The sequence below is a fragment of the Lactuca saligna genome, chromosome 2 (assembly GCF_052625555.1).
Source record: "Lactuca saligna cultivar CGN05327 chromosome 2, ASM5262555v1, whole genome shotgun sequence".
NCBI classification, from domain to species: Eukaryota; Viridiplantae; Streptophyta; class Magnoliopsida; order Asterales; family Asteraceae; genus Lactuca; species Lactuca saligna.
In genome coordinates this window covers 168714373-168778004 of record NC_136418.1, presented here as the reverse complement: position 1 = coordinate 168778004, position 63632 = coordinate 168714373, and the positions used below count along the sequence as shown (strand labels likewise).

General features: G+C 34.9%; 5 protein-coding genes across 6 annotated transcripts; 4 read left to right on the top strand and 1 right to left on the bottom strand.

Moving 5' to 3' along the window:
• Nucleotides 1–19926: 19926 nt before the first annotated feature.
• Nucleotides 19927–22141, top strand: CBP20 (CAP-binding protein 20). The gene is made up of 8 exons (XM_078981584.1): nucleotides 19927–20043; nucleotides 20544–20571; nucleotides 20689–20912; nucleotides 20994–21169; nucleotides 21419–21529; nucleotides 21616–21684; nucleotides 21756–21868; nucleotides 21947–22141. The coding sequence occupies exons 2-8, from the start codon at nucleotides 20554–20556 to the stop codon at nucleotides 22016–22018; spliced, it is 783 nt and encodes a 260-aa protein (XP_078837710.1). The 5' UTR covers nucleotides 19927–20043; nucleotides 20544–20553; the 3' UTR covers nucleotides 22019–22141.
• An 8171-nt stretch (nucleotides 22142–30312) lies between these two features.
• On the top strand, nucleotides 30313–33128 carry LOC145032689 (putative serine/threonine-protein kinase). The gene is made up of 5 exons (XM_078981581.1): nucleotides 30313–30554; nucleotides 30783–30898; nucleotides 31790–32006; nucleotides 32102–32339; nucleotides 32426–33128. The coding sequence occupies exons 1-5, from the start codon at nucleotides 30479–30481 to the stop codon at nucleotides 32853–32855; spliced, it is 1077 nt and encodes a 358-aa protein (XP_078837707.1). The 5' UTR covers nucleotides 30313–30478; the 3' UTR covers nucleotides 32856–33128.
• Nucleotides 33107–34346, bottom strand: LOC145032690 (V-type proton ATPase subunit G1-like). 2 transcript variants are annotated; one of them, XM_078981583.1, is made up of 5 exons: nucleotides 34234–34340; nucleotides 34088–34127; nucleotides 33747–33836; nucleotides 33563–33663; nucleotides 33107–33463 (listed from the first exon to the last, which is right to left on the bottom strand). In XM_078981583.1, the coding sequence occupies exons 3-5, from the start codon at nucleotides 33832–33834 to the stop codon at nucleotides 33320–33322; spliced, it is 333 nt and encodes a 110-aa protein (XP_078837709.1). In that variant the 5' UTR covers nucleotides 33835–33836; nucleotides 34088–34127; nucleotides 34234–34340; the 3' UTR covers nucleotides 33107–33319. The 2 variants fall into 2 exon arrangements, with proteins under 2 accessions (XP_078837709.1, XP_078837708.1); XM_078981582.1 differs by lacking the exon at nucleotides 34088–34127 and having other exon boundaries at nucleotides 34234–34346.
• Nucleotides 34347–44828: 10482 nt separating this feature from the next.
• LOC145030359 (uncharacterized) lies at nucleotides 44829–45518 on the top strand. The gene has a single exon (XM_078978736.1). It carries the CDS (start codon nucleotides 44829–44831, stop codon nucleotides 45516–45518), a length of 690 nt encoding a protein of 229 aa, XP_078834862.1.
• A 14067-nt stretch (nucleotides 45519–59585) lies between these two features.
• On the top strand, nucleotides 59586–61045 carry LOC145032688 (aquaporin PIP2-4-like). The gene is made up of 4 exons (XM_078981580.1): nucleotides 59586–59959; nucleotides 60058–60353; nucleotides 60446–60586; nucleotides 60693–61045. The coding sequence occupies exons 1-4, from the start codon at nucleotides 59656–59658 to the stop codon at nucleotides 60804–60806; spliced, it is 855 nt and encodes a 284-aa protein (XP_078837706.1). The 5' UTR covers nucleotides 59586–59655; the 3' UTR covers nucleotides 60807–61045.
• Nucleotides 61046–63632: the final 2587 nt, after the last annotated feature.

Below are 63632 nucleotides of genomic sequence, written 5' to 3'. Positions count from 1 at the left end.
AAAGAGTTGAAATGAAAAAAAATCATACTTTTTTTCATAAATTGTGCCAAATAATGAGAGTTTTCTAAAGATAAATGAGTAAAACATTGTTACCTGTAAAATAGAGATGATTTGAATTTTTTTTATCCGTTAATCGGGTGATTGAATATATAAATGCAACATGATTTTGTTTGGGTGAAAAATAGAGTGAAAATGATATTGGGCATCATTGTGGATTTTTCCTTTTGTTGTTTCTTAAAAGATTAAGAACTCTAAGAACCATTCTTTTATTTTATTATTAAAGACATTTTGGATATATCAAACATTAATTTTATACGAAGAAAAGTCTCATTTTCCCAACTTTACAATCGGCTGCTAACAACTGCCGTCGGGCCACCTCCAGACTATCACCGGAATGTTGTCGGACTAACAATAAATTCAATTATATTTTTTTGTTTGTATTTACAGTTTAACAGAACAAACACTATAACTTCAATTTCTCTAGTAATACTTTGAACACAAAAATTATTTCCTTTTTGCAACCAAATATACAAAAATTTAATAAAATAAAGAGAACTATATCTTGATAAATTCAATTCTTTCTTAAATTTTAGATCTCTTTAAAAGTATTCTTTTATAAAATATATTTATAGTTCAAAATATCATATTCACAATTTAAATAAAAATATTAATTCACTCATTCATATTTCAAAACAGAAATTTATACAAAATTCATAACTTAAGGCAATCTATTCATATTTTAATATACAAAATTCACAAATTACAACATAAATATTCACAGCTTAAAACACAACACTCACAACATAATAAAGAAAAAAACTACATTCACAACTTAATAAAAAAAAAAATACATTCACAGCTTAATAAAGAAAAAAGTTACATTCACTAGTAGCAAAGTCTAAAAGTCAAATTTGGATTTAAAAAAATAGAAATCACAGTTTAATACAATATTTTAGAGTTTAGACACTCATTTACATATTCACAAGTTAATAAGACTACTTCAAACACTCACTAACAGCTTAAAAATAAGTTCAGACATCCATTCACAACTTAATAGACTAGTTTAGACACTTATTCATAGTATTCACAACTAAAAACATACATTCATTTTATTATGACCTTTCATCAAACACCTTCAATGCAACTTGTTTCTAGATCTAAGACTATAACACAAACCATTGGTGCCACTACCGCCAACATCCTTCTCTTAAAAATCAAATATGGATACAAAAAAAATTACAATATAATTCAACATCCAGATACTAATTTGGAGCTTAATACATCAATTCATATACCATTCATTGTTTAATACACCAATTTATATGTCGTTCACAATTTAATACAAAAATTTTGTACACCATTCACTCTAGCAAACGCCAAATACCATATTTGGATTAAAAAAAATCATATTTGGATATTTAATACAAGCATACATACACTAATTTTGTAACAACCCAAATTTTACAAAGAAAATTTTTCGTTTTAATTAATCAAACCGATTACACATTCCATAGGTTTTCAAAACATTTATTTCCAATTCACGTTCATTACATCATTGTTGTCTTTTACTGAAAACATCAGAGAGCCCCAAAACATCAAAAAGAGAGGTAGAGTACACGCCACGTCATCACGCCTTGCCTTTTCCCTTAGGCTCCGAAGTACCTGCAACAATCAACAACCTGTAAGTGAAATGCTTAGTGAGTTCCCCAGAGCATACCACACACGATCCACACAACACATATATCCTGATAGCCATAAAAGCTACACCCATAACACATAAGCCATGCATACATAAAATCTATAATAGTGCCATGGGCTACCCCGCGTGGTCTTTACCTAGGACTGCCATGGGCTCCCCCCGCATGGTCTTACATCCAATGCTATGGGCTACCCCACATGGTCTTCACCTAGGACTACCATAGGCTACCCATCATGGTCTTACATCCAATACCACGGGCTTCCCCCGGGGTCTTCATACAACATACAATCACATATCATAGCAAACACAAAATATCTATCACATATACCGTAATCACATAATGGGTCGGCCTTGGTGCCTTAGACCCATAGGTACGGTGAGAAGACTCACCTGACACGAATGCTGAACTAACACTTTCAACTGAATATACCCCACGAGCTGCTCCAACTTAACTGCCTAAAGAGTGACATATAATAACCAGTCATCACCCTCAAAATCGGCCATGGTCCACTTCAGTTAAGATCGAGTCAACAGTCCATGTTGACCCTAACTCGCCGAGTGCAACTAGTGACTCGCCGAGTTTCAGGGAAAATATTTTACACGTCGGTCATCCAGGTGACTCGTCATGTTCACGAGGTCCGATCGATAATCCAGGGCTACACGTCGAGTTTCCTCGCTAGCAACTCGACACGTCTACGTACATTCCATAGATGAGGTAAGTCTTAATCGACTCGTCGAGTTGCTCCTTCGACTAGTTGAGTCTACGACAATCTTCATCCGAATTGCCGAGTTGTTCATCCAACTCGTCGAGTTTATGGCAGCATTCATCGGGCTCGCCCAGTTGTTCATCCAACTCGTCGAGTCCATGCCTATCTTCATAAGACTCGCCGAGTCACCCTATGCGACTCGCCGAGTTCCTATAGATCTATAGATCTGAGACCATGCAGACCCATTTGAGCCATGCAAAGCCTCTAAATTACAGATCCAATCTTCTAAGGTATGCTTCTCACGTAAAGTTGCAAACTTTACGTGAATGCAAGGCTTTTAAGCTCTCAAATAGCAATCTAAGCTTAGAATGGAGTCATACACTTTAGGGGAAGGCTCATGCTAGGCACAAATGATAACTTTATGCATCTAAAGTCCAAAGGGAGTCTAGATCTGAAGTTACAACTTCATATCTTGGCTTAAACTCAAAAGCCCTTTCTTAGATTTCATGCAAAAGAGGGTTTTAGGTGGAAATAAGCCAAGGAATGGCATAATACCTTCAGGGAGTGCTTCACAAGGGTGGATCTTGAATCCCCACGAGTTCTTTGCTGCCTCTAGCTTGCTTCCTCAAGTGTTCCCTTCACCAAGTCTTTCCTTCAAGCTTAAACCCACTAAAGATCACACACACGAATCAGAGTTTTGGAAGATGAGGAGCTGTAAAGGGAAAGCTGGGGGAGGCTAATGATCCCTTTAAATAGGGCGCATGGCCCCGAACTTAGGGTTTCATCCGCCAGAATCTACTCATCGAGTGCCTTCCTGGACTCAGTGAGTAGGTCATTAAACTTTGCAGACTAACCCGCTACTACTCGACGAGTAGGGAAGCCAACTCGTCGAGTAGGTCCTTCAAAACTTGAACAAAGCAATACTATTATTAGTACCTGAGGATCAAGGTGTTACAAATTTTTAGTTCAATATATCAATTTGCTTTTAATTCACAGTTGAATACATCCGTTCAAACACTAATTCACAGTTTAATTCACCAGTTCTAACATTTATTCACAATTTAATACATCGGTTCTGATACTCACTCATAATATTCACAACTTAACGTCTTAGTTCTTACTTATCTCATTAGGCATTTCAACAAACACATTGTATCTATATGATTTAATAACCTTTTCTACTTCAATAAATTCTCAATAATCCCTCACAAATACTCCAAACTAAATTGACGTAAATGAATAAGTGGCCAACTAATTAATCAAATAACTTCCAAATGAAATATTTTGGAAAATGACTCTTGAGGGTAATTAACTTTTGCGTTTGTACTCATTTGGTCACTTTTTTTGTATTCAATATACCATCGAACTTGTTGTTTGTGTTCACCATAACCCTTTTGACCGGCTTTTTTGACCTGTGATAGCCGGTCAAAGGGTTATGGTGAACACAAACAACAAGTTCGATGGTATATTAAGTACAAAAAAAAAAGGAAAGAGACCAAATGAGAACAAACTCAACAGTTGGTTACCCTTCTGACTCATTTTCCCTTTACTTATTTACCGCAAATCTCACGTCATCTCCTACTGATATTGATGATTTTATGAGATTCATTATTGCTTCTCTTCAAAACATAACCCACGAAAGAACACTATTCATACATGTACAACTTTGTAATGCACATGAATATTTATTAGGGGAATCTTGACTAAGCAGACGCATTTCATAACTACATTTACATTTGCAATCGAATGATTTATCGTATCATGGATTCTAGACAAGTCTACAAACGAGTGGAATCACAAGTGCTGTGATTTTTGAGTTTAATTAGCTTTAAGATCGAATTCATGAGATGAGATACAACATCAATATGTACAATATCATGCTGGTTTTGCAGACACATCACCATAATATACTTTGAGGTAAACGTTTATGCTGATAAATATAGCTCTCATACACAATCATATCCTTTTGAAGAGAGGTGTTGACAGCTAACCACAGTAAGCATAACATAGACCATGTTTTAACGAAGTTACCCATCTGAAATGCTCTTCATATACGTTATAGCCAAAGAAGGTTGCAGCTTTGATAATTTCGCAACTTTAATTTCATTTAACTTTTCGGGAAAAATGACTCAGGAAGGTAACCAACTGTTGAGTTTGTTCTCATTTGGTCCATTTTTTTTTTGTACTCAATATACCATGAACTTGTTGTTTGTGTTCACCATAACCCTTTGACCGGCTATCACAGGTCAAAAGCCGGTCAAAAGGGTTATGGTGAGCACAAACAACAAGTTTGATGGTATATTGAATACAAAAAAAAAAAAAAAAAAGACCAAATGAGTACAAACGCAAAAGTTAATTACCCTTAAGAGTCATTTTCCCTTGTTTTTATGTATTTTCCTTTTTTCCTTCGTTGTAATTATGTTTTCCACTATTAATAAAATTCTAGACATTTTTTTGGTGCATCTTAGGTCCTATTGTGAAGTTCAAGTTCTCAACAAATAATATGTATTTAGTTTTATTTGATGGCAAACCAAAAGAACAGTCAAGCTTCTTGGAATACTTCGTGTGTGCTGGATTAGGTGAAAACAATGGATTGTGGGGCATTCATTTATGATGTTCCTTTAGACTCGAGCTGTTGAAAATATTCTAGTTTCTCATTAATTCTTTAAGAATCTTCGGAAGTTTTTCACCCATTACCCTCCTTTACTTTTTTTTTTTAGTTTAAATGATTTGGTCACTATATTTAGTAATATTGCGGTATCTAGATTTTTAATCGAGCTAATTTGTGGACTATGGGATAAATACAAAGCATGTCATACGTATTGTCAAAGTAAAATTTAAGCTCTTTGATTAGTGGTGTCCTCCAAACCATTTAGTTATCATGCTATATATTAGTAATATATGGTTATTTTTTTGGCAGATTCACACAATTATTGATGAAAATAATCATAGTTATATACATATCTAATATGTTTTTGTTATGGTAAAAATAATTTTTTATAGGATGGTGTTGTAAAGATTATAAAATTTATGTATTTGTTCTATTATGAGACTATTTTTCTCTTTCAATGTCTAATTCATTCTTCCCGTTTCTATCTTTTAAGAGCAACCGAGGATGTTGAAGTTGTTTTAATTGTGACCACATGTTAAACATGTTCGATATTCCAAGTATGTGAAAGAAATAAAAAAGATGAATGTTTTTATCTTCGTTTTTTAAGGGATTTTTTTTTTCTTCTGTTAATAAGATATAACAACAGCTTTTGGTCCATATAAAATTTAAACATGGATGATACTAAAGTACCCAATTGGCCAACTCTTATCAATTGATGCCTTATCTTTACTTAAAATCTAAAGTTTTCATGTTGAAGTTATAAAAGGCAATAGCTTGAGGAAATGTACAAGTGATGAATGTCGATTTAAGACTTTTTATCAACAATAGGATAAGATATCTAAATAATATATAAGCAACTAAAAATCATGAAAAACATGTTTCTCTTAACTAAATAATGTCAATAGCGTGGCTTAACTTTGGAACAATAAACTATTTATATGATATTGATTATTGTGTTTAATGATAATTGGAAGCTGCTATATTTGGTTGGTCAAAGTGGGGATTTGGTAAATTACACCTTTCGTCCCTTGTGCATATGTCCAAACGCATGTTTAATCTTTATTTTTAAAAAGTAATTTGGATCGTTTCCGGATTTGTTTTTTTTTTGCACGTTTAGTCCCTATTGACATGAAATAACCATATTGCTCTCATTAATTACTTTTTATGTTTTTTAATTCATTTACATAATTATTTTAATTATTAAATTAGTAGGTCTCACCCTCTTTTATCACTCCTTCCTCATCTTCCTCTCTCTTTTCAACCAGTCCTTCAATTGCAATTGGAGCTTCAACACCACCTACCATTTGCAGCAATCCAGCAACTATCTCTGGAAATCACCACCACAAGTGAAAAGTACATGATATCAAAGTTAATGTTGAGATCCCAAGTCAAACCGAAAACACGCACACTCGATTGGAAACCGTTTTGACAAATCCCAGAAAAACGTTTGAAGTTCTTGAGTTCCGAATTCAAGAATATTGACACATTGCTCCAAGAAATCCTTGAAAACGTTTGTACAAATCCCATAAATCGTTTATAAAAATTATGGAAAATCAATCCTCAAGATCTATAACTCATTGAGTTTTTTGCAAAAATGGGTTGAAAATAGGAATCCTATGTGTTGATTTTTATTTCATTTTCAAAAATGAGTTTCTTTTTCATGTTCTAAAATCCACCTATTAATATATAATTATATATTTTGGCCCCTTCAACTTTCATAAAAACCCTATAGCTTATATGTTATATTTATTTTACATTTTTTATAAAAAATATATTTTAAAGCTTTTTTACAACAAATGTAAATTTGTATAGATTAAAAACACATAACTGAAATATGTCTATTATGTTATTGCGATTTACACGATTAGAAAGTTTTAATAAACACATTCTAATGACAAAAATGCAAATTTGGTCCTTATGGTTTGCAAAAATCTTTGTATGGGGTCCAAAAAATTTTCAGCTTGCGCAGAATGTCCAAAATCAAGGTTCTTTTGGGGTTTTGGTCCAAAAAAAATTGAAATTACCGATTTACCCTTTTAATTTCAGTTTTGTATTTTCTTTTCTTATTTAATTTAATAATTTATGAAATAAAAAAAAAAAGATAGAGGCCCACTCTACCCCTACCGGTACCCCCCCCCCCCTCTCTCTCTCTCTCTCTCCAAAACCCATCTTCATCATTCTTATTTTTAGAAAAATGGAATATCACCATTACCATCTGAACAATATGAAGATCTAGGAACCAGATAAAGATGAAGATCTTATGTTCACCTCATAGCTAATACACAAATGCCAAAATTCAGGGATAGAAATTGATTTCTTGCCTTCAAACACGAACATGCACGTACACTCCAGAAATTGAGAACCCTCTCAAATTCTCTCAAAATTTCATCTGTTTCTTCGATCTCTCTTCCAATAAATTCAAAAAGATCGTGGTTTTCCTCCAAATTTTGTAGTACGAAAAGAAGCCCAATGTTGAATTTTAGCTCAATGGCCACTCGATCGAAGCAACCAGTTTACGACTTTACTGTTCAGGTTTGATATCTTCAAATTTAGGGGTTTTAAGTGATTTTGATCGACTAAACATTCATTTCTAACTGTGGGTGTGGGTGTGAAAATTTGATTGTGATCTTGTTATCCGTGGTTTGTTTGCTTCGTTTTATCTTGAATTTTAGGGTTTTCAAATGATCTCTATCGATTACGCAAGGGTGAGCACGTTTTGATGTAAAAAAATTGATCTTGATTTTGTTACCTGTGTTCTCTTTTAAGGGTATCTTGAATGATTGTTTCTTGAATCAATTCTTTTAAGAGTATCTTGAATGATTGTTTCTTGAATCAATTATACTGAAAGTATGCATGTTAATTGATGATTATATGAGAACTTCCAGTTGAAGCTAAGATTTTCAATTATGTTCCATCAATTTCAGAAATACTAACAGAGTTATAAACTTTCTTATGAATTTCATCTTTTTTAATCTGTGTTTGACAAATCTTGTTCCTTTTTTTCATGATGAAAACGCAAAGGGACGAGATGTAGATCTTAGCACTTACACCAAAACGTTGATTGTATTCATAAATCAATGGCCCTTTCATTCATATATAAATAATTGGGGGACTATTAAGCAAATCATTGGTAGTTGCATAATTTGGGCTGCTGAACTTTAAAGAGAAGATATGATGAAATTTATGGGGAAGCCCATAATATTTCGTCCATGGGCTCTAAGGAAGGAGTTCATGGGCTGCTTGTTGCCTAAGTAAGGAATTAGGGTTTCCACTTGAAAACCCTAGCGACCCTCAGCTATATAAACCCCTCTAGTCTAAGGAATTCGACCCAATGCTTCTTGGAGTTTCCCTAGCTGAATTCTTCTTCTCTCCTAAGTCATCTCCTTGCATTAGGTGTTTGTGACTCCATTAGAGATGCAATACTTGGGGCACTAGGCTTTCAAAAGTCAAAATCATGAAGGATTAAACTTGTTATTGCTACATAACAAGAGAGGTAAAGATTCTAACCCTAATCATATGTGGTTTTCGATATATGTATGATAGTCATAGGGTTATTGCTTTGGTATTCATAGTTGTATGTTCAAATTAGAAAAACCTAGATCCAAAGCAATTAGGGTTGCACGTACACCATAAGAATGATGTTATGCTCAAAACACAACCATTAACTACTCTTTTCATACACGGTCTACCTCTAACTCACAAACACAACCACAAATTGCCCAACCTCCTCCTGTTTCGTCTGTGCAAACCGCCCATGCCACTACTCGCACCATTCATACTCGAAGTATGTCGTGTATTTCAAAACCAAAACAACATTACAGTCTCCATACTACTAGCCTTATTTCTCCGTTACCGTAAAATCATCTTGATGCTATCAAAAACCTGGACTAGAAACGTGCCATGACCGATGAATTCTGGGCCCTTATTGATAATAACACGTCGGAGTTAGTCCCAAGAACTCATTAAATGAACATAGTGCGCAGTATGTGGATTTTTCGTCATAAAACTAAATATGATGGTTCTATAGAGTGATACAAAGCTCGTTTGGTGTGTGTTGGCAGGTCTCAAAACGAAGGCATTGATTATGGAGAATCTGTCAGCCCCGTGATCGAACCGGCAACAATACGTATGGTCCTATCCATAGCTCTTTCTAATGAGTGGCATATTCACCAACTAGACGTGAATAATGCTTTTCTCCATGAACCACTTCACGAAACGGTCTACATGCATCAACCACCCGGATTTTGAGACCACCTATTCCCGAATCAAGTGTGTTTACTCAAAAAGTCTCTATACGGCCTCAAACAAGCACCACGGGATTGGTATCAACAATTTGCTGATTACGTCTCCAAAATGGGCTTCAAACATAGCAAATTTGAACACTCATTATTTGTCTACAAAAGGGTACCAACACTGTATTCCTACTCCTTTATGTCGACGATATCCTACTTATTACCTTATCACCTCACCTTCGCGATGAGCTTATGGCATTTTTAGCAAAAGAGTTCGCAATAATGGACCTCAGACCCCTCAACTATTTTCTTGGCATATTCGTAACCCGCCGAAAAGACTCTCTTTTATTATCACAACAAAAACATGCCAACGAAATTCTCGAAATGGCGACAATGAGTTCTTGCCACCCTTCCTCCACGTTAGCTGACAACAAGGCAAAATTAAGAAACAAAGATGGTACTCCGCTACCTGACGAGGGTGCACAATATCGTCAACTTGCCAGGGCCCTCCAGTATTTGAGTTTCACCTGACCAAATATCAACTATATCGTTCAACAAATTTGCATGCTCCTCACACATCCCATTTCAATGCTCTAAAACGCATTTTACGGTACATCAAATTAAAGGTGCAGTCACTCATGGGTTACTACTCACAAAATCACCATCCAAGAAACTTCTAGCCTATACAGATGCTGATTGGCCAGGTTGTCCGGACACAAGATGTTCCACATCGGGTTATCATGTCTATCTAGGAGACATCCTCATTTCATGGTCCTCCAAACGATAACCAACACTCTCACGATCAAGCGTATGAGCGAAATAAAAGGGAGTCACAAATGTAGTATCCGAGACATGTTGGATTCGAAACTTAATGATTGAGCTTCATATTTCGCAAACTACAACCACGTTGGTAAATTGCGACAATGTTAGCGTCGTCTACTTATCATGTAACCCAGTTCAACACCAACGTACCTAGCATAAAGAGCTCGATATTCATTTCGTTTGGGAGAAAGTAGCACGCAAATAAGTTCGTATTATTCACACTCCTTCTCACTCTCAAGTTGCAGATATCTTCACTAAGGGTCTACCTCTCGTCCTTTTTGAAGACTTCAAAAGCAGTATAAATGTCCGTCATTCTCCCGATTCGACTGCGGGGTATATTAGCCAATGATTATTCCCTTCCTCAATATGAGGAAGGTTTGTTATAGAAAGTAGATTATTCAGTTTTATTGTTTATATAAATCCCATAAATAGAGATAAACTCTTTGTATATATTGGTATATTATTCACTTTTATTGTTTATATAAATCCCATAAATAGAGATAAGCTCTTTGTATATATTGATACCAATTGTATCATTGTGGATCAGCAAAATACAACATATTTTAGTCCAAATTTGTTTTTACTGCATTCTCATTGATTCGTTCACACAATAGTTGCCTATAATACAATAACCTAACCATATATGAACTATATATATTGTGTGAATATACGGCTAAATGTGGATCAATCATTTTATAACGTAATTATAATAAACATTAAAACTAAGTTTTGATTTTCAATTAAGGAGTTTCTATATAAATTATACCACTTTTATTTTTAAAATTATCAAATTCAATATTTACAAAAATAATGTAATTTATTTAAAAATAAATAATGTAATTTATTTTTAAAATTTATCCTTAAGTTTGGTTTTCTCCTTTTTGCCATCTCCCTGCTTCTTTGCCTTGCTAAGCTTCCTGCCCCCTGCCACCACATTTCTAACTTCATTTTGTCCCCCTTGTCCCTTGCAACTCCTAGAGTTGTGACCATTGTTCTTGCATTTTCTACAAGTAACTGTAAGGAACTTCCTGGTCAAACTTTTACCTTCATTATTTGGTTCTTCAGTTTGAGCTCTCTTTCTCTTCTTTTTTGGTCTCCCCACCTGCATAATTAATAAATTATAAAACAATATAAACATATACTAACTTGTAAACTGAAAATTATTTACCTGTTTAGTATGCTTGGGGGGTGTTAGTGTTGTGGGGCAATCTGACTTTGGCCACATACTTCTTCCATTGATTAGTTGAACTTTGTACTTGTACATTTCATTCCATGTGCTTAACCTATAACATGGATGTACCCACTCCTCAAGAGGTGGGACATTTTTTGCCCCATGCTCAACCTTATCCCAAATGGCACTAACAAGATGAGAGCATGGTATCCTAGTGATTTCCCAATGCCTGCAACTACAGTTCCTGTCCCTCCAATTAACCACAAATTGTTCCCCCATTGTCCCAGTAACTTGAGTCTTCTCAGCACCATTAAATATGCAAGTGTATTGAGAAGCAGCTTTCTTAACTCCATCTAAAAGTTTTGTGGCTGTTGGGGTAAGTGGCCCTTGAGACCTATCTATCACATTTTGCACAATACAAATTCGTTTCATTAAGTATTCCCTAATATATTCTAAACATGTAATTATAGGTTTGTCTCGAGCATCTAACAACTTTGAGTTGAAAACTTCACATAAATTATTCAACAAAATATATGTATGTGCTCTTCCTGTACATTGTAACAAAATATCTTATAAGAATCTGTCAAAGTGTAAATCTTCCTTGAATCTGTCAAAGTGTCTAACTGTTATATAAGGTAAATATACCTGAAATATGTGCTTTGGCCCAATGTTTGGGTGGAATTTTCTTTAACCAACCACATGCCTTTGAATTGAACTTGTTAAAATCTTCCATGAATCTGTCAAAGTGTCTAACTGTTGTTGTTGTTGCACATTCCCATAAATGATCTCGGTGCTCCTTCCCCATCCATTGTAGCTTCATGTTTTCATGAATATGTCTTAAACAGAACCTGTGTTCAGCGCTAGGGAATAGGTTGGCAATGGCAGGTAAAATCCCCTAATTAACAAGTAACAAAAATGTTATTTTCTAAATGTAGCAGACAAAATTACACAGATGTCATGAACAAGTATCATAAGAAGATTAACCTTTTGCCTGTTAGAAATAAATGTGAAGTTTGAATTTGTAGAGAGCTCCAAATCTTCACCTAGACACTCTAGAACCCAACTCCATGAGCTTTTGTTCTCAGCTTCAACTATGGCATATGCTAGTGGGTAGATCCCATTATTGGAATCAAGACCCACAGCAGTGAGAACCTGTCCAAGGTAAGGTCCCTTCATGAAAGCCCCATCGAATCCTAAAAAATCTCTTAAACCTGCCTTAAAACCTAGTTTTAATGCACCTAAATAGACATAAATTATCTTAAACATCCTAGTTTCCAAGTCTGCATTTGGTTCACTGTATACATCAATCTTCACAGTTGTTCCTGGGTTGCATTGTTGTAATTCTAGTACGTAATCCCTGAGAAGGCTGTATTGCTTTTCATAATCTCCATAAACATGTTTTTGTGCAAGTTGTTTAGCCCTAAAGACCTTCATTCTTGACATCCCCACCTCGTATGTCTTTTGTAACTCTACACGCAAAGCTTTGACTGGGATAGTTGGGTTTCCTTCCACTTGTTGAAGAATGGTGGTTGCAAGAAACTTAGAAGTACACGCTTTAATAGATCTTGACTGCACACATCTATGCTCATGAACCAAAGTTTTCACCATCCAATCGCTTTCTTCATCAGATCTAGAAATTAATACCACCCAAGGGCATGTTGCTTTTTGTGAACTGACTGTTTTGTCCTTGCATTTGATTCTACTTTTTATCCATGGCCCACCTATCATTTCCGGGACCACACCCCTACATTTTGCCCTAATTCTTTGTTTATCATTTTTTGCAAAGTAAATGTTTCTCTTAGTCCGAATTGAATGCATTTTAATGTAGTCCTTCGCTTCTGATGAGGACTTAAATATTTGACCCAGATGGAATGCAGTTTCATGTACTACTCCTGATGAACACGTGATTGGTTTGTTTAACCTTCTCATTAACTTCTTCCTCTCATCTTCTTCTACACTAGATGATTCAAACAACTGTGTATCTATCACCTTCAAATCCTCATCAACTGTGACATCAGGTGCATTGAATGATTGGTGGTTATCTAGATTTGGAAAAGAATAAACACCACTGTGGAAGTCTTTCATATTCACTTCGACATCCTCCACCATATTAAGTTCATCCACTAAAAAGTCACTATCGTCGCTTATACTTCCATTGGTACTAGTCTCATCACTAATAGCATCTCCAATTTCTGCATTGTCCCCCATCTGTTGGTAATCATCGTCCCCCATCTGTTGGTAATCATTATGATCCATATAAAAGAAAGGATCAAAGTCTTCTGAAGGGCCAACATCTTGGGCTTTGTTAAGCTCCTCACTTGCAGGCTGAACTCCAACATCTTTCAATATATCTCTATCAAAATGTCCAAAAGGTACAACAGACCTAGAAAAGTCATAGTTCTCATTCAAGTCCAATTTTCTACTACATGATCCTACCTCTGTACTTGTAAACTTTTTTTTGATTGAGTTCCGGAGAAATAAGCTCATTGATTTCTTCCAATACGACCTTATTTGGAGACATAAAGTATGTATGGAGTCTAGTAGTTCCATGTTCAGTATACACCATAATCTCTTTATGATTAGCGACATGCTAACTTAACAAAAGTACGCCTGAGTTGTTACCTAAAGGAAGTAACCCATAATCGATTTCAATCTCTGGAATCAAGAAGTGGTAGTAGATAGGCTCACCGTTGATATAACCTATCTCCTTCATCATATCGTCTAACTCATGTACGGAGAACACGTCCATGTCTACGTAGTCAACATAGTCAATACTCCCACCAACGTAACGTCTTCCTGGGTACTTTGTGAACATACCCCCATGGTGAATCTTGAATGTGCAAAAACTACTTAACTCAACTGAAAAACAAATAAATAATGATGTGAGGAAAGAATGAAGTCTCAAAATTGAATGTGCATAAATTACTTAACAAAATTGGAAGTTGTTAACTGATCACTCACCATAAGCTTTGATCAGGTCAGGATTTTCTGAGAATTTTTAACGGACATTCCACAAAGTTAGAACCATCGCAAAAGATGAAGATGAAAACCCTAGTTTCCGTTTGATGTTTTGAAGTGATGAAGATGATAAACTAGAGGAGAAAAGAAAGGGACGATTTCTTGGGGTAACGTAAATGACAGCTAGATGTAAGGATCATTTATGAATATGATCATTTCGTGTAACAAAGCAAAAGACGAAAATACCCTCGTGTGAGGGTCACGTGATTTAGATAAACGACCACAATTAAACGGAGTATGTCATAAGGACTATTCATGCAACAATTTGGAACCACAGGGACCATACTCGTCCAAAATTCCTCATAAGGACTATCTTTGGTCTCTCGTGCCAACCACAGGAACCAACTGTGTAATTTTATCTTCATTTTTTTTAATCTAATGGCCAGAATTTTATTACACATTCATATAATATTTATGATTCATATATATATATATATATATATATATATATATATATATATATATATATATATATATATATATATATATATATAATCATAACAAGAGTGTTAATAATAGATATAAATGTATCATTTTTCAATTATACTCAATCATGAATTTTACAAAGTTAGGCTAAATTATACTCCAAGCATCAAAAACGAAAAGAAACTTCATGCACAACCCTACAATAAAATAGTTATAATTTTCACAAAAAGAGTATAATTGTTTGGGGGTAATAGCTACCATTGAAGTTGCTAAAAATGCTTTTCAAATCGGCCCCATTGTACTAGTATAAATTATCTTAATTAGTAAAGTAGTTCCCACTACCCACTATCCGCAATCATATTGACATGGTCCATTAGACGAAAACGAAATCTTAGTTTTTGTAAAAGGCTAATCTTAATTCTTAACCAACATTTGAAATATTTATTTTAATTATTTCTAAATAATGTTTATTATTATTATTATTATTATTATTATTATTATTATTATTATTATTATTATTATTATTTCTCTCAAAATACAACACACACAACCCCTGGCCCTGCGCACGCATGGATTTGTTTGGATCTGAGAAAAAACAGAAAACCACATGCCTATCGTTACCATCTCCTTTCGCTATTGACAAGACTTGTGGTGTTAATAGTTAATAAGAAGATAATAATTTATATGTGGTTGACAGCGGTGGTGCACTGGTGCTGGTGGTTTGTCCAATTGTTGGTTGAAAGAAGAGAAGAAGAAGTAGGGTATGAATATGGGTGGGGAAAATTCCAATGAGAAGGAGGGAGTGGGATGTGGGATTCTTTTGTATGGCAATGTGTTTTAGTTATAACAATTAACCCAACAACAAATAATAAAATCAATATTAAAATGTTAAGCTACCAAAAACAATCCTCCTTAATAAATGAAGATTTTTTTTGCTACATGTCCTCTTCTCATTCATTTGGACATATGATATTTTCTAGAATTTTTGAATTTTCTATTTTTCACTTGTTATTTTATTGTAATTTTCATTTTATTAAATTAAAATTTCACATTTAATATATAAGGTAATATATATGTAAGGTATTTATTAGAAATGATTTATGTATGTAATATATTCAATGTATTAAAGTCTAATTAATTTTAATAATTTAAATTTATTCTCATTTTTCTTATAAATTCAAACTTCTCAAATTGTTAAAATTTCATTTTTTTTAAATAAACCCATGTAATACATGGATCTCACACCTAATCACCTATTTAAAGGTGTTTGTGATTGCTTATTTAATTAAAATAATATATGATTTTTTATAATGTTTATTAACGTATAAGGTATAACAGTAACGTTAAAAAAATATTTGAATTATCTTTATTCAATACTAAAATGTAAAAAATATAGTATATATTTTTGAGTGTTTGTCAAAAATTACTAATTGGAAAAAGACATCTTACATATTATTATTATTATTATTATTATTATTATTATTATTTTAAATTAAAAGTAAAATTGTAATTTACTTTCCACCCGTAATAAAGGAGTTTCTAAACTAAAACAAAATAACTATTAAAAAAAAACTTACTACAAATACCAAACTGGAATAAACATTTTTTTTTGCAATGCAAACACTTAAAACTGTTTATAATGAGTGTCAAACTGGTAGGGTCGGTTTATAAACCGGTCCATAGGCTTATCATGTTCTAAACGAAAAGACCAAATAATGAAGCTATTTTGTACCATAAAACATATGAAAAACCATGTACAATATACCGGATGATGCTATGATACATGAATAAATAAATGTTCGTTGTTATTTTTTACATTTAACCATTCTTAATAAAATCAGTGCTCTAAAAGATATATATTTAAATTTTCTTAATGTTAGAGAAACAAAAGACAATCATTACCCTTAGCATACAAGCACCTTTACCCAATCTTAAGCTGGGGGGAGTGGTGCCAGGGTAACCGAGCTCCATCTTAACCATCTCCATTTTCTACCGAAAATGATGCCAAACAGAGGGCATGAAAGAAGAGAAGAAGAGTAGCTCACCAGAAACTCACCAAGTTAAGCCACAGAACTCAAAATGCCGAGTTCGTGGCATAGTGTTTACTAAGTCTAGGTGGGATTCGTTGAGGGTTGCCGACCCCTACTCCGTCAAGCGTTATAATCAAATGATTTCAACACCTAATAAAACAAAAATCCGCCCCATATTTGCAAGACATTTGTGACAACTATTCTACAACTTTCAAGGAAAAAGTTATACACCTCTCCACACATTTGTCATCCAATGTGTAAGTTTTTAAAGAAAACAACCTACATTTGTACTTAAAAATGCAAAAAAATAAACAAATAAATAAAATTAAAAATTGATACTAAAATTGCAAATAAAATGAGGAATGTTGTTTGGAAATCCTATTTGAAATACCTCAATAAATCTAGCCTAGACATCATCCCCGTAAGTAGATCAATCAGTAATATGATATTGGAATCACTGAAAAATCTTATTTATACCCTAATAACAACGACTATGAATTTAAATATGAATTACACTAAAATAAAGCTAGAGTGTAATTCAACTTACAGAGATTTCCCTAGACAAAAGTCTGGAAATTGCACTGACAGAGCTTTTACTTGAAAGCTACTACTTCCCGGGCACTCAGGGGTCGTACGGCTTTTCCGGTATACTAGAATTAAGGGAGAATAGGGCTAAGGCAGAGCAAAAGTCAAGAGAATGACTTGTAGAGGTGTGAGGAATAAATGAGGCTTGGTCTCCTATATATAGCTAATTTTGGGTTGCGCGGCGTACAAAAAGGGTGTAAGTTGTGCATTTTAAGGCTACGTCTCCCTACCCACTGTGTGCCACATATCGGCCTCTCTGTGGTCCACATTTTCACCTTCTAGAAGCGTGTGTCGCACACTCGATGCACACATGGCACGCACTGTGTGGGGCGCAGATTACATATTTTGTAAATTCCATAACTTTTTCATACAGACTCCATTTTTGATGTTTTTTTTTTAATTTTTTATTTATTTATTTATTTTTTTGTAAATTCCACCATTATTTTAATACCTTTTAACATCACACATTCCTTGTGCGCAACTAATTTTTATATCTTTATAAAAATCATATCTAATATATACGGAATCGGATTTCTATAAAAATTATATTTTCAGGATCATGACAACGTGTACTTTATATATATATATATATATATATATATATATATATATATATATATGTGTGTGTGTGTGTGTGTGTGTGTGTGTGTGTTTCGGCACACTTATTGATTTACGGAAGATTTGGCAAAATTTTCCTATTATTAGTTGCCTGAATTTGTAGGTGTTACAATGGATGCCTATTACCTTGATGAAAACTATTGGTGTATTTTCTTCCCAACTACCCTATCGGGAGCAACACGACTATGGTACGAAAGCTTGCCAGTAGAAAGCATACACGATTTTAATCAATTAAGAGAAGAATTCATTGGCCATTTCATACAACAAAGGAGATACACAGCAAACGCACAAGCTATCATGGGATGTAGAAAAAGATAAGATGAATTTATCAGTGTCTTCGTCCAACAATTTAACAAAGCCACACTCAACGCCCTAGATAAAGCAGACAATATGGTAGTTGCGGCTTTTACATACGGTTTGAGACCATGAGCATTGTTCAAACAATTAGTAGGAAAATAACCATCCTCAAGGAAATAGATAATGAAAAGGGTTCACCGGTACATGAAGCAAGAAGACTCAAACATCAGAAAAGGTAAAAACCGATCGCGATCCAGCAGGCATTGCCGATAAGAGTTTGAAGGGATTTTAAACCCTATCGATCGTGGAAGAAGGTAAGGTTGCGTTTAGTTACAGAAAAACAATTTTCATTTTCCGTTTTTTGTTTTCCCTTTTCGATTTTCGTTTTCCGTTTTCATTTTTCATTGAAAAATTTAAAAAACGCGTTTAGTTAAACTTATTCATTTTTTCATTTTCAGTTTTAGAAAATTAGAAAACGTGTTTAGATGTGTATTTTTCTATCGGTTTTCATTTTTAAAAAACGGTGGCGGTGGTAGGGTGTGGGTGGGGGTGGTGACGGTAGCGGGTCGGCGGCGGTGGTGGTGATGACAGGCGATGGTGGTGGCGGTAACAATTGTGTCAGTGGTGGTGATGGTAGCGGCAGCGGTGGTGGTGGTGCTAGTGACGGGTTAGTGGTGGTGGTGGTGGTGATGGTAGGTCGGTGATTGTCATGGTGGTGTTGGGTTGGTGGGGGGTGCGAGTGTGTGTTTGTGGGGGTAGGTGTACGTTTGTGTGTGGGGGTGTATGTGTCTGTGAGGGTGGGGGTGGGGATAGGTGTGGGTTTGTGTGTGTGTGTGTGTGCGCACGGGGGTGTGTGCGGATGTGTGTGTGTGTATGGGTGAGTATATATGTGTGTGTGTGTGTGTTTGTGGGTTGGTGTGTGTGGGTGGGTGGGTATGTGTGTGTGTATGGGTGGGTATATATGTGTGTGTGTGTGTTTGTGGGTTGGTGTGTGTGTGGGGGTGGGTATGTGTGTGTTTGTGTTTGTGGGTGTGTGGGTGTGTGTGTTTGTGTGTGGGTTGGTGTGTGTGTGTGTGTGGATGGGTATGTATGTATGTGTGTGTGGGTTGGTGTGTGTGTGTGGTGGGTGGGTGGGTGTGTGGGGTGGGTATGTATGTGTGTGTGTGTGTTTGCGGGTTGGTGTGTGTGTGTGGGTGGGTATGTATGTTTGTGTGTGTTTGTGGGTGTGTGTGTGTGGGGGTGGGTATGTATGTGTGTGTGTTTGTGGGTGTGTGTATGTGTGTGTTTGTGTGTGGGTTGGTGTGTGTGGATGGGTATGTATGTATGTGTGTGTGGGTGTGTGTGTGTGTGGGGTGGGAATGTATGTGTGTGTGTTTATAAAAAAAATTTTGAATTAGAAAAATGTGGAAAACAATGATTATCAGTTTTCCAAAATTTTCCAACTTCTTTGTAATTTTAGAAAACGAAAATTTTTCATTTTCCGTGAAAATTTTAGAAAAATAGACCAACTAAACGCGTTTTCAAAATTCTCATTTTTCTTGGAAAATTTTTCCGGAAAACGGCTTATTTTTCCGCAACTAAACGCACCCTAAGGTTTTTTTTTTTAGTTTTGATTTTTGAAAAATTTAACTCGAATGGAAATAAGGTTATTTGGGCCGGCCCGTATGTATTTAACTACTTAATGGTTGGATTGGGCTACCCGTAAACAGAAACAAAGGGCAGTATCTAATTATCTATCAAGTATTACACCGTCGGTTCTTTCACGCTCCGATCGCAACAGCCGCACTCCTCCCTTCTTCTCGTCGTCTTCAACATCGAAACAGCAAGGTAACTTTCAAAACCTTCAAAAATTCTATCTATTCTGTGATTAATCGACTTTATGACTTTTTACGCCCAAAAAACTGGTTCCTTTTATCACTTCAAATAAATTAGGTTATCCTCGTTTATGCCATCAAATTGAATTAACTTTTCTGTTTGTAATTCCCATTCTGCAAATAAAGAGACTGTTTAATCAAACCGACTTCTAAATAAGCCTGTGCTAAGTGCAAATGCGTGTGGATTATTGCGTTTGTAAAAAAATTGCGTGTGCGCAAGTGCAATCGCGTATGAATGAATTCATTTTGTTGTAATCACATCTATAATCCTTAAATGCTTGCAGAATCCAAAGAAAAACCACATTTATCAGTTTCTATTACCGATTTCAATATTTTTAGGGCTCAGGCATTGATATAATTTCATGCAACAAATCAGATACTTCTGTAAACATAACAATCTTTTTAGTTAACTCGAGATTAACATCACAATGTCCTAATTGTCTTCATTTTCAGATAAGTTACAATGGCGTTGCTGTTCAAGGTAACATCCAATATTTTATCCAGTTTTTACTATTACTAAATTACCACTATTTGGATGGCTTATGAGTGTGTGTGTGTGTGTGTGTGTATTGTATTCTGTTCATTACCTGTTTTCTAGGATCCAACAAAGATTTCAGCATATCGTGACAGAAGGTTTCCAGGAACCCAAGAAGAATATGAACACGCACTCCAAACCTCAACAACTGTATACATTGGCAACATGTCTTTCTACACCACTGAAGAGCAACTTTATGAGCTCTTCTCTCGTGCAGGAGAAATCAAAAAGATTGTCATGGGTTTAGACAAGAACACAAAAACCCCATGTGGCTTCTGCTTCATCATGTAATATAATCGTTTCACCTTACAAATCATAAATAATTTATTTTACTTAATAAATGTTTATTTTATTTTTATTAAAATCAGGTACTATTCTAGGGAAGACACTGAAGATTCAGTGAAATACATAAGTGGGACAATTCTTGATGATCGGCCTATTCGTGTTGATTTTGATTGGGGGTTTCAAGATGGAAGACAATGGGGGCGTGGGCGTAGTGGTGGACAAGTTAGAGATGAATATCGCACAGATTATGATCCTGATATCCTTTTTTTTTTTTTTAACTTAATGAGTTAAATTTACCTATTTGCCCTTCTCTTGATCTCTTCTCATGTTAAAATTGAATGTAAGGGTAAAACGGTTATTTGGTCTCGTTCAGACGGTTTATTTAGTCTTTAGACTGAATAAGTGTCTGGATTGAGAGACTAAATTACCATATTACCCTTGTGTTATTTTAACCCATTACGTAAGTAGATGGAATTTTGGTTGAGGTGTCCTTGACTGGTCAAACATAGGGGTGGTTATGGAAAATTGGTGCAAAAAGAATTAGAAGAACAAAGGCAGGTTGTTGATTATGGGGTTGGATCATTGGGATCTTTTCAGCCACCTCCCATGGCTGCCAGCTGTAAGTTCACAATTTTATTTATTTTATTTTATTTTTATTTATTATGGAAAATGGAAAATTTATCATTTTGTGTTTTGTGAAATTAGATGGAAGACATGGAGGAGGAGGAGGTGGTCATGGGTATGGGGGAGGTGGACACAGGCATGGCAGAGGAGGTATTTTTAATTAATTTACTTTTTTGTTTATATGTTTTTTGTATTTAATTATTTATTAAAAAAAATATTAGATTATCAAAGGAAGAGATACCGTGATGATGATCGGGATAGACGTGGGCCCGATGTGCCCAAGAGGAATTCCGAAAACGAAACTCGAAGAAACTCTGATTTTGATTCCAAACAGGTAAAATGAATTTTGATTTGTATGATAATTGATTAAAACAATTTTTTTAATTATGATTATTTATGTTTATCAAAACAGGAGAAAAACCCACGTTTTCGTGAGCATGGTGATTCTGATGAAGAGGATGATGACAGGAAAAGACAGAAATAACTGGAATTCGGTTTATCATTATTAATATTATTTCATGGGTAAATTTATCAAAATATTTTCGGTTATGTACAAGTTGTTGTTAAGACCCATATTAATAGTTTGAAATTGCTAGTTTTTATTCAATCTATCATCGCCTCATTGTCTAAAATATTAAAAGAATATAGGAAAAATTGGTTTAAGTTTTCTTGGATAAGGAAAAATTCTAGATTAAATTGATGAATAATTAATTTAGACAATGACGTGTTATCAGCATTATGTTTTGTTGAATGAAAAGTAAAGCCTAAAAGTTAATTATTGTATTGTTTTCTCTAGAATAGAAGTATAACAACGTATCTCCTGCGACATAGATTCAGTAAAGAAGGATTCAAATGTTCTTTTTTCCTTTTTTTTTTTTTTTTTTTTGTCTATAGTTTTGGTCAGCTATTCAAAAAATCAGGAATTTCAAACATCTGTAGTGTGCAAGCGAAAAAAAAAGGAAGTGGTCAAGGTTTGACTCTTTACATAGTTTAGACAACATGAAGAAGAAAGTAAAAGAAGTTGAACTCTTGAGCCTTAAAATCTCCCACATGAGATGAGTTCAATATTAAAAAATAATAATATTGAATTCAATTTTGTAGGTGTTATTTATTTTGTCATTAACCGTTTTAAAAGTATAAAGAGTTTCGTACGGTTTGGGTTCCAATATGTATCAAGTTGTATGAAACTAGGAATAATTATTCCATTTAAGTTTGAATATAATTATTAAAAAAAAAAAAAAGACAAAGTTTCAGTCGTGGTCATGTTCTTTCCTAGGAAGGACCTGTACCAAAATTGGATTGCAATGGTAAAAGTTTAAAGTGAAGTTAAACAAATGTATATAACAAATAGTATTTGCTTTATATGTTCTTTGTTGGAGTGTTAAACTGTTAATTTATTTATTTAATATTTATAGCTCCTCTGTTGGAAATACTCACATGTATTAATAGTTAATATTTTATGTTTTTATATGTAGTTAGGTAATTATGCAAAGCCAACCACCGGAAATCTCACATTGTAACAAGAGAAGTTTTATCACCTACAAATTACACTATTTAAAGGATCCGTTGTAAAAGACAAATGACAAATCTATTGTTTGTTGGTATGTGTTGTGAATAAATCAACATTTAAAAATCAAAATAAAATAACCCCAAATTATTTCTAATTACAAGGATGTGATTTATAAATATTTCTACTTTCGCACTGAAAAGAAAAAACTGAAAATCTTATTAAAACTAGAACAAATTTAGTTCCATTCCACAACAAGATTAATTCATTTCATACTTCCATATATATATATATATTAAATTAAAGTGACGTAAAAGAGATGTTAGCATTACAAGTTTGAGAAAAAAAAAGATATTCGTATTTATATATTAATTATAATTATATTAATTGTATCATATGTTGAAAATTTTATTATAAATATTATTTTTACTAATTTTGTACATATATAAATATATACATATGTTGTATATATAATTAACTCTAAATGTGTTTGTGTTGTATATATAATTAACTCTAAATGTGTTTGTGTTGTCCTCTGTGAAAATTTCGAAATGATATATTATATATCCAAAACGGAGTATATGTGAATGAGATATCGATACTTAAAAATAAATATTTGAGAATAAATTTAGCAAAAGAGATGAATGTGAATGAGTCCAACAATGATAAAAAGATCAAACCCAATTAGGTTTATAAGCTTGAATGCATGAATGACTTACAAATCATGGATCAACATGATGTAATAAATATTATTCTTTTATCAAACAAAAAATAAAATAACTTTGTTTTCGAACATTAAAGATACATGCTTGGTTTAATTATTAAACCCTTGTTATTATTATTTTTGTCCCATGGTAACCATCATTTTATGTCATTAATTTGATTATTGTTCATACTTATCTATCTTATTATCAAGAAACAACTGTATATTTATTCGGCATTATTATACTATTAGACATAAAAATATATGAAATTTAAACGATCAAATCATTGTCAAAACTACAAAATCAACAATATTTGACTTTTTTTTTTTTTTTTTTTTTTTTTTTTTTTTTTTTTTTTTAATTTCAATTTTTTAATAGAAGTAATACTGGCTGCGGCCGCCTATTCCCTCTTGCGTCATTGCTTCTAATATTTACATTAGACCCCTTAGACTTGGCCTATTCTCTTTGATATAAGCACTAAAAATGATAAAGCACAAAAGTAGTCCTTCTTCTATTTGCTTCTCCTAGATTTCACATTTTAATAGATTTGTGCATTCAAATATCAATTTTAAATTGTTAATTACATATAATCTATCACATAGTTTACTACCAACTATCAAATGATAAAAGGAATTTATATATATATATATATATATATATATATATATATATATATATATATATATATATATATAGAGAGAGAGAGAGAGAGAGAGAGAGAGAGAGTTAGGTTCATGTGAGATGATCTAATTTTATGAGACCGTGATATGCAATCTTAGCTATTCATTTCGTAGATAAAAAAACATTTTTAAAATGAAAATAATTGAAATTCTTTGAAATTTTTTTTAAATATTATTTGTCATTTATTTATATATATATATATATATATATATATATATATATATATATATATATATATATATATATATATATATATATATATATATATATATATATATATATATGAGTATTACCTTTTCAAAAACGACAATCACTTATAAATTAATATACTTACATGTCTATTACCCATCTTATAACAACTAATTGTGTTATTCTGGTTATTTTATATATCACATAATATTTTTCAAGATTCACATTTAAATTCGATCAAGAGACAAACTCATGATTTTATTCTAAAGAATATCTTTTGCATGGCACAAGTTGAGTTTAACGACCAATTTCAGACGAGTAGTGGTGGAATGTGGAATTCATACATAACTGTCGTTTGAAAAACAAAACCAATATAAAGGGAAGATATTTACAATTGATTCAATTCAAGGGGCTTTGTTTGACCCTTCATCTCATACGTGTGTGGGGTATTGCTCTTCAAGTATTCATACTTGAAAACTATTTGACTTTGGAGTGAGAGTGACCATACAATTTAACAAAAAACAAAATACATATATGTATATATGTATATTAATAGAGTTGTTCATCATATATGACTCCAATTAATCCTAACATCGATCATAATCAAATCTCTCAAGATTCAAGTTACCTTTTATAAAATAAGAATAAAATGTTTGTGTGAAAGTTAGAGAGTAGAAGCACATATCGTTCATTTTAACCTTTTTTTATCGAAAAAACTTACAAAGTTGATTGATGTAACTTTATAAAACAAATTGTCCAAATACTGTACATAGTTGGACCGAATAAACCAACCAAAAATGAGTTGATTTGAAGGATTTTATTTTTTCTTTACAAATTTCACATGAAAAAGTCATGTTCAAAGAAGAAAATAGTGATGGGCTAAGGGGTCCGAGGCTCTCGACCCCTGTATGTCTAAAACAAACAATTGAATATCACCTATGATAACACACTTTAATTATCATGCTATACTCTTAAGAGTTTTTATTTATTTATTTATTTACTTTTTTTTTTTTTTTTTTTGGAAAGAGTACTCTTAAGAGTTAATGACATCACAATTAGTTATCACGAATTTAAATTTCGATTCATGGAAAGTTCTAATTGTGTCAAATAGGTTATTAAACAAAGTAACAAATCATCACCACGGGGTTTGAAATAAAAGTCATTTTTCATGTAGTGCTTAAATCATATTAATTTTAAACTTTCAAAATATAAATTATTATAATTTTATTGTTAACTCATCAAATTTCAATATAATAAACTTAATAAACGAATTTAAATTAGATGTAAAATATTATTTTTTAATGTAACTGGTTAATAACTATTAATCTAATGAAAATTAACAAAAAAAAAAAAAGATACAAAAAATTCTTTAATTTTCAAGCCTCACAAAATTTGATTAACTTTCGTTGTTCTTCTTGCAGAATAATTCATCGGTCTCTTTGAGAACATCTCGGTGGAGTGGACGAATTCTATTGGGAAACCCATTAGAAATCGTCCAAGGCTTCTAAAGAAGAAGTCCATGGGCTGCTTAGGGCTTAAGTAGTCAAATTAGGGTTTTTTTGTTAGATAACCCTAATTGCCTAGCTATTTAGGAGCCCCTAAGCCCCAAAAACGTGGTGAATGATTCCCTTAGGGTTTCTGGACAATTTTGGGTGCTCCTCTCTCTATTCTCTTCATCCAAGTTGCTTAGTGGTGTTTGTGACCCTATTAGAGGTGCAACACTTGAGGCACTAAGCTTTCTGAAGCCAATGATTGATTGTTATTGCTATATAACAACCAAAGGTAAGATCTAAACCCTAATCTCAGTTATAGTTTATTGGATCTAGGGTTTATGGCTTTGGATTATCAATTGCATGTTCATTAGACAAACTGGATCCAAAGCTATAAGAGTTTGGAAGTACACCATAGGATTGATGTATTGCTTGAAACCCATCGGTAGTATCAGAACCTAGGGCTATTTGTTGATGAATTGATTGGCTGAAATATCGATTTTTGCACCTTCTGCTTGACTGACTCGGCGACTCACTAGACGAACTCGGCGAGTCCAAGGATCTGGCAGCGATTTTTGGCGATTTTCTTGCTGTTTTGGCTTGGGATACTTACCATAAACGTTTTTAATTAATAAAATACGATTTTTATTGATTTTTGGTGAATATCCTTACCAAAATAAAAGATAATTACCAATTAATCAAATATTTATTGCCTTATAAGATAACCTTTAATTATTTGAATTATTTGATGAATTATCTTGTAAGAAATTGAATTAGGTCAAATTTAGATAATTGCCAATTATTTGTAATTTGACCTAGATAGCTTTGCAAAGTTTCAAAACTTGCCCTCAAGTTTTGGAATTTAAAATTTGATTAAAATGTTTAATTTTGAAATATTAAATTCTAAAACCCTAGTAATTTAAAAAGTTCAAATCACACCCTTATGGTTTTATTAACTAATTAAAGTGTATAATTAAAAGAAATTGAATAGACCCATAAAATTTTGGTTTACATTTTATTAAATTAAAAGTATAATTTATTAAATTAGACCACCTAGTATTTTAAAAGTGTAAAATACACCCTATACTATATATAACATTAAAAGTCTAATATTATATATACGTATGAGTAAAAGTCAGTCTTACTGTTAGTAGACCTCATTCACGAAGCTGGTCTATAAAGGGTGTTTAAGGAAATTGCCTATATAATGGCAATTGAATAGGTATCCACTCTTACCCACCGCACTCTTGACTAGTGGAAGGTCGTTAGCCGAACGGGTAGGATATGATGAAACCTTCCATTAAAAGTATAATGAAGTACAAAGTAGCTAAATGCCTTCATAAATTCCCAAATCTTGTTACTTTAGGCAAAATGTAAAATTGTATGCTAATCTATGGAATGACACTTTATACCCTTGCCGAGACGTTAGTGGAGCGTGTATGGTTAACCGACACACTAATTTGGGTTTGGCAATGGTGACGAAGTGTGGCTCGATGTTTGTCATAGATCAATGGAGCGTGTGTGGCTAACCGACACATTGATTAGGTGAGAGTAGCATTGAGTGCACCACGTAGATTCGTATGGTTATTCTCACCTTGTTCGTGATCCTCGGCATTCCAGTCGCAAACTTGAAGGGCATAATCGAGATTAAACATGCCATTGAAAAGTTCAATGAATCTCAAAAGATCTAGGATTTTCAATTCATTTAAAACTTAAAGTTCATTTTCGTTTTTCATGGTGGAAATTGGTAAATCGTCATTTACCTACCTACAAATATTCTGCAACTAGATTACGACATCCTTCTTCTAGGTTATAGAGTATTGTGTTGGATCCTAGCCTTGATGTTTCGTTTTGGGTGTTACATCAAGGATTCTTATCAACTGAATTGAATTTTCTCCTATTTTGTAGATGTTTGAATCTTATAATGGTCTTCCCAAATCCTTTAGAACAAGCTTTCAAAATGAAGATGACGTTCCAAGATACGATCAAGGAAATGAGAGTCATGCTTCACTTCCTCCACCTCCTCCAATTGTTCTCCCTGACCCACAAGTTCAAGCTCACTCAAGCCCTTTTGGAAAGCAAACACGAAGATGGGAAATCGGTGTGTGCACACGTCTTAGAGATGAAGTCACACATTGACAGATTAAGGATGTTGGGTGTTGAGATTTCAGGTGAGTTGGCTCTTGACTAGGTTCTTCAGTCACTTCCTGAATCATATAGTGAGTTCGTAAGAGAGTACTATATGATGGAACACGACGTGACACTAATTGATCTCACTTATTTGCTTATAGCTGCAGAATCAGCAATGATTTGTAACTGAAGTAAACCCGAATTCCCTTGGGGAAATCCTTCACCATGTACCCCTCCTTGCCACACATGTAGAAAATAGTCCTTAACTGACAAAGTCCCTCATGACCCTTGATGTACTTGCTACAAGTGCGGCCCTTCTGGCCTCCAACTCTTGAATCAGTGGGATTAAACCGCTTGGTTGCCGCTACAACTACACTGGCCTCCTATCTCCCCCTAACTTCCGATGTGAGAGAGAGGGTTGGGCTTGCGGCTCGTGAGGGAATTAGGTTTGCTAAACATAATTGGGAAAAATTGAGAAGTTGGTGAACATGTTCAGGGTAATAGTGGGAATAGACATTTGATAGTATGGTTGAACATTTTGAAATTGTGAGGTGGTGTCGGGGTGATATATAGGGGAGTCTAGTCATGGTTGGTAAGCCAGTTTCGATAGGTCTAAAAGAAAAACAAAACACTTCTAATAAACACATGACTTTTTCGATCGGATCTTGGAGTGAGATTGTTAGAATCCATTTTGATAACTCTTGGATTGAATGATAGAAAGGTGATAAAAGGTTATGCGAGATCCGGGGTTGAAGGGGTTAGTATTTATAGAATGGTAAAAAGTTATTTTTGAAGAAATTTTGCATTTTAAAAAAAAATGACTGTCAAAGGAGTATAAACAAACATACATTACCACATGACACTAATCGTAACATGTATTTTATCGAAACCCATATGTCATTTCGTGGTACTGCATATCTTTTAGATATTGATTTCATCAATCTTATAACAAATCAAAATCTACTATTTCTTTGAATGACTCTTAAAGTGTACGACTCTACAATCTACATATCTAAACAACATCTCTCAATAAAATTTTGAATAGGGATGTTAACAAGACCAAACGAGAGCTAAAATGGTTGCCTTGCCCCTTCCCTGAAACCAGTTATTGCCCCTGCCCCCGTTACATATCCCTCGATCCCGCCCTCTTCTCCCATTTTATAGGCTTAAAATTGATTTTTTTTTTGCTAAAAAGTTGTTATATTTTGGGTTAAAAAACTATTTTTCATAACTTTAAAAGTTTAAAATCTAGTTTTTATTTATTTATATTTTACAACTAAACAAATTAAAAATCCAACATTCCAAAACAACAAATCCAATAGACTTACAAATATAAAATACAACATATCAAACATTACAAAAAAATACGACATATCCAAAAATATATGATCAATTCACTATCATATCGTTGTATACTGTGAACTTTTATATATATATATATATATATATATATATATATATATATACACACACACACACACAAACAGGGTCCCTGGGGGAGTACGAGATGAAAATACTCACTCCCATCCCCGGTCCAAAATATAAAACGGTGTTTAATCACACTCCTGTCCCCGCCTCCGAATTTCTTAAAAAATTAATCACGTATGGCCTCAAGATCCCACGAAAGTTTTTTACATCCCTATTTATAAAACAGAACATAAGTACAAGTACTTTAGTTGGCGAGGACAGCTTGCATTTTGTACCCTTCTATGAAATATCTCTCTCTTAATAATGAAATTAGGAAAAAGAGAACAAGGCTTTCAACCCTCGATTTCCAATTATTAAACTAATTATCTGTCTTGAATAAATGAATAACAGTTATTATTATTACTCAAAGGATTGTTTACACTATGTGGATATGAATATCATTTGATCAGATTTCATATTATCTTCTATCTATTAAACAAAGAACTATGTAAATTGCAGGAAATAATAAACAAATTAAAAGGTTAATTCAATTCACAACTAACAAGAAGTAGTCAAAGGATCTTTATTCGTGGTAGTTGCCAATTAAACCAAATTAATTAACCAACTTCTGTTTAATCTTAATCCATTGCTTGGTCGTATGTTCATGCGTAACCAATCTTTCCCACTGTTCCTATTCCAAAAAGTCCTTTCAGGAGGTCAAACATCATTCTTTTTTACTCCTATATATATATCATCATCATCAATCTTCCTCATCTTTCAAAACTCAATCAAGATCCATCCATAATAATCTCTAAATTTCTGGAATTTGTACAAGAATGAAGTTGTCTTTCCCCTGTTCGCAATGTTTCTGCTCCACTTCAGACGATAAGGAGGTCTATAAGAACGAAAAAGGTCAGCATAAGTTTCCCTTTGTATTTCGTGCACAAAAAATTGAAACTTTTCAAGAATTTGATTCGAGTAATGACTGAATCAAGAAACGAAATCTATAAAAAGAATTTCATGGGTTATTGTTTCTTGACTTCTGGGTGTTTTGATATGTAGTTATATGTGATTGTTTCTTGAATTCTGGGTGTTTTTTCGAGAATTTTATAATCAAGAAATGGAAATTGTGAAAAACAGGTGGAGAAAGTCCTTCGAATTTTAGGTTATTTTCTTACCATGACTTGAAAATTGCTAGTGATGGTTTCAGCTCCAAGAATAAAATCGGGGAAGGAGGATTTGGCTCTGTTTACAAGGTGGACTCCTCAACCAATTATATAATTTTTATATTTTTTTCTGGATGATTAAATTTTTTTTTTTTTTTTAAATAAATAACAAGTAATCATCAAAATCTTTTCATTTGATAATGTGGGCTGGTCTAAAACAGCCGGCAACTTTTTTTTTTCTTTTTAAATTAAGTTTGGTAAAGGTAGTCCAATGAATAATCATGTTTGTCTAAGATAAAACATACAACATTGTGCACATATGTCTATTTATTTTCAAGACAAAATAAGCACTTTGAATGAAACTTATTGACAGTTTTTCACATTATGAATCAATTATAACAATATCTATCAATTTTAATGATGGATAACTGGGGTGAAAAAAATATACGTGAAAGGTTGGTGTTCTAATGTACAAACCCAACTTTTTTTTTTGCTAAACCAATTAAATCACGTGTTACCTTGAGTGTGTAAAAAAACAACCATTTAGTAAAGCTCGTTAAGTCAAAATAAAACAGCCTTATTATATTGAATTATCAAACTTGTGCACAAGGAAAGAGACTTGGACCCTTTTGGCAAACCATCTTAAAACTAAGTTTATCACTAAGTTATCTCAAGTTAGTTATCAATAAGTTAGTTTATAAATTACAATAAAATACTTTTATGATTTTATCAAATATTAAATTACAATAAAGTAACTTATTTTTACCAAATAAATCATATGTAATGGAGAGTTGTTAAATACAATATGATGATGCATCAATGTAACCCTTATCTCATGCATACAAAGTCCTACCTAATTTCATGCAGATGTCATTGTATTAAGAGTTTATGACCACACTTGTAATAATTGCCTAATTTTCTTTAGGCATATTATCACACAAGTTGCCTTCTTATAATTTTTAATTTTTTCTAATTTAACAGGGTCGACTTAGAGATGGAAGTATCGTGGCAATAAAAGTACTTTCTGTAGAACTGGAATCAATGAGAGGAGAACGTGAATTCATATCTGAAATTGCCGCATTGTCTGATGTACACCACGAAAATCTTGTAAATCTTCATGGGTGTTGTGTCGAAGGAGCCAAACGTTGTTTGGTATATGATTACATGGAAAACAATAGTCTCTCACATCGATTTCTAGGTAATTCTTTTTTATTTCAATTTTCACCCCAAACCACACATCAAATTAACACAATTTAATGATAAATTAATACTTAGTTTGTTGATTTATTAAAGGTGGGGAGCAAAATAGAAATAGTTTTAGTTGGTCAAAAAGGAAGAATGTTTCATTAGGAGTTGCTAAAGCATTAGCATATCTCCATGAAGAAAAGAACCCTTACATAGTACATAGAGATATCAAAGCAAGTAATGTGCTTCTAGATCACAACTTCAACCCCAAAGTTGCCGATTTCGGCCTTTCAAGATTATTTCAAGACGATGCCACTCACATTAGTACACGTGTTGCTGGGACACTGTAAGTACAGTACTACTCTGTTTTATCTCAAACCCCAAACATGTCATCTCAAAACCAACTAACACTTTCTTCTTTTTTCTTTTTAGAGGGTATCTGTCTCCCGAATACGCTATTAGTGGACGTTTGACACGTAAATCCGATGTTTATAGCTTTGGTGTACTGCTTCTTGAAATTATTACCGGGCGTCCGGTTGTTGACTTTGATATGGAACATGGTGAACAATTTTTGGTGGATAAGGTATGGGGTATGTATAATGGTGAGCGATTGGTGGATGTAGTGGATAATGTGTTGTTGAAAGAGGATGATGAGGGGTTGATAGTGGAAGCAGTGAGGTTTTTGAAAGTTGGGTTGTTATGTGTTCAAGAGACCACGAAACTTAGGCCACGAATGTCTGGAGTGATTAAGATGTTGAGTGAAGAGAATAGTGTGGATGGGGTTAAGATTTTTCAGCCGGGGTTTGTGGCTGATCTTATGGATGTTAAGATTAATAAGAGAAAGTCTACTACGAGTTTTTGATGCATAGTTTGTTTATGTTTAGATTTTTTGAGACTAACATATGTAAAAAGTAATGTAGATTTGTGTAAGTTTGTGGATTGGAATCTGACAAATTGTAGTTAAACTTTTTTTTTTTTTTTTTTCCTCATCACACAACCTATTCGTGTGAGAGATGAAGAATTCTTTTTATGTGAGATTACAAATATCTCCTTTTTTTTTTTATTCTGCCTTTTGTAATTTGTAAAAAGGGGAAATGAATTCAAGATGCGATCCCTAAGTATTAGTTACCATTTATTTATGATCTAAAGTCTAAACATACATACACAGTTTTTTGAGATTGTGTAATCCATCAGAATAATGTTCATGTAGAAAAAAGATGACATCAGCACAGAAAATGCTGCATTAATTTATTTATCCCAAAAGAGAGATTTAAAATCACTAATCAAGAAGGATAACAATCCTTTTCAAGCATAGTCCAAAATGATTCAAATCTTGACACCTGTGACATGGGTCATGAGCATCTTGACAATTTCTGGTGAAACTTTTGCAGCTTGTTTTTTCAACTGATCGATCTTTGTAACTGTCTCTTCATCCAGCCTCTTTACATTCACTCCAGAAAAACCAGTCGACTGCAATCTCATCAATTCATGTAACAAAACAAATGTTAATCATCTCATCATTCATGGATCATCGATCAAAGTTTATAAAAGTTATATATGAGTTTTTACATCTGAGATTATTTTCTGGAATTCTTTCTCCATATTCGCGCGATATTTAGCTACTTCTTCTCCAGCTTCATCTTTTGCTTGCTTAAGTCTATTAAGTTTTGCTGAATACAGAAAACCAAAACCCCATGATTCAGTGACACACAAAAAAAAAAAAAAAAAGATCTTGAAGATATAAAAACTTTACCAGTTCTTGCTGTGTTGACTATTTGTCGAGCTTCTTGTTCAGCAACTAGCAATTGCTGGATTCCACCTTGTCGTCTATAATCTTCCATACCTACATTGTAGATTCTATAGATTCAATACTGTAATAGTTTTTAACTGGTATGGAATGTGGTTTGGATGTGATTTACGAAACTGGAAATAGAAATATTGATTAATAAGCGATAGCTCCCATTTTTCATGTTTAGGAAAAACATATGAATCCATATCAAATTCTGAATCTTAGGATTAGAAAATTAAGAAATCAGTGTGTATCTCTAATCGTAGGTAAAATTATGCACGTTAATTCCCTAAATCAAAACGAACTTCATCGTGATCGAGATTCAAATGCAGCGGATCGAATAACCTGGCGTCAATTGATAGCCATTGTTATTCTTTGACATTCACACATCAAAATGACAGAAACGAATTATTGATAAGAATAGTTTAGCATATGAAAAATGAAAACGTACCTTAATGTTTAGAACAGAGAGTTGCAATCTGGTGGAGAAGATGATGAAATGTCTCCGGGAGAGAGAGAGAGAAGGGGGTGTTAGGAAGTTGAGGTTACAGAGACGATGCCGTTAATATTGGGAGCCGGATGACTCTTTCTCATATTTACATTAGAGTAAATTACAGCTTTGGTCCCTGTAGTTTTGTTTGGTGCTCAATTTTTGCCATTAAAACTCAACTACAGAAAAGCAGGTTCGATGTGATAATTTTAAAATTTCTAATATTTACCATGCTTGTCAAGTGAAAAAACTTGTTACACTGATTTACTTTTTTTAGTTTTAATTCTAATGTTAATCATCCTTTTGATATTATTCCATTATGTTTTATTGATATTTCACTTTCCGTATTGGTCGCATAGTATATTATATGTTTTTTCTTGATTTTTTTTTTAGGTTTATCTATTATTTCTTATAATTGACATTTTTCTTAAAATTCAATATTTTTTATCCTATGTCCAAAAGCAGTTTAATCAGGATTTGAAAACCTTTCAATGCAACATATAGGAATCCAACACTTTTTTAATTTTATAGTTAAAGAATCTAATTTTGTTTTTTATCCTCATACATCCCGACAATATGGAAAACTCGAGCACATGATTTGGCCCATCAACATGTTTGGATTTTATTTAAAAAAATAGTCCAATTATAGAATCAATGTTACATGATTAGCAACAGAAGCAGGGCTGGACTATTGGTATTTAATGTCCGGGACAATATAAGAGTTTTATACCCTTATATGTACCTTAACATAGACAAAATGTTATACAAAATTGTAAAATCAAAAATGCAAAAATATTATAGTCATACAAAAAATACATACAAAACGTACAAAAATCACCTAAAACACTATCTTCATGTATTTTTTAAAGCAAAAACATATTTTATTATCAATAAAGAAATATAATTCCATTGCTATTATAAGTGTGTTGCTATAATGGATAAAAAGTAATGTGCGTTGCTCTAGAGAAATTAAATGTGACAATGGAAGAAAATACGTCAGCGTCGTCGATATGAATAATGACATACATAATTGTACTAAGATAACGTTGTAACATTTATGTTGTATTAATAAAGACAAAATAATTTTATAACTACATACTTGTAAATACTCTACCGATTAAAAAGTAAAGCCAAGAATTAGAAGCATGAAAAGTTGTAACACCCTACGAATTGGATAGGATATTTGGAAAGTATGTATCGATGAGATTTTGAAAATATAAAATTTGTAAAAATCAGACTTTATATGGAGGAAATATGATTTTTATAGAATATAAAAATCAATAGTGCATAAAAAGTTACAAAAAGAACGGTTGACTTTAACTAAAGTCACCAAACGAAGAATTTTAATACTCCTTCAGATAAGAATTTTGAGGCAACAAATGTCGAAAACGGAACTCGTATGAGAGATTTATGATTTTTGTAAAATCATCGCGGGTATAAAATATAGGCTAAAATGTAACATTCATTTCAGGTGAGGAAATTGATAGGTTTTAAAAATTCAAGATTTATCCATTTTCACGATGTGAGTCCTTGGATGTCACGTCGTAAGGAGGCTGGTGCGGCCACGTTTCATTTTGGGCCTCACGATGTGAGAATGTTTGGCTCAAGACGTGAGGTTAGTCCGGGATGAAAGCCTAATTTTGGGGTTTTTCCCTGAATTAAAAGGAAGTGAGGGTTAGGGTTAGCCCACACTCAGTCTCCATTGCCTCTTTGCACCTCTTGTTGGAACCATAACACTCATATTTGATCTTGAGCTAATTTTTTGGTGATTTTAGCCAAGAAGAAGAAGAATAAGAGCATCTAGCCCATCATATATGCATTTAAGTCTTCCCATCAAGTACCTTTCCACTTTTTGGGGCCTTTGTGAGTTTCAACTTCCTTGCTTTATGAGTTTATAACCTTAGATCTAGGTTTTTATGCTTAAATTCTTCTTTCCGATGATGAAATAGTGGTTGGAATCCATAAAGTTAGCAACTTTATGGATCTCCAGTGTCTTTTGAGCATTATAGGTTCTAGATTTAGATTTTGGTGGAGTTTTATGACTCTTGCATGAAGATTTTGTATTATTTTTCCATTTTACACTTTTGTAGTGTTTGGGACATGCGTTGTACATGCATGTCCAAAAAGTCACGATTTTTATGATGCTCTAGAGTGGTTAATGTAACGTTCGCAAATTCGGACTAGTCAATTTAGAGACAATAAGCATTAAAAATGACTTTTTAATAGAAGATTATTTAGAATGAATAATCTTAACCAAGTTATAGTATATGTCACAATGATTCCGTACATATAAAGAACGCTAAAATCCGACTTATAACGAATAAGTTATGACCCGTCGAAGTTTTATGGCTAAATCGACACGACACTACGTAACGTAAAAAATTAATTTTTGATAAATTAATTTTTAGCCTTAGCGGTATAAACGAAACTCATAGTACACGTTAAACCGAAATCGTGCATATAGAGAACGTCCAAATCTGACTTCGTATAAGGAAGTTACGATTTTTCTAATATTAAACATAGCAGTGCACACCTCGGAAATCGAATTTTAGATCGATTGATTTTTAGCTGACACGATATAAACGAGAATCGGAGATCTCGTTAATAGAAGCTCAACGATATAAAAACAAACGAAAACAGACGTCAGATGACAAAATTTTGAAATTTTAACGGACTAGATATGTCTAAGCCTGTTAAAATATAACTTTAAAAATAAATTTAAAATTAGCCGATGAAGTCTAAATGAAAGTTGTATATCATCTCTCTACCTATGTGTGGATATAAAGAACGTTGAAAACGGAGCTCATATGCAAAAGTTACGAAATTTAGAAGTTAATCAAATTATGAGAGGATGCGAGGCTGACACATGGCACAATCCTGGCCCTTCCTTTCTCTCCACAGCTTTGCTTCAGATGATGAAACCTGCCCCTCGTACACGAAAGGGCCTCGTATGCCCAATATACAAAGTATGCGCAACGTACTCCGAAGTTATGCCCAGCGTATCCGAAGCCCTCAGCCTATAAATAGGTGTGATGATCACCTCATTTCTTCACACATTTCCCATTCTTTCTCTCTCAATTACCTCTCTTAGTCCCTCCCATTCCCTAGTACTTCCAAGTGCTGGAGGCGAGTCCCAGAGTGCCAGAAGGCTCCGAGAAGAAGAGCTTTCGGCTCAGAAGTTCTGCCCCCGCAGAGCCCGACTCTTAGCTAAACTCCATTGTAAGTGAGTTATGTTTACACTACTTTAAGTATAACTTATGTTTAAGTTCATTATCGTTATTATAAACCTATAAAAAATATATGTTCTAAGCTTTATAAAATATACAAAGTGTTTAATAATACCTTGTAATTGCTTGCGTTACGGGGAGTCTGGTTTGAAGGGTCGCATATGGTTGTTGGATTTCAGAACAACTTAAATGCCAAAACGGTCCCGCCCTCCGGTGTTTCATGTCTGACCCCTGTCTGTACATAGTAGTTGAAAAGTATTGTTTAACACTTATAAAATAATATAGCCTATAGACCTTGAGTTAATAATTACTCACAATCAATATTAGACTAAAATCTAGTGATAACGATACTAGGTTTTGTCGAAGGATTTAAAATTATTAGAAGCGAAGCGCTGCCCGAGTATAGAGTATCACTTTAACAAGTGAGTTCATAGTCCCTTTCATGAACATAATTTTAATACAAGTATTAATTAAAGTATTACATATATGTTTATGTGTGAAATATTTGATATTGCCTAAAATACGTGTTAAAAGCATATATGACAATATATGATGATTTAGGATATAGAATAAACCTAAATTAATTAAGAAATATAGGGTAGTATCTTCTTATGATTACGAGTGAGATATACACTGAAGGTAGAACTTTAAAATTTGTCATTAATCTAAGATCATGTATAAGACATACCTGATCCGAGAGTATGGATTAGGTAAAGCTGTTAATTTTAGATCCGAGAGTATGGATCGTGTCGTTATGAGGATTGACCGGGTGGGATAAAATTGCTTATATAAGGTGAAATTGTATATATTATGAGTTCGAAAATATATATATTATATAACATTGTGGGATTGAAATCCTTATGTACTCGCCATGTTTCCCAACCTGACCCACTCAATTTATTTGTATCATAGGTGTCAATACAAAGATACATTACACTGAGAGATTAAAGAAGATGTAAATCATTAATTTAAATGAATGTAAGGTCTGATTATGTTTATGTTTTTGTATTGTCGATGACATTGCAATGTTATAATATAAACGAAATACATTTCTTCCGAAATTCTTTGATAATATCTTTATCATGTTTTCTGGAATCAAATTCTGCAAAACTATTCTTTAAAATGGATACTCTGATTTTTAAATAAGCATAAATAAAATTTTAAAAATGACCGTGAATTTGGGGATGTCACGATTAAGACCATATGAAGGATTTGGTTACCTGGCAAAAAGGATTAAGAACTTCATTAAGAAATTTTGTTCTGGGATGTCCTCACGATGTGAGTTCTTGGAAGTCACAACGTGAGAATGGCAATCCTCGTCTGTATAGGACCTATTGGGTCACAACATGACCATTAGAGATCACGACATGACCAACGAATCATGGACTTTACCAAGTTTAATCTTAAGGGTATTTTGGGTTTTCAACTGAGATTGGTCACTTGGTTAGGATAGGTGTTGATTAGCTATCTGAGATTCGAAGCCGAGACCTCATCAACTTTTGTCCAGTTCGAGATGAGTTTTCCTCACTGTACCTATGGTTCGAAGGCACCAAGGCCGACCCATTGGATTGATATCTTGTTACACATGTTATTGTATTGTAGTGATCTGTTAAATCAGTATCTTGTTATATAGGATGATGATATGCTTAGTGATATGTAGCTCTGTATGACTGGTTATAGACTGTTATATGATTATCTATTATATGTGCACATTTTTGGTGGGTGCTTGAGGCTTCACTGCTTTATGCGTAAGCCAATAGGATGGGGCATACCAACCTGATGGTTGAATGGGCCCGAGGGTATTCCATCCGAGGATGATTGGACTCATAGTGTATTGGCATTCCAACCCAATGGTTGAGGGGCCTGGGGCATTCCAACCCGATGGTTGATTGGATCGATAGTATGTTTGAATTCCAACCCGATGGTTGAGGGCCTAGGGTATTCCAACCCGATGGCTGATTGGACCCATAGTATGCTGTTAATTGTATTTGTTATATGTTTATGTGTTGGTACTATGGGGGATCTCACTAAGCTTTGGGCTTGTAGTTTTGGGTTATATTTCAGGTACTTTAGGTGATCGTGGGAAGGCGAAGGCGTGACCGTGCATATCCTCATGTTTGAATTATGATTTTGGGAAATTCTGATATTGAACATGTTTTGAAATCTATGTGTAAACAATTTATGATTTTGGGTTAGTTTTATAAGTTTAAATTTTTCATGATTTTTATAGATGTTACAAGTTGGTATTAGAGCCTTGGTTTGAGTGAGTTGGAGGAACATTCGTGTGAATCCAGTCTCAAACTAGGGAAAAAGGTTTTAAAATGACTTTCAAAGTATTTTCAAATAATCAAAGAGGATGCAATGTGTACGATCAGCCGGAGCCAGTAAGTAGACCCCGAATTACCACACTGTTATTTGATATTGTGATATGTTAGAACAACATGCTAGTGATAGTCTAGGGATCTTCAGGAATTTGCATGATAAAATTTCTTGATTATATGATGCATGATAGCCTGGGGTTCTTTATATGAAATTGACATCATTATTGTAGTTGCTTAGTATATGCATCATGGTTATACATAACTAAGATCCTACAACCTGAGAATGTTTGGTTTAGCCTTATTTCCTATTCTTGTTTGATGAAGAGCTTAGGGTAGGATCAGGTATTTAACTATCTATAGGGTCCAGGGTTATGTATGATTAGCATACACGAGTGTTGTTGGGTTGGTGGAAGTTTCATGGATGATTTGTGTTGGTCAGGCGGCCAGTTTCGTGATGCTTATTTTTCCTCTAGGGAGTGAGGATATAGTGTATGTGCATGCTAGTATGTATTGTTAAGGTTGTTGTGATGATCATCTGAGACAAATACGGGTAGGTGTGGAAGGTAGTATGGGCCCGTACTACTGAAAGCACATAACCCGTACGCGTAACCGGGAAGTCACAAACCCTGGGGCTTTGTTGGGAGTTGGTTCCCCTGGTATGATATGCTTGTTATCTTATATCTCCCCAGTTTATTTTTTGTATGGTGATGACGAGACAATTTGAGGCTGGATCCAGATCGGGATCGAGAGCTAGCAGTCAGGGTGGGCCAGCTGTGTTCGAGGACAAGATTAGGGAGATCCTTCAGGAGGAGGTTGTTGCTCACTTCTGAGCTTAGTTTCCAGAGATGTTTAGGTCTATTAAGACCGCCATGGCGGGGTACTTTGATGAGTGTTATGCTGCTTTGACTGAGGTTGTTGCTGATACAGCCACCACAGTCGTTGTCGCTATTGGGGTTGGTGTTGCGAGAGTTTTCTAGTATCGGGACTTCGATAATATAAAGCCCTCGGCATTTGATGGAGTTCGGGACATGATCATAGCCATGAGGTGGCTGTCTGACATTGAGGGGTGTTTCCTTACTTGCTCTTGCCCAGCTAACCAGAAGGTCAGGTACGCTCTGAACCTTCTGAGGTCCGGAGCGAAGGATTGGTGGAGACTTGTTACGGGATCATATTCAATTGAGCAGAGAGTTACTGTGTCTTGGGAGCAGTTTGAGGAGATTTTCCGTTCTAGATATGTGTCACTGGTGGAGCGTGAGAGGTTGGCCCAGGAGTATTTGGACCTAAGGAAGGGGACTGAGTCGGTAATGGAGATCACCAAGATTTTCACTGAGAGGGCCATGTTCTGTCATAAGTTTGCTTCTTCTTAGCAGGCTAAGATGACTCGTTACTTGAGCATGCTCGAGAGGGATATCAGGCAGTTTGTATCCACTAAGCGTTATGGTTTATTGATGGAGTTGCAAGAGGCCACCAGGCGGTGTTAGATTGAGATAGAGCTTCAGACGAGAGAGTAGAGACTGGCCCCGGTGCAGTCGCAGCCTACGCCGAATTAAGTCCCAGTGTCCCTTGCTTGCTGCCAAGCCGGCGTAGGCTGCGTCGCCAGCTACTTTGAGTATAACATATGGGAGTCAGGGCAAGGTGGATCCCCCGAGGGCTCGAGGTCGCGCTTTTCAGCTCACTACCGAGGAGGCCATGTCAACTCTAGATGTTATGACCGGTATGTATCTATTCATTATTATGTTAGTTATGTTTGTGTTATGCTTATATATATATATATATATATATATATATATATATATGCCTCTGGTAGGTACGTTCCTAGTGAACTCTTTGCCTGCTCTTGTGTTGTTTGACTTGAGTGCGAGTCGGTCTTTTGTATCTTGATCTTTTAATAGGGAGTTTGATATGCCTATTGGGAAGTTAGAGTGTCAATTGCGGGTTTCTATCGCCAACGAACACGGGTTTTTGCATCTGCGCAATATCAGGGTTGTGTATGCTTTTAAATTATATACAGTTAGGAGCTTATAGTCTTAGAATGATTGATTTGGCCTTATTTCCTGTTCCTTGTATGGTTGTGGTCCTAGGGTAGAATCTATTATTCAAAAATCTATTTGATCCTTTTCTGTGTATAATTTGCATGCATAAAGGCAACCTGTTGTGATTGGTTTGTTTTCTGGTTTGATATGGGTAGAGAAAATCCTAGGATAACCTAGGATTTGAATTATGTTATAACTTGTGGGATATGTTTTGTTCTGGGACGAATTAGACTATCAGGTAGAACCTTGGGAAAGGTACAGGTATATGTGAAAGGTAGTATTGGGCCCATACTACTGAAAGCACATGAGCATGGATTGCCCCAAGAAGGTAGTAAACCACACAGTGGGTCTTGTCGGATAGCGGGTTTAGGATGTTATGCATGTGGCCATCCGGGTCACTTGAGCATGGATTGCCCCAAGAAGGGCTTGATTTGTTGTCACTGAAACCAGACCTTCCATAAGCAGGACAATTATCCGAGGTTGCAAGGAAGGGGAGGATCAGTGGTGGTGCCTTCGCTCGCCACACTGAGGGTCATAGATGGCCTCCTTGCTAAGGCGGATGCTCCTGTGGTGAGGAGTCACGCATTTCAGTTGACCATCGAGGAGGCTCGGGCATTGCCAGACATTGTGGCTGGTACGTAAGCTATCTTCCTGCTCTATATTTATTTGCATTGCTTATGTATATATTATGCTTATGTATAAGGACCTTTTTGGTCAATGGTATGTCGGCTCACGTTCTATTCGATTTGGGTGCTACACGATCATTTGTATCTCTTGAGCTTAGCAAGAAGTTTCGGGATGCACCAGGGAATTTGGATTCCACGCGTGAGGTTGAGATTGCAAACAACCATACTGATGCGAGGGTGTTTCGGGACCGTGTCCTGAATGTGGTTGGGGAGAGGTTTCGTGTTGTTGATCTAGTCCCGATACCTTTATGAGGGCTGAAGATGATTGTCGGGATGAACTGGTTGGGGGCCAATAGGGCCATGATAGATTGTGAGCGCCAGTTAGTGATGGTTCGAACCCCAACTGGGGGAGAACTGGTTATTCATGGAGAGCAGGCCTCGCAGGGCCCACCCATTTGTTCATCTACGAGGGCTTGGAGACTCCTACATCAGGGTTGTTTGGGATTTCTGGCATATATCTCAGATACGAGGATTGCGACCCCGATGGATTTAGGCAGTGTACCAATTGTACAGGAGTTCCGGGATGTCTTTCCCGAGGAGTTACCTCGAGTGCCTCCAGAGAGGCAGGCGGAGTTTCGCATTGATTTGGTCCCCGGTGCCGTTCCGATAGCCAAGACACCATACCGGTTAGCTCCGCCTAACATTCAGGTGCTATCTACGCAGCTTCAGGAACTGCTAGACCGAGGGTTTATTCGTCCGAGCAGTTCCCCGTGGGGAGCTTCAATCCTGTTTGTGAAAAAGAAGGACGGGTCACACAGGATGTGTATTGATTATTGAGAGCTGGACAAACTAATGGTGAATAACCATTATCCGCTACCGAGGATCGATGATTTGTTCGATCAGTTGCAGGGTGCATCTTGGTTTTCCAAGATTTATATATGGTCGGGGTACCATCAGATGAGGATTCGAGATGAGGATATACCGAAAACAGCTTTCAGGACTCGGTACGACATTATGGGTTTGTGGTGATGCCATTCAAGCTCACCAATTCCCCAACAACGTTTATGGATCTCGTGAATAGAGTGTGTAGACCGATACTAGACCGGTTGGTGATCATTTTTTTTGATGATATCCTGGTCTACTCTAAGACCAAGGAGCAGCATGAGCAGCATCTGAGGGAGGTATTGGAGACATTGAGAATGGAAAGGATGTATGCAAAGCTCTCAAAGTGTGATTTCTGATTGCGGAAGGTGCAGTTCTTGGGCCACATCATCAACCAGGTGGGTATTTCGGTTGATGCGGCCAAGGTTGAGGCAGTGATGCGGTGGAAAGTAGCGAGGAACACATCCGAGATTTGTAGCTTATTGGATCTTGTTTTGGACCTACTTATGGTCATTTAGTCTCTTTTGGTTGGTCTTGATGATTTAAGACCGTTTTAGATGGTAAATCTTGTAGATCTAGATGTTTGGAGGGTTGCTTAAGCTTAAAGGTGCAAACTTTATGGTGTTTATGGTGTCATGCATGCATTAAGTGATTTATTAAGCTCTTTTGATCTCTAAGAGCCTCATTAAGCCATGCATATGTTGGAACTTTTCTCTACAAAATTACAATGTGGGACTTATCCTACATTGGTGGAAGAGAAAACTTTATCCCACTTTATAAGGCTTGTCCCACTCATTTATTCAAATGGATCAAGTAATGGGTTGAGGAAATTGGGTTTGGGTTGTGGTGTTGGACTAGTCAAATTGGGCTAGTAGTAGGCTTGCATTATTAAATATTAATGGTCAAAGATAGGGCCTTGGGCCTTGGGGCTCTTCTTGACTAAATAACATTTATATATATAATCTGAATTTAGTTACTCATTAATTAATTTTTATTTATTAATTATAAAACAAATTTTGTTAGATAAAAGATTAACTGCAGTTAGTTTTTTAGCAGTTAATTCCGGTTGGTGGTTTATAATCACCATTGCAAGCCTATAAATGGAGGATTTCTGATAGAATTTAAGAGGCTAATGAACCACAAACTCTTTCTCGGAAAAATCGTTCTTGATGTCAAAAGGGATCATGGTGAATTTTGACAGATTCAAGATCTGTTCTTGAATTGGTTGTTGTATCCTCAAGACATACCAATTCTAGGGAAATGTTTGTCTTAGGACACTACAAAAGCAGGCCTCAGTGTATACATATTCGTGATATATTTTCTGTGTAGTCAACATTCAAGTATGTTTTCTGTAATCTAATTCTTGTATATTACATATATTTGAATTTCGTTTGTGTTATTTCTATTGGTTTTGTTGATTGTATACTTCTGTCCTAACAATCTAAGACAGAAATCAAAGAGTGAAGAATGGATCAAAATTCCATCATCAAAATACATGTGGAAAATCCCGAGAAATTCAAAGAATCAGATTTTCGGAGATGGCAACAGAAGATGTTGTTCTATCTAACAACTCTTCATGTTTCGAATGTTCTCACTGATGATTCTCCCTCTCCTCCTACTGGTGTAAGCACTGTAGAAGGAACAACACCAGCCACTTCAGCCCAATTGGTAGAACATCAAAGGGCTGTGGAAACTTGGAACACAAATGAATATAATTGCAGAAATTATATTCTAAATGCTCTGGATGATTCCCTCTATGATATCTACTCTACCATCACTATTGCAAGAGAGATATGGGAATCACTGGAAAAGAAATATAAAACAGAAGTGACATGTTCCAAGAAATTCGTGATTGGAAAGTTCATGGATTTCAAGATGGTGTATACCAACTCAGTCCTTAAACAAGTGGAGGAAATTCAAGTCATTGCACATGATCTTGAAGTTGAAGGTATATGTATAAACTCTAACTTTCTTGTTGGTTCAATCATTGAAAAACTTCCTCCTTCTTGGAAGAATTTCAAACTATATCTTAAACACTTAACTGATGACATGAGTTTTGAGCAACTTGTGTTGAGAATTCGTGTGGAAGAAGATAACAGATTGAATGAGAAGGCAGATGCAAATTCCTTGGAACCCAGTGCAAACTTTGTAAGATAAGCAAGTTCTTCAAGGACAAAGAATAACAACAAGAAAGGAAAACAAGGCTCCAAAAACTCTTCTAAAGATGGCAAAAATCATGGCCCTAATAAGAAGAATTTCAAAAAGAATTCTGGTCCATGCTATGTTTGTGGCAAAACTGGACACAAGGCCAAATAATGCAGATTCTAGAGGGGTCAAGGAGGAAACAATGGAGGGAATCATGGAAACAATGGTGGCAATTCTGGTGGAGGAATTTATGATCAAGCCAACATGGTTGAATCACCAAATCAGTTTGTTGTTATGATTCAAACCAACATGGTTAGCAATTGTCTGGATTGGTGGATTGATACTGGAGCCACAATGCACTTTTGCAACTCCCGAACCATGTTTTCCACATACCATAAATTCTCGGATTCTGAACCAATGTTTATGGGGAATGGCTCTACTACAAAAGTTGAAGGAAACAGAAAAGTGAAGCTACAACTGACTTCTGAAAAAGAACTTGTTTTAAGTGATTTCTTGTATGTTCCTGAAATTACTAAGAATTTGATTTCTTGTCCTATTCTTAGTAACAAGGGATTCAAACTTGTATTTGAGTCTGATAAGTTTGTTCTCACCAAAGGTGGGATGTATGTTGGAAAGGGATACCTTAGTGAGGGTCTCTTCAAAGTCAGTGTCTTACCTTTATACTATGGTGTTGAAACACCAAACAATGAGTAACCAATGTTAATGCTAATGCAATAATGGGCACTACTAGCCCCTCTTCTATGTATATGCCCTTCAATTTTGTGGCATTCTCGATTGGGACATGTCAATTTTCGCTCTATTCGAAAAACTTGGCATGTTACCAAAATGTTCATTAGACAAAAACCTAAAATGTGAGGTTTGTGTAGAATCTAAATTTTCACAACATCCTCATAAATCAGTTGAAAAAACTAATGAAATACTTGGCTTAATCCACTCTGATTTATGTGACTTTAGAGCAACACCTACAAGAGGAGGAAAAAATTATTATATTTCTTTTATTGATGATTGCAGCAAGTATTGTTATATTTATTTGTTAAATACCAAGGATGATGCCTTGAATTGTTTTAAGAACTACAAGGCTGAAGTTGAAAATCAACTTGATAAAAAGATCAAAATTATGAGGTTTGATCGAGGAGGAGAATATGAATCCAAAGACTTTTCTGAATTTTGTTCTTTAAATGGTATTATACATCAAACAACTGCTCCATATACTCCACAACAAAATGGAGTTGCTGAAAGAAAGAATAGAACATTGAAAAACATGATAAACTCAATGTTAATAACTTCTGGAGCACCCCCATAATTTGTAGGGAGAAGCATGTATTGCAGCAAATTAAACTCAATACTTAATAGAATTCCTCATAAAAAGAGTGACAAATCACACTATCATATGTGGAAAGGGAGATTACCCTCTTACAAAATGATGAAAGTGTGGGGTTGCCTGACTAAGGTACAAGTACCTCTTCCAAAGAGGACCAAACTTGGACTAAAAACCATAGATTACATCTATCTTGTCCCTGCCATGAATAGTGTAGCCTATAGGTTTCTTGTGTATAAATCACATGTTGATCAGATCCATAACCAAACCATCATGGAATCAGTAGAGGTTGAATTATTTGAAAATATTTTTCCTTTTAAGGATAAAGGGAAAGAGGTTACCTGCTCTAGGAAAACACCTCTAGACGATGGATTGAATGATACCATTCCAGACAAAAGTTTACAATCAAATGAAGAGAATTCTTCAAAGGTTCAAGAAGAGAACTTAGAACCTAGAAGAAGCAAACGGGGCAAAATAGCCAAAGATTTTGGACCTGATTACATGACCTATGTAGTGAATAAAGAACCATAAACTTATAAGGATTCTATGGATTCTTCTGAAGCTCCCTTTTGGAAAGAATCATTCAAAAGTGAGATTGGCTCCATTATGTAGAATAACACTTGGAAATTGGTAGATTTGCCACCTGGGAAAAAACCAGTTGGGTACAAATGGATATTCAAGAAGAAGTTTAGACCTGATGGTACCATTGAGAAGTGCAAAGCTTGTTTAGTAGCGAAAGGGTATCTTTAAAAGGAGGTTCAAGACTTCTTTGACACATATTCACCCGTTACAAGAATTACATCAATTCGCACATTAGTAGCAATTTCAGTCGTTCACAATTTGGAAATACACCAAATGGATGTGAAAATTGCCTTATTGTATGGTGAACTAGATGAAGAGATATATATGAATCAACCTGAAGGGTTTGTGGTTAAAGGTCAAGAAAACAAAGTTTGTAAGTTAGTTAGATCACTTGATGGAATAAAACAGGCTCCAAAGCAATGGCATGAAAAGTTTGACAACACATTACTTTCTAATGGATTTAGAATTAAGGAATGTGATAAATGTGTTTATGTCAAACAATACAAGAATGCTTGTGTCATCATATGCTTGTATGTGGATGATATGCTGATAATAGTTACTAATTTGGATGTGATCAACCAAACCAAAAAATGCTACACTCCTCCTTTTCCATGCAGGACTTGGGAGTAGTAGATGTGATCCTTGGTGTAAGAGTTCAAAGAAGACCAGATGGTTATACTCTTACTCAGTCTCATTATATTGAGAGTGCACTCAAGAAATTTGGACACTATGATGACAAGCCGGTAGTCACCCCCTTTGATCCTTCAAGTCATCTTAAGAAGAATAAAGGTGATATTGTAGCTCAGTTAGCATATACTCAAGTTCTTGGTAGCTTAATGTATATTATGAATTGTACTAGATCAGACTTGGCTTATAGTGTAAGTAGATTGAGCTGCTATTCCCACAATCCTGGGAAAGATCATTGGTATGCATTAGTGAGAGTGCTTAGATATTTATAGCATACAATGAATTATGGGTTGCATTACACGAGATATCCTCCTGTTCTTGAAGAGTATTGTGATGCAAATTGGATTTCTGATACTTCTGAGGCAAAATCCACAAGTGGATATGTGTTAACTCTTGGTGGAGCTGCTATCTCTTGGAAATCATCTAAGCAAACTGTGAATACTCGTTCTACAATGGAAGCAGAGTTTGTCGCCTTAGATAAAGCTACTGAAGAAGCAGAATGGCTTAAAAGCTTCCTAGAAGGTATTCCTTTGTGGCCTCAACCTGTTACTACCATTAACATACATTGTGATAATATGGTTGCTCTTACTAGAGCACAAAGTCAGATACACAATGGCAAGTCGAGACACATTAGGCACATACATATTACAATAAGAGACTTGTTAAAGAATGGAATCATTTCCATTAGCTACATAAAGTCAAAGGAAAATATAGTTGATCCCTTGACAAACGGCCTTAGTAGAGAGCAAGTTCTCTTCACATCGAGGGGAATGGACTTAAAGCCAACACAATGAGTCACCACCTGGCGGAAACCTAACCTAGCAACATTGGAGATCCCATGGTCTAGGTTCAATAGGAAAACTAGTTAGGGAAGACTCAAGGAATCACCAACACAAAGGTATGCTCACTCCTATGATATTTATTTGTGTTTTTTCATTGATGATATAGGGAAGAATTCTTTATTCTTTATAATTCTAATAACTTTTATAGTGGAATATTACGGATTGTTCCAGATTAGAATTACCTATGTGAGATGGATGTGAGGTCGCATATTTGAGAGCTGATATGGCTAAGCTCTCTAAAAGTCTCATGAAGAAAGGATTGTTCACGATCGAAATGAACACAACGGTAATAAATGATCTATGCTTTGATATGATATGTGTGATACTTCTTGTTTTTTATTCTACTATAAAAAGTGGTTAGCTCAAGACTCTAGTTCACTACCCACAAAGTAGATCCAAGTAGTACTCACTATGAAAGGTTCAAGTTTTACAACACCTATTCAGATGCATGTCATATCTTACTTCCCTTATTTGAATATCAAAGTTCATTTATTTTCTATTCAAATGTAGGGTATTCTTGGAGTTTGAATAGAAAATGTGGGGTATTGTTGGAACTTTGTTCTACAAAATTACAATATGGGACTTATCCCACATTGGTGGAAGAGAAAACTTTATAAGGCATGTCCCACTCATTTATTCAAATGGATCAATTAATGGGTTAAGTAAATTGGGTTTGGGTTGTGGTGTTGGACTAGTCTAATTAGGCTAGTAGTAGGCTTGGATTATTAAATATTAATGGTCAAAGATATGGCCTTGGGCCTTGGGGCTCTTCTTGACTAAATAATATTTATATATATAATCTGAATTTAGTTACTCATTAATTAATTTTTATTTATTAATTATAAAACAAATTTTGTTAGATATAAGATTAATTGCAGTTAGTTTTTTAGCAGTTAATTTCGGTTGGTGGTTTATAATCACCATTGCAAGCCTATAAATGGAGGATTTCTAACAGAATTTAAGAGGCTAATGAACCACAAACTCTTTCTCTGAAAAATCGTTCTTGATGTCAAAAGGGATCATGGTGAATTTCGATAGATTCAAGATCTTTTATTGAATTGGTTGTTGTATCCTCAAGACAGGCCCATTCCAGGGAAAATTCTATCTTAGGACACTACAAAAGCAGACCTCAATCTATACATATTCGTGATATATTTTCTATGTAGTCAACATTCAAGTATGTTTTATGTAATCTAATTCTTGTATATTACATATATTTGAATTTTGTTTGTGTTATTTCTATTGATTTTGTTGATTGTATACTTATGTCCTAACAACATACACGTAAAGTTCGCAACTTTACGTGATAAAACATCTTAAGGAAGTCAGATCTCAGTTTGGATTGAGGTCTTAATCAATTAAGAGCTGAAAAATGGAAGTTGGACAAATGGGGGAGTACGTTTGGCGTACAAGTAGTTACACTTAGTGTATAAGCCCTAAAGCGAGTATGATGCACATACGTGCTGAGTACACCCCGCGTACTCAGCAAAATGGGCTTCGGACGTTTGGGGCTTTCGGTTTGGGTCATGTTTGGACTTAGATGTAAGGGCCTTGTTGAGTCATCAGGTTTTTGGGTTGATGCTTGTATTGGGTTTGCTTTGAAAAGTCCCGTGAATGTGATTTGGGCCCAATTTGGAAAATTGGGCCATAATTGGGCTTGAGGTGATTATTTTTGAATTTGGGCTTTTGGACAATTGGATTGGTCCAAGTTAGGTAAATGGTAAAAAAAAAATCTCTTTTAACATGTTTAGACTCTTTGTGTGAGTTGGGATCCAATTATTGATTGGATTGTTATTTTATGATTGATAGCGCGTGGATTTTAGCAGGCCAGCAGCCAGAGATTCTTTTTGTGAGATTCGGAAATACGATGTGATTTCCTCATTGTGTTTCGCGGGTTGAAGGCACTAATGCTGGCCCATGGTTTTTTATGTTAGGATGTTGGATGTCTTCCTGACACTTGCATGTATTATGTGCTCATTTGCTTACCGAGCGGCGCCCGATGTCGTGTGTTGCCCGATGACCATTCGATATGTTATGCATCTTTGTGATTATTTATTGTGTTATGTGTTTTTATGTTTATATGTTTTATATGTATACCAGGTGGGGCCTGATGACTAACATATATGTATATCAAGCGGGGCTTGAGGTCGGGCGGGGCCCGCGGACGAGCGGGGCCTATTATGTGTTTATTATGTATGGTATGTGGTATCTTAGGGAACTCACTAAGCTTTATGCTTACGGTTTTTAGTTTATGTTATATGTACTTCCAGTTCCAATGGAAAGAGTTCGGGATGATTGCAGAGCACACTCCACTCGTTTCTACATCTTTGTGAGTTACTCTGATATTGATGATGTATCGATACATTTGATAATCTTGGTTTTATAACAATGTTTTGGGTTGTTGTTTTTATTAATCTAAAAATGAAAATTTTTTGGATCTTATTTTTGGGATGTTACAAGTATACATTTGAATTGTTGAGAAATCTAGACTATTAATTACTCATAAGAGATAATAAACTAAGACTTAGAGATAATTAAACCAATGTCATATCAAAGGAAAAGGCAAGTGCTGAAGCGAAGCGTTGTCCAACTTTCTAGTCATCCACTTTAAGAAGTTAGTGTATAGTACTTTCATCTTATATATATATATATATATATATATATATATATATATATATATATATATATATATATATATATATATATATATATATATGAAGTATTTAAGATAATTACATGTTATATGTGCCTATTATCTATGTTCCTAATATCCATGTTAGATGAACGATTTATATATGTTTTATTTGATTTAAACTGTATATGTATTTTTTTTATACCTATAATTATATATTGGGTAAAAGATGGGTAGATAAAAGATGATATAGATGATAAGAGATAAAAGATGAATAGATGATGAAAGGCCTTGACTTAAATATGATATAGTCATATAGCGGAGTATAGATGACAATTATAATGGACTATTCTAGACAGTACAGTGGAACGTTGTGACATCCCCAATTTCACGGCCAGAAAAATCTGATTTGTTTATGCTTTGTTTTTAAAACCAGAGTAATCTTTTACTAGAAAACAGTTGCAGAATTTTTTCCCAAAACAAAATATGATAAGAATTTATCAAAGCATTTCTTTAAAGAAATGTATTTTCATTATATAACAAAATCTCGGGATGTCATGTTCAATACAAACCAAAAGCATAAACATAACAAAATAGACCTTACAACAGTTATTCATAACTACTGGCCTATAATCCAAAATCTCCCGTTATATCAGCCAACTTATGCTCTCGTGCCATAACATGTAATACAAAGAAAACTGAGTGGGTCAGGCTTGGGAGCCTAGTGAGCATATAGGGTTTTCATACCACAATGTTATATCATATATATATATATATATATATATATATATATATATATATATTAGAACTCACAAACTTATATAATTTCACCATATAAAAGCAACTCTTATCCCACCCCATGGATCCTCACAACGACACGATCTAAACTCTCGTATCTAAAACCTCCCTCTTTACCCTATCCCTACTCACGGATCTACTCTCTTCACCTAATCCATACTCTCAGAATCTAAAACTAATCTCCTCACTTGATCCATACTCCCGGATCTAAAACTAATCTATTCACCTGATCCATACTCCCGGAATCTAAAACTAATCTCTTCACCTGATCCATACTCCCAGATCTAAACCTAATCTCTTCACCTGATCCATACTCCCAGAATCTAAAACTAATCTCTTCACCTGATCCATACTCTCGGAAACTAAAACTAATCTCTTCACCTGATCCATACTCCCGGATCTAAAACTAATCTCTTCATCTGATCCATACTCCCGGAATCTAAAACTACTCTCTTCACCTGATCCATACTCCCTGATCTAAAACTAATCTCTTCACTTAATCAATACTCCCAGATCTAAAACTAATCTCCTGATCTGATCCACACTCCCGGATCAATAACTGTGCCTAATCCATACTCCCAGACTAGGGGTAATTAACTTAGTCTTAATCCATACTCCCGGACCAATAACAAGATTATCAATTTACCTGATCCATACTCACGGATCTAAAACTAACCTCCTGATCTCATTGTCCAAATCATCTTTTATCACACACCAGCTATCTCATCTACCCACGTTCTACCTAACATATTTGTTTATATAGAATACATATTCAATTTAACTCATTTAAAAACTATATAAAACATCCATTCCACACTCATCTCAACTAAACAACAATATACAAACACATAGCACGTATTTCTTAGCAAATACTTCATTTTATGTGTTAAAAGAAAGTAACTACACACTCACCCAAAACATGTACTTAATACATTCAGACAATACTTGTATTAAAATCGTGTTAATGAAAGGGACTATACAATCACTTGATAAGACGATTATCGGACAACACTACGGCTCTTCAAGTAGAAATTCTTCGGTGAAACCGAGATATCTTCACACACCGGACTTCTCGCGGGTAGAGCTTCGGCTCGAAATATCTTTTCTTCTCTGGATCTTCTGAGCATCAGGACTCACTTCGGGTCTCGGGGACGATATTGGGGCTTCGGGGGTACTTCAAGAGGGCTAGAGAGGGTATCAGGAGTGAGAGAGTAAGGGAAATAGCAACCATGGCCGGCTGCCCTTCGCTTTCTATTTATAGGGCCATTTTTCTGGATTCGCATCGTAAATCTCAAATGTTCACATCGTGAGTTCAGTAGTCATCAGGTGCGTCATCGCAAATTGCGTCTGTTGGGCTCCAGAAGTAATCAATATTGAGTTCACGTCGTGAACTCTGACATAGCTTTGGGGTTCGCGTCCTGAACTTTAGAAATTCATAACTTTTGCATACGAGCTCCGTATTCGACGTTCTTTATATACACGCGTAGGTGAGATTATGCTCTACAACTCTCATTTAGACTCTGTTGGTTAATTTTGACTTTATTTTTAATATATTAATAATATATTATTGTTAGTAGGCCGCGACAGGAAAACTCTGTTAGAAATTCATACATCCTTCATCTGACGTCCGTTTTCGACTGTCTTTAACCATTGCACTACTATCAACGAGATCTTTGATGCTTGTTTAGATTGTTTCGGCTAGAACTCACTCGATCTCAAAGTCAAACTTCGGGTTGCATAATACTAAGCTGAAACTTAGAAAAATCATAACTTCCTCATACGAAGTCAGATTTGGATGTTCTTTTAATGCACGCTCCCGGTTTAACGTATTCTACGACTTTCGTTTAGATCGCTAAGGCTAAATATCGCTCTATCGTAAATTCACTATTTATGTCGTGATGTATCGTGTCGGTTCTATCGCCAAACTTCGACATGTCATAACTTCTTCGTTATAATTCGGATTTCAACATTTTTTATATGTACGAAATCATTGTAACATATACTACAACTTAGTTAAGACTAATCCTCCTAAATAATCTTATATCAAAAAGCCATTTTTGATGTTCCTTGTCTCTAAATTAACTAGCCCTGATCTACGGGCGTTACAAACGCTAGCAGGCTCGCAACCTATAAGTGTTTTTGAACTAAGTGTTCACCAAGTGTACTCCATCCCCCCACGGTTGCCTTATTGAAATATAGTGTTAAGGTATCCCCTAAGCAATAATGTATATCCCAAAGATGATTCCTTAGGATAGGCCCCCCAAATTAGATGCTTTGGGGACAGAAAGTAAGGATAACGGGAATGGGTAATCGAGTTGAAATTTTTGATGAAAAGAATATAATTATTGTGGGTTAAAAACTCTATGTGATCAGCAGGCTCCCAGGACTAACCCACTCTGTTTCTTGCAGTATAGGTAGTGGTACGAGAGCAAAGGTTGATGATTGATGAGAGATTTATGGATTATAAGCCAGTAGAATAACATATGTTTGTAAGGATTGTATTATATCTGTTAATGCTTATGTAATGTATTTACGATGACATCCTAATGTTTTTAATATAATAAAATACATTTATTCGGAAATGTTTTGATAATATCACTATCCTGTTTTTTGGAACAAATTCCGAAATATTATTCTTTAAAAATGATACTCTGATTTTAATTAATCATAAATAAATCGGTCTTTTCTGGCCGTGAAATTGGGGATGTCACCAATTTTATGCAGTAATAAATTTGTTGCCCTAGGCCTAAGCATAAATAAATCTATCTTTTCTGGCTGTGAGATTCGGGATGTTACTTATGACATCTATCATCTAGGAGGTTGACATACAACCATGTTACAACAACTGACTGAATTGTCACATTTAATGACCTTTAATTACATTACGCAAATGATTTATAATAAACTAGACTCTTGTCACTCCGAGTTAAACACTAAACATAGAAGGCACATTCCTTCATGTTCTAATGTAACGACCAAAAATTTCAACAAAATTTAAACTTTTCAAAAACAACCCATTTTAATAATATTATTACAAAAAGGTTTTCAATACATTTATTATCAGAGTATTCCCAGAACCATGTCATAAAACCTAAACACGAGGAGCGGTACGATCACGCCTTCGCCTTGCCACGGTCTCCTGAAGAACCTGAAAAACATTAAACCACAACTGTAAGCCCGAAAGCTTAGTGAAATACCCCCAAAATACCAACCACATATACCATACACGTATAACATGTCATATCATAACCGATCACAGAACAACCATGCATATCGGGTCTACTATGTGACTGGTCCACCGTATCGGGCCTTCAGTCCACCGGGTCCACCCTCCGAGTCTAATCATGTCCCTCGAGTCTGCAGTGTGGTTGGTCCGCCCGCACCGACCTTCAATCCACCTGGTCCACTCTCTGAGTCTACAGTATGACTGGTCCGCCCGCATCGAGCCTTCAGTCGGCCTGGTCCACTCTCCGAGCCTCGGCATGTCTGGTCCGTCCTTGTGGGGCCTACAGCCTATCCAGACCGCTCGTTGGACCTTCGGAACAACCGGTCCGCCCTGGGTATCTTGGCCTACAACACAAAGCAGGACTCACCTCAACCCAACTCCAGTCCAAACAACCATGTGCACATAAACATACAATCATATAATAATTCGCAGTCAACAAGTCGATCGAACAGATCACATAACATATCATCATCCTAACCAGGATACCGACCTAACCGTCACTAGCATAGCATCACCCTACATATAAGGATATCGATCTTAACCAGATCTCTAACATATATCATCCTAGCTACCAGAATGCAAACATATCAAAGCAATAACATAACAACAAATACCCGGATCTCAATCCGATAAAGGGCCGGCCTTGGTGTCTTAGACCCTGTTGATATAGTGAGGATAACTCACCTCGCGATTTCCGATACTCTGAACTGAAGAAGCAGATTCTCGAATTACCAACTCACCGCAAATCCCGAACTATCCAACATAGCACAAATACACATTAGGTCAAGCATACATCCACTTATCGGGCCAAGGCCAAAGTCCAAATCTTATACAAAGTCCAATATTGGCCTAATTTACCAAATTGGGCCCACCTCACCAAATGGGCCTAGATCCAAGGTCCATAACAATAATTGGGCCCAAAATACTATATCCATAATTTCCAGACATGGCCCATAAACCAACAACCCACAAATGGCCCAAACTCTAAGGCCCAACATCAAAGTCCAATCAGGGGGAGTACGCTGGGCGTACCCTCCTTGGTACGCGGGGCGTACTTGTTGATTCGCAACTGAGGATCGGGGCACTGACCCGCTACGCGGCGCGTAACCCTGCCATTTATTAAGTCCTTATAACTTCTTATTGGCTTAAGCTCTTAAGCCAAAACTTCAGATCCCTAGGCCAAGTATGCCTAAGATTCATAAAATCTCAAACTTTATCACTTGGGACGTCCAAAAGCTCTTAATCCAAGGTCTTAATCCATCAAGACCTATATTTCTCACACATGGAACAACTACAGCCCTTGGGACCTTATTTTTCTCACTCAAGACCTCTCCAAAGGTCTGAAAGGACAGATAATCTCGGCCAACACAAAGCATGAATCAAGATGAGGGCTTTTGGGAAAAGAAAGATGCTAAATCTTCACAACACTTAGATCTATGCAAAATAATTGACAAGCAAGGAGCTTTATACCTCAAATAAGCTCCAAAGGATGATATCCCTCCAGATCTACAAGCTTCAATCGTTCCTCTCCTTCTTTGACAACTTCTCCTTTCTTCTTCTAGCTTCTCTTTTGCCTAAATGAGCTTTCCAAGTCCAAACACACCCAACAATGGAGGGAATACGGGTTTCTAGGGTTTTTGAGGTTAAGGGTGAGCTTATGGAGGCTAGGGTATGAACCAACATGTTCCTTATATAGTGGCTGACCCTAAAATTAGGGTTTGGGGTTTCTGAGAGTACGCTGGGCGTCCTCACCTTCCCCCCCCCCCCCCCCCCCCCGCATCTCTCCCCTCACTGTGCTGGGCGTACCCAACCAATCTTCAAGCATGCATGGAACCTTTTCCACTTTTCCATTAAGAGCTATAATCAATTATCATCTTCAAAACACCGCAACTCCTCTACTCTAAACCCGCTCCCAATAGATTTTACATTCACACGAGGGTGGCGAGAAGCCCTATGCTTCTAACAAAATACACCAGTCTGAAACCTTCTCGAATAAAGCCCATTTCCCATAAAAGGACCAACACTCCCCTTTCTCTTAAATCTCAGGGACTCATAATTAAATACTTTAAGAACGGGGCGTTACATCTAATTTGGTATAACCATATCATGGTAGGTAGCAACTCTAGTTGCTAGTTGCTATGCCCCAACAAGGCTTGCAATTCTTCTGTTGATCATCTTGTCTCCATCTTAGATCTTACAACTAAAGTCGGTACTATATCAAACGAGGTTCTCAAAACTTACTTATGCGAATCTTATGCTCCGGATAGTATATGCCTCTACTACCTTTCAAACAAATTCATACTTATCCTAAAAATTATCTTGCACTATCCAAATCATTTCTGCTAAACATATGTATGTGTCCCATGAGCACATAAATAGGTTTTCCTAGACTCCAATAGGACTTTGCATCTTTACCAATGTCCTATCTTACGAATATATGACATATATATATATATATATATATATATATATATATATATATATATATATATATATATAAGCTAGTTAGAAGTTAGAACCAACCTCTTGTCTAAAACAAATAAAAGGAATACTAAACAAACTAAAAAAATATATCTAGAAATCATTAACCATATAATTGTGCGAACAACACTTTAACAATAACAAAAAAATCGTAGCACAAACAACTAAAATGTGGCAATAGAATACTCGCCGATGTTTCTATACTTACATATTGTTTCTTGGGAAAATGACTTAAAAGCCCAACGAAGTTTCCAAACCATTCAAAAAACCATAATTATGTTTTGTCTGTTCAAAAAAACTCAACAAACTTAACATTTTGTCTAAAAAGTCCAACAAAGTTCCAAACCGTTCAGAAAATTCCAATTTTGTTTTGTTTAACTTCGTTGGGTTTCTTTTGAACAGTCAAAACATGATTGGAGTATTTTAAACGTTTTGGAAACTTCGTTGGTCTAACAAGTCATTTTTCTAATACGGTAATAAGTCACGTCATCTGTTTCTCTTATTTGACTTTCAGGAAAGTGTAACTTAATTGGGCTTTTTAGACAAAATGTTAAGTTTGTTGGGTTTTTTTGAACAGACAAAACATGATTGAGGTTTTTTGAACGGTTTGGAAACTTCGTTGGGCTTTTAAGTCATTTTCCCTTGTTTCTTTGTCAATTTATGGATCAACATTTGATAACTTTATTTCCATCATATATTGTGCATTTTCACTTTTTTGTTATGTAGTTCATTGTAAATATATATTCTTGCATCTTATGAGTAAAAACGTTTATGAAACGTGGCAGTATCATGGCCACTTATATTTTTATCGGAGTAACGTTAGATGATTGGTTGGGTTTGCAAAAAGTACTCCTACTCTTGAATATGATTGGACAATGGGATCCAGATGGCATAAAGATAGAGGTGAATTGAATTAATGTGGCCGAAATTGAAATGGACGGTGGTGGGTGAGAGTGACAGCCTGCTACCCTACTATGCATCATCGTCGTTATGTTATTAATTGATGTTGTAATTTGTTTTCATTATTCAAACACTTCATTTTATTATAATTTAATATTTATTTAAATCTTAAAACTATAAAAATGTTATAAATTAATTTATTTGAAATAAATTATTGATAAGTTTATAAATTAAAAACTAAATTATAAGTTAATGGTATGTAGATTATTTTGTCAAATAGGATCTAAAAATCATAAATTAAACCAATAAAATTCAATTATATCATCTCTATATGTGGTATATAACCTATAGAATTTACCCAAAAAGCTTTTGTTTACAACGCCTTGCTAATATTATTTTTCAAAGCTTTTGTTACAACACTTTGTTTATCTTATATCAAACAGATGCATATAATTTTTAACAATATATCTCGTTCATTAAATTAATGTTGATAATTATAAATGTAATAGTCGGCGACTAAAACAAAAAGAAATATTATCTTACTACCTTGTTCCAGATTCTTCTACATTGCCACATTATATAAATACCACTTACCACTTCACTCATCATCATCCTCTTTCTTAAACACACAAACACACCAAACATACACACAGCTTTCGGAAATGGGCAAAGACGTTGAAGCTGGTGGTCATGACTACAGTGCAAAAGATTACGAAGACCCTCCACCGGCTGCCTTTATTGACGCAGAGGAACTCACGAAATGGTCTTTTTACAGAGCCATCATTGCTGAGTTCATCGCCACCCTCTTGTTCCTTTACATCACCGTCTTGACTGTCATCGGCTACAAGTCTCAGACCGATCCCGCCCACAGCTCCGATCAGTGCGGTGGCGTAGGAATACTAGGCATCGCTTGGGCATTTGGTGGCATGATCTTTGTCCTCGTTTACTGCACCGCCGGCATCTCCGGTAACTTTTCTTTCCTATGATCAATCAATTAGTTTCCTTACGTACTTTGATAAGTAGTTGATGGATTTAATTTGACGATGGTTTGATCAAATTTTCAGGAGGACACATTAACCCTGCGGTTACGTTTGGGTTGTTCTTGGCTAGGAAGGTGACACTCCCGAGGGCAGTGATGTACATCATTGCGCAATGCTTGGGGGCTATCTGCGGTTGTGGTCTTGTTAAAGCTTTCCAGAAGACTTACTATAATACTTATGGTGGTGGCGCCAACGAGCTCGCCGACGGCTACAGTAAAGGCACCGGCTTGGGTGCTGAGATCATCGGGACATTTGTCCTTGTGTACACCGTCTTCTCCGCCACTGATCCCAAGAGAAATGCACGCGATTCCCATGTCCCTGTAAGTACTTACTCTGCAATATCAGAACTTGTTTAGGTTATATCCATTCAATACTCTCTTTTGACATTGTTTTTTGGATGAATTAATGAAAGGTGTTGGCACCTCTTCCTATTGGATTTGCTGTGTTCATGGTTCACTTGGCAACAATCCCAATCACCGGCACCGGAATCAACCCCGCTCGTAGTTTTGGCGCTGCCGTCATGTATGGAAAAGATAAGGCGTGGGATGATCAAGTAAGTTATAATCATATTCATATTATTCATCGTTTAAGGTCTTTAATTTGGAGCTTCTTGATAATTCATATTTACTCACGGATTGAGGGGTGTGTTGTGTGTACAGTGGATATTCTGGGTGGGGCCAATGATCGGAGCTGCCATCGCCGCCTTCTACCACCAGTTTGTGTTGAGAGCAGCGGCTGTAAAAGCTCTTGGATCCTTCAGGAGCAATGCATAGGGAAACAGAATGAAGTTTGCAATATTTCCAAGAAATTGTAAAAATTGGCTGTTTTTTTTGGTTGTTGTTGTTTTTGTTTTGGTATTTAGGGCACATATTTTTGCAATGTGCCCAATAAAGTCTATTGACTATGGTTTTCTGTACATTTAGGCCCTTTTGTTTTGATGTAATTGTTCAAAGGGTTTATTTGCAACCCAAATGCGAACATACCAAGCAAGGGGTTTTGTCATCGACTTTCATCTCTTTTGTGTCCTAAGGTTACTTTGATTTTTTCTATTTTAATTATATTTTCTAAAATTGCATTATTTTTTTTAGGAAAAATTATATGTTGAAAAGAAATTATATATCGACATTGACTGTTATAAAATACATGACATGTAAACAGAATTTTTTTTCAGTTTTGGTATGCAATAAAAAAGCTTTGTAATGCACAAAAAAAGTTTGTTTAAAAAAGAAAGTTGTTTTCCAAAAGAAAAGTTAACACACTCACAGGTATATATATATATATATATATATATATATATATATATATATATATATATATATATATATATATATATATATATATGAATTGATGTCAAAACTTATGGTTATATATTCAACATGATATCGTTACTTGGAAGTGTAGAAGAGATTTATGTTGATAATGTTTGAAGAACTCTTGTGATGTGGTGAAGTATGAAAACTTCCCAAGAAACCACAGCCTTTAGATTAACATCATGTTCTTCTCACAAATTACCGTGAGTATCAAAACTTCCCAAATTATTTTTCATATCCCTTTAAATTAAGTATTTTCAAAGTTATCGTGAAGTGTATTGCTTTTGTTGGAAGTTCGTATCTGCACTTTTCAAAGTTGATTGTGAAATCATATAAAAGGTTAAAATCTTATCAAATTTGTACTTAACTTTTTTGATGTATCTATTTAGGTTGAGAGGTGTTTAATCAGCCTGATGTTGCTACAAGTTTATTTGGATTGTGATCTTCATGGATATGGATGGAGTTGATAAGGAAAAATTATAAAGGATCATAATATTTTGAAAATGAGGAAAGAAAGCGGCTTATAATTATATGAATCAGAAGCAGAACTAGTTTCGTTTGATATATATATATATATATATATATATATATATATATATATATATATATATATATATATATATATATATATATATATACACACACACACACATCTATCAGTCAGGATCTGACCATCCTACAACAAATCGTCCATGCCTTCAATAACCGTACATTTGATTGATTCCATGTTTCTTTTTCCAAGTATCATGAACACCGATGTTATTGAAATAGTCACCTTTTTACACAGTTTTATGGTATGTTTATAACATTTGCATATGTTTCTTTGATGTAGACTCTTTGGAAGAGGATCTGGTAAAGGCTGCATGCCACATGGAAATGTTATTTTCTCACTTTACCCATGTACTATTTAGAAAAAGACACTATTACCCTTATGAATGATCTGGACAGATAACCTCTTATGTGTTTTGCCACGAACACATTTATATAGCTTTAAGGTCCTGAAGAACATTGTATCCTAATGTAGATGAAGATATTCTTGATAGAAAAGACCAAAACCATTACATGGAAGTTTTAGATAAAGATAATATCAGTAAGTTATGTATATATTTAATATTTTTAAAAAAAATGACATTTTCCAATTTTACCATTCACTAAACTATAATTGTTATGCCAGTTAATTGTGTATAAAATAAAATAACATCTCAAATTAGAATCTCAAATTAGAATATGAATCAAGTTTCAACAAATCAAGTTAGTGTATCCAAATACATTTGGTTAGTTAGTGTATGTAACTCTTGGCTGGTCTTCTTTCATCCAGGGCTCCAACCGGGATGGATCATTCCACTTGATATTGGCTCGACTACACAAGTTGACAAACTGTCAATTTATCTTTATGTTAAAAAAACTAAACCATTATGTTATTTTTATGTCTAAAAGATTATGAGGAATCGTAATTATAGTTTTTGGAAATTAATTGTATCACATTTTCTTGCGGACAGGTAACTTTTTTTAAAAACTGGCACAAAAGGTGAATATAGCTGCACCACAAGGTCTGGTGCAACCGATAAGGGAATTTTGGGATCGTTTGAGATTGTGTTTTTTGCTGACATGGTACTAATACCTGTTTTTTTGTACATTCCAAAGAGTAATGATGTTGGTGTAATAACATATTTTACAATGGTGGAAGAAGATAGGGAGGAATCACTGATTCCAGGCTCGGTGGCTCATAAGACTTGCCCTTGAAAACTATTAATCTTTTTTCCCTAATTTTTAGTTTAAGTTTTAAAACATTCAACTCGCTATTTTATTGAACAAAAAAGACTATAAGTTTTAACAAATTCAACTCGCTAACCGATTTCCGGTATCAATATGCAGTTTCATGGTTTAGACAGATGGACAAATTCATTCATTATGTTAATCTGGTATTTGCCTCTCAATTCATATGTTATTTTCTCTTAGATTAAAATTATTAATTAATTGTTTTATTAGTATTGTTAAGGATGGGCGTGTGAATTATGAACATTTTGTCGTTGTTAGTTGTGGGAAAAGGTTGGATGAAAATCAGCAGCAAATGGTATACCAAAGGCAGGAGCAAAGATGATTAACCAACTAAATTTGGTTTATTTAGAAAGTAAACTTATACCTTTTTTTTAAATAATGAATTTAAATCCCCTACTGATGATTTGTTTTGTATGTTATGTGTTTAATTTTTTATCAACATTTTTATACTTGAAAGAAAAGGTGAACTTAGGGATTGGTTTTCTTTAGTGCATCCAATCCCACAAAGCG

Excerpts from the sequence above, each read along its gene's own strand:
- LOC145032689 (XM_078981581.1), top strand. The coding sequence starts at position 30,479 with ATGAAGTTGTCTTTCCCCTGTTCGCAATGTTTCTGCTCCACTTCAGAC. Across the intron at positions 30,555-30,782 it reads GGTCTATAAGAACGAAAAAG|GTGGAGAAAGTCCTTCGAAT; the intron begins GTCAGCATAAGT and ends TGTGAAAAACAG. Across the intron at positions 32,007-32,101 it reads TCTCTCACATCGATTTCTAG|GTGGGGAGCAAAATAGAAAT; the intron begins GTAATTCTTTTT and ends GATTTATTAAAG.
- LOC145030359 (XM_078978736.1), top strand. The coding sequence starts at position 44,829 with ATGGATCAAAATTCCATCATCAAAATACATGTGGAAAATCCCGAGAAA.
- LOC145032690 (XM_078981582.1), bottom strand. The coding sequence starts at position 33,834 with ATGGAAGATTATAGACGACAAGGTGGAATCCAGCAATTGCTAGTTGCT. Across the intron at positions 33,664-33,746 it reads AGTCAACACAGCAAGAACTG|CAAAACTTAATAGACTTAAG; the intron begins GTAAAGTTTTTA and ends TTCTGTATTCAG. Across the intron at positions 33,464-33,562 it reads TCCAGAAAATAATCTCAGAT|TCGACTGGTTTTTCTGGAGT; the intron begins GTAAAAACTCAT and ends ATGAGATTGCAG.
- CBP20 (XM_078981584.1), top strand. Across the intron at positions 20,913-20,993 it reads TGTGGCTTCTGCTTCATCAT|GTACTATTCTAGGGAAGACA; the intron begins GTAATATAATCG and ends TATTAAAATCAG. Across the intron at positions 21,685-21,755 it reads ACACAGGCATGGCAGAGGAG|ATTATCAAAGGAAGAGATAC; the intron begins GTATTTTTAATT and ends AAAAAATATTAG.
- LOC145032688 (XM_078981580.1), top strand. The coding sequence starts at position 59,656 with ATGGGCAAAGACGTTGAAGCTGGTGGTCATGACTACAGTGCAAAAGAT. Across the intron at positions 59,960-60,057 it reads CTGCACCGCCGGCATCTCCG|GAGGACACATTAACCCTGCG; the intron begins GTAACTTTTCTT and ends TCAAATTTTCAG. Across the intron at positions 60,587-60,692 it reads ATAAGGCGTGGGATGATCAA|TGGATATTCTGGGTGGGGCC; the intron begins GTAAGTTATAAT and ends TTGTGTGTACAG.